At 44.4% G+C, this 72,089-nt stretch overlaps 1 pseudogene; it reads right to left on the reverse strand.

Moving 5' to 3' along the window:
- Positions 1-23,818: 23,818 nt before the first annotated feature.
- LOC142019705 (F-box/LRR-repeat protein 3 pseudogene) lies at positions 23,819-50,758 on the reverse strand (annotated as a pseudogene).
- Between the last annotated feature and the right edge of the window lie 21,331 nt (positions 50,759-72,089).

A 72,089-nucleotide genomic window follows, 5' to 3' on the forward strand; every position in this document is an offset into this window, starting at 1 on the left:
TCAAAACTTTTCTGTTAGTCTATAAGGGCTACGTCTACACGTGAAGCCAACATCGAAATAGCTTATTTCGATGTAGCAACATCGAAATAGGCTATTTCGATGAATAACGTCTACACGTCCTCCAGGGCTGGCAACGTCGATGTTCAACTTCGACGTTGCGCGGCACCACATCGAAATAGGCGCTGCGAGGGAACGTCTACACGCCAAAGTAGCACACATCGAAATAAGGGTGCCAGGCACAGCTGCAGACAGGGTCACAGGGCGGACTCAACAGCAAGCCGCTCCCTTAAAGGGCCCCTCCCAGACACAGTTGCACTAAACAACACAAGATACACAGAGCCTACAACTGGTTGCAGACCCTGTGCCTGCAGCATGGATCCCCAGCTGCCGCAGCAGCAGCCAGAAGCCCTGGGCTAAGGGCCGCTGCCCACGGTGACCATAGAGCCCCGCAGGGGCTGGAAGGAGAGCATCTCTCAACCCCTCAGCTGATGGCCGCCATGGCAGACCCCGCTATTTCGAGGTTGCAGGACGCGCAACGACTACACGGTCCCTACTTCAACGTTGAACGTCGAAGTAGGGCGCTATTCCTATCCCCTCATGGGGTTAGCGACTTCGACGTCTCGCTGCCTAACGTCAAAGTTAACTTCGAAATAGCGCCCGGCGCGTGTAGCCGTGACGGGCGCTATTTCGAAGTTAGTGCCGCTACTTCGAAGTAGTGTGCACGTGTAGACACGGCTAAGGTGCCACAGGACCGTTCGTTGTTGTGTAATTCTAGGCTCTGAAATCCATTCTTAGTCACATAAATAAAGGATCAGATTTGCAAAAACATTGAGTGCCATTGATTCCCATTGACTTTTGAGTACCCAATAATATGCATGGAACTTTTGATAATGTGTCCACTGATTTAAGTGATGCAGAAGCCTAACTTTAGGCAACTATTTTTGAAAATCTTGGCCAACAGTGGCACTCAAGGTGTGCGAGTGCTTTGTCTGTGACCTATTTTTCATGAGTTCCTTCTCAACATAAGCAACCACCATTCCCAGATGCACCAGTTCCAGAAGGCAGGACTTTTGTGTTGCTGTTACAGTGACCGATAATTCAGCATAGGCTTTTGTGGGCAAAGACCTGCTTCTCTGATGAAGTGGGTCTTTGCCCATGAAAGCTTATGCTCCAAAATATGTTTGTCTATAAGGTGCCACAGGACTTCTTGTTGTTTTTGCAGATACAAACTAACATGGCTACCTCTCAGATAATTCAGCACAACTTGATCTTTCAACTATTTGTCATTATGGACACACATATGCCTTCTTTGCACACAATGCCATTTTTCTCCCTGTAGGCTATGTAATTTGTATATTTTAGATGCTGGGACGTGGCAAAAAATGCCAGCTGGTCTAGAAGGGACAGAGAACAGCCAGATGAAGGAAAAGCTGAGTCAATAACCTGATCAGGTAACAACTGGGTCAGCAAATTAAGTTTAAGTGTTAGAGAGAAAAGAGTTTATGCAGTTTATAATAAACAATGTGTTTAAGGTGGGCACCTAAACGGGGATGTGTGCTTGGACGTAAACCTGTGCTGTGCCCTGTTTTGGTGGGCTTATCACTCATTAAAGTAGCAAAGAACAACATACCTCTTCACCTCAAGTAGTAAACATTGCATTCTAGGGAGCCAGTCAACGCATGCAGTTTTCATATTGAAGCTATTTTGCATACCACATACAGATTCATTGAGTTAACCAAAAGGCTACAGATCACAAAGCCGTGAATTCCATATCAACTTAAGCTTCTTTCAGTATTCTGGTAATTTGCTTGTGTTCCTCATTTTGAGCCTGTGCCTCTGATTTGATGCTGGCAAGTCTGAAATGTGTAATGAATACTGAACAGTAGTCACATTAATAACAGGAATTTTGCCAGAGTAAGGGCATCAAGATTTAGCTCACATATAGCTTTGTGAAAATTACAGTTTTTAAAATCCAGTTCAATCTTGCAGAGAAATAATACAAATTATAGGTAAGAATAGATTCTTCATTTTTCTATAGGGTATGGCACATGATAAACTAGATCTTTAATATAATTTCCATCATTCTGAGCTGCATTCTAAAGGTAGGGATTTTAAACCAGAGATAAAATAGTTAAAGGAAGGGAAAGATATTGAGAAAAAATTAGATGAAATATATTTAAATGAAAACAAGTTGGAAAATCCATGTCAGCTGTGAACTGCTTCTTTAAGAGGCTCAAATCACTAAACTCAATTTATACTGAAGTCACAGAGCTCATCCAGATTCAATTAAATCTTACTAGAAACTGACAACTTCTATTTTGTACAGCTCTGTGCCACACATAGATTAGCTATCAATGGCCTTGGTAGATTTTGTAGAGTATGGGGAGCTGATGATTACATAGGCCTGAAGTTATGAGATCTATTGGATATTCCAGCATAATTATATTTTCAATTCTTGTACCTAAAAATATCAAACATGGGTAGCTATGCAAACACCTGGGATTCAGGCATAGGTCTCATCAAAATAATCAAGACAGGGATTTTTTCTTTGTTCGGGTTTTCTGTGTATATATATATAAATATATATATATATTTATATATATAAATACACACACACTAATTCTATATAGTTTGCAATGGATGAAAACATGCAGTCATCATATATATCCTATGTATATGATCATACATATATATAATGACCACATATTTTTATCCACTGCAAAATACACAGAATTAGTATACCAGGAACAGCTAGACAAATAGTACTAAAATAGTTCTGTGAATAGTTTCCTAAGCAAATGTAAGTGTTCTATGCCATTAATCACAAAGATGTCTTTTTAGTGAGTTGCAAGTATACAAATATCTGCTGGCTTATTACCAGAAATGTTTGCAACTCCTGAAAGTTTCATGAAGCTGAATATATCACAGAATCACAGGGCTAGAAGGGACCTCAGGAGGCCATCTAGTCTAGCCCCTGCTTCAAGCAGGATCAACCCTCACTAACCCATCCCATCCAGGACTTGTCAAGCTGGGACTTAAAAACCTCAAGGGATGAAGAATCCACCAGCTCTTTAGGCAACGTATTCCAATGCTTCACCACCCTCCCGGTGGAGTAGCTTTTCCCAATATCCAGCCTACTCCTCTCCCTCTGTAACTTCAGACCATTACTCCTTGTTCTGCCATCTGACACCACTGAGAATAGTTTCTCACCCTCCTCCTTAGAGTTCCCCTTCAGGAAGTAGAAGGCAGCTATTAAATCACCCCTAAGTCTTCTCTTCTGTAAACTAAACAAGCCCAGATCCCTCAGGCTATCTTCATAAGTCTTGTGTTCCAGCCCCTTAATCATTTTTGTTGCCCTGTGCTGAACTTGCTCCAGCAAATCCACATCCTTTTTATATGGGGGGGGGCTCAAAACTGGGCACAATATTCCATATGTGGCCTCACCGGTGCTGAATAGAGGGGAATAACTACTTCTCTAGATCTGCTCGAAATGCTCCTCCTATGCAACCTAGTATGCTGTTAGCCTTCTTGGCTACAAGGGCCCACTGTTTACTCATATCCAGCCTTTCATCCACCATAACCCCTAGGTCCCTTTCCATCATACTGCTGCTGAGCCAGTCGGTTCCCAGCCTATAACAATGCTTAGGATTCTTCCACCCCAGGTGCAGGATTCCACACTTCTCCTTGTTCAGCCACATCAGATTTCTTTTGGCTCAGACCTCCAAGTTATCCAGGTCACTCTGGATTCTATCTGTGCCCTCCAAAGTATCTAGGTCTCTCCCTAGTTTTGTGTCCTCTGCAAACTTGCTGAGGGTGCCATCCAGTCTCTCATCTAGGTAATTAATAAAGATGTTGAACAACACCAGCCCCAGAACTGAGCCTTGTGGCACTCTGCTTGAAATTGACTGCCATCCAGATATTGAGCCATTGAGCCATTGAGCCACTACACGTTGGGCCCGACCGTCGAGCCAGCTTTCTATTCATTTTATAGTCCAAGGATCCAATCCATATTTCCTTAACTTGTGGACAAGAATGTTGTGGGAGACCATATCAAAAGCTTTGCTGAAGTCAAGGTACATCACATCCACTGACTTGCTCGTGTCCACAGAGCTTGTTACCTCATCATAGCAGCTAATCAGATTGGTCAGAAGGGACTTGCCTCTGGCGAATCCATGTTGGCTACTTTTGATCACTTTCCCCTCTTCCAAGTGCTCCAAAATGGATTCCTTGAGGATTCCCTCCATCATTTTCCCAGGGATTGAGGTAAGGCTGACGGGTCTATAGTTCCCTGGATTGTCCTTCTTTCCTTTTTTAAAGATGGGCACTATGTTTGCCTTTTTCCAGTCATCGGGTATCTCCCCCGATCTCCAAGAGTTTTCAAAGATAATGGCCAAAGGTTCAGCAATGACCTCTGCCAATTCCCTCAGTACTCTTGAGTGCATTAAATCCAGCCCTATGGATTTGTGTACATCTAGTTTTTCTAGATAGCTCAGAACTTGTTCCTTCCCCACAGATGGCTGTCCTCCACTTTCCCATACTGCATTGTCTAGGACCGTCATGTGGAAGCTGACTTTGTCCATGAAGACTGAGGCAAAAAAAGCATTGAGTACTTCAGCTTTTCCTACATCATCTCTCACTAGGTTACCTCTCTCATCCAGTAACAGCCCCACACCTTCTCTGATAACCTGTTTATTGTTAACATGCCTGTAGAAACCCTTCTTGTTACTCTTCACATCCCTTGCCAGCTGCAGTTCCAATTGTGCTTTCGCTTACCTGATTACTCCCCGGCATTCTCCAGCCGTATGTTTAAACTCCTCCTTAGTCAACTGTCCACATTTCTATTTCTTGTATGTATCTTTTTGAGTTTAAGCTGCCTAAGGATTTCCCTGTTAAGCCAAGGTGGTTGCCTACCATGTTTGCATTTCTTACTATGCAGCAGGATGGTTTGTTCCTGTGCCTTCAGTAAGACTTCTTTAAAAGACTTCCAGTTCTCTTGCACTCTTTTCCCCTTCATCTTCATTTCCCAAGGGATCCTGTTCATCAGTTCTCTCAGGGAGTTGAAGTCTGTTCTTTTGAAATCAAGGGTCTGTATGTTTCTGCTCACCCTTCTTCCTTTTGTCCACATCCTCAATTCTACAATCTCGTGGTTGCTGCAGCCCAGGTTTCCACCCACTTCTATTTCTCCTACTAGTTCTTCCTTGTTTGTGAGCAGCATGACCTATTACGCCTCTGAACAGTTGCATTGTAAAGTGAACTGTTTGCTATTGATCATAATTCTTATTTATAAAGTAGAAGACATCCCGTAATGCAGAAGAAGAATATTCCTCTGGCTCAGCTGGACAACCATAGCAATGAGCAGCCAGTAAACAAAGTGAACAGTTGATCGGATAAATCACTTGGTGAGTATTTTCTAAAAAGTACAGTAGCAGGAATCAGGATCTATGAGAAGAAAAAAATATAATTAGGCTCTGATTGTGACTGACCATTATGCTGATGTGCAAAGGAGTAGAAGTTGCTAACATGAGCCCCCATCTTGCAGAGTTTGCATCAGGGCCACTCGCTCTTGCAGAAGGGAAGAAGAAGACTTCAAAAGAAATTCTGAAAGCTTGCCTCTGCCCCAAAGAATTTCAATTATCATACTGTCTTCCAAAGCACTTGCTACTCCTCCCAGCTTGTTATCATCCACATACTTTATAAGAGTACTCTCTATGCCATTATCTAAATCACCAATGAACATATCGAACAGAATTGGTCCCCAAACTGATCCTGATGGCACCCTACTGGTGCCTTTCAGCGTGACTGTGAGCCATTGCTAAATGTGCGGTGTGAGCAGATTACTTTTTCTCTGTATTTGCTAGGGATGCCCCTGCACCTGGGAAATACCCGACTAGGGAGATCCAGCAGTTTTAGGCCCCTTTGTGAGGGGTTTGTTAGCCGGCGGCCAGGTAATGTGCGGTGAGGTACCAACTATGCCCTTGTTATCATCCAAGTTTAAAACTACAAGAGCAGAGAGCTCGTCGCTGCAAGCAGCCAAGACAGGCTGACGGATTCCCCTGGGTCCTAAGCAACGCAGTTTTTTACTGTTAGAGCAGGCAGCTCCTAGCACTCTTACCTACGGCCAGGCTGTTGTAACCAAATGGTTAAAGTTCTTTTGTTGTGCCGGCTGTGTTGCAGTGACAAAAGGGTTAACAAAAAAGTTAGGCTTGGATCTTAACTAGTTACAAGTTTATTAAGCTACAGTTATAAGCGTGTGGTTACAAAAGGTTATTGTTTACTTCTTATATGCTAGCAAAGTACAGGTGTTAACAAGTTACGTTACAATCCAATACAAAGATATCTGTTATCATCTAACACAATGATATCTTGATACTAGTTACAGAGCTCTAATTCTTTAGCTGTGCACAAAAAAAAAGTCAGAGACCTAGCATGGGTGTATCTTACCCTCTCTGCGTCTCTCGATACCAGCGTAGCCAAGCCGGATCGGTCACTCAATTCCGACGGAAAGACGAATACGAGGTTGGGCGTCCCCAGCTGTGGACCTCGGGAGGCAATCACCTGACCCGACCAGCAGGAAGTTGGTCGAATGCACTCAAAGTTAGAGTTCTGCTGGACCCATCTTTTATACCCCCTTTTGGGTTACGTATTCTCTTTCTTATCTATGGTGCCAGATCATACTGGTTTGTCTTTGTGACTCCAGTTTGTTACAAGGGCATTTCTACTTAGTTTGCACTTGTAAGACAAGAGATAAACAATTTAGGAGTACAGGACATTCTTTTGTGCGGGCGGGGCACGTCCCCTTCTGGGTGATTGTGTGTGCATCATATTGATCAATGCCAGCTGGGGTGATTTCTTGAGGGTTCACCCCCCCTCTCATGTTGACAGTCTGGCCTGTTAGCCTTCTAGCTGTACTTTCTGCTTCTCAGGGTCACGATAAGCCAGCATATCTGGGCCTCAATGAGGGCATCAAAGACTGTGCTGTCAGCAGCCATTTCCGTGCCCTGTGTGCTCCTCAGTGGGGGTGGGCAACGAGCAAGCTGGCTTGTAAGGGGGAGACTCTGTCTGGCTACAGGGTTGTAAAGGATCCAGATGTCTAAAAGGGAATCTGCCCCAGTGCCTTTTAATTTGCCAATATAAGAAAAGAAACATGCTATGAATAATCCAAAGCACAGTAGAAAGCCACCTCCTAGCTGTCTTGGATAGAGATCTTTCTGGTGAGCTACCTGGCTAGTTCCTGGGCTTCTTTGATTACATCTAAGCAAGGTCAATAAATGATATAGTTACTAAGAAGCCCTGCCTGCCAGTCAAACCCAATTGTTGAACCCCTGCTGTTCCAAATCCTGTATTCAGCAATAGAGGGAAGGGCAGTGGACAAGGGTTGAAACTTTAAGGGCTTGTAAACTTGTAACTGCAACATCCCTACTTGAATGAGTGAGTACATAACTACTTATGGTTGGTACATCTGCATAGTGTGACAAATGTAGTCAATTGCCATTACAGGTGTGGTGTTCTGGCATCTGTTCTTCTCCCTTCTGTGTTGATAACGTTTGACTGCATGTGTGTGCTCTCTTTGAAATGCAGTGTAGGTTCTGCAGTTAGCCCACACTGCAGACTTTTGAGAGCCCCGAATAATCACAAATCAGGCAAGGTATGAAGGCACTGGAAGCAGGTTTATTGTCATTGACCCGTGGGCTCTGGCATTCCAGACATCTAAATTAGACATCAAGAGTTTACACTAGCATATGCATATACCTTGAAAATGGACGTGACTCAGTTAATGGCACAGGAGCAGAGTCATCCCCTAGGTTGCTTGATGCGGCTTCTCTGAGTGATACTTTTATACACAGGTACAAACAAATTACACATACGTTACATTCCACTCTACTCTGTGCTGGTTAGCCTCAGCTGGAGTATTGTGTCCAGTTCTGGGCAACAAGAATGATTAAAGGTCTAGAGAATGTGACCCATGAAAAAAGGTTGAAAGAATTGGGCTTGTTTAGTTTGGAAAAGAGAAGATTGCAGGGAGACATGATAGCGGTTTTCAGGTATCTAAAAGGGAGCCATAAGAAGGAAGGAGAAAACTTATTCTTCTTGGCCTCTGAGGATAGAACAAGAGGCAACGGGCTTAAACTGCAGCAAGGGAGGTTTAGGTTGGACATTAGGAAAAAGTTCCTAACTGTCAGGGCGGTCAAACAGTGGAATAAATTGCCAAGGGAAGTTGTGGAATCTCCATCGCTGGAGATATTTAAGAACAGGTTAGATAGATGTCTATCAGGGATGGTTTAGATAGTACTTGGTCCTGCCATTGGGGCAGGGGGCTGGACTTGATGGCCTCTCGAGGTCCCTTCCAGTCCTAGTGTCCTAATGTTCTATAATTCTATATTCCAGGTGCCTCCTCTTAAACATATGAGAGTAATGCCCCTTGACGTAGCTAGATACCACCCATTACCTTGTCGATGGTGGTATGATCAAAACAACATTAGCCATCATGCTATCATCCTGACTGTGTTGAACCTGGGTTGGCATGCCCCCCGTTATCTATGGGGCGTGTATGGGGAGTGGATGGTACCAAGCGAGATGTTCTATTTCATATTCCTGGAAGGTTCATGTACCTTGTGCTTGGTATGTTTTATTTTGCAGTATCAGCAGCCTTTGCCAAATTCCTGTGAGCAGGACTTGAGTTTTGCTTTTTGCTTTATGTTAGCTTAGTTAACCCCTTGTGCTGTTCAGGTCCTAAGCCTTTGGACTGAGGCCTTACACCAAGCCTGATTGTCAGGCCCTCTCATTACTGCAACGGACACAGTATAAATAGACAAAAGGAGTTTTTCTGCTGGTGTAGGTCACCACTTTCATGAATAATGTTAGCTGTGTCACTAGAAGCACTTTTCCATTGACATAGCTGCATCTACACTGTGGCTTATGTTGGCATAGTTATGTGAGTCAGGGGTGTGGTTTTTCACACTTTGGACTGACATAGCCTTGCTGATATAACTTTCAAGGGAGACCAACTCTGGTTCCCCATCCCTTGCAGTTGTGTGCAGATGCAATCTGAAAAGGTGCTGTAGCTGAAGTTCTGCTAGTTTAAAAGAAAGGAGGCTACAGACAAAGGGGAATTCTCTGTGAAGGTCTCTTGAATTTGGAATTGAATCTGAAAGAGCTTGTTTGAGGACCTTCATACACATGTTTTCTCAGATGCAGATACTAAGATGCTGGGCATAGCTGGAGCTCTTAGAGAGAAGGTCAGTTTGGATGTGTTTGAACTGAGCACTTTAGTTATGTGTTTGAATTTTGAATATCTGCATGAGGCCATAAACAATGAGGCCATGAAACCAACAAACATTGGCTCCACCAGGCATTGAATTGGGCCTTTAAGTCTTTTGCATACAGATGTTAGGTAGGTAAAACTAATACAATTGAACATAAATTCAAGCGTGTCTCTGAGGTGTCCTTCGAACACAAAAAAGCTGATATTTTGTAAAGGATATGATGGAGTTAATTTATGTGAAAGCACAGTCTTTATGCAATAGATCTTTAGAAATGCAAGAATCTTTGCAAGTATTTCAGACTGACAGTGTATTTCAAACCAATAACATCAATCATTTCACATTTCACTAATCCTTGACTGAATTTACTTTATAGCTATCATGACATTAGTTCAGACTAACAAAAGGCATTTTGGAGTTTAAATGTATTCACCCCACACACACACACCACATATAATTTGAAAGCTTATGTTACATACGCTTAGATGAGGTCTGACGTGGTGCTTCAAGTTTGTAAAGAAAATGAAGCAATGGTCCGACACAATGAGAGAGTGTCATTCACTGAGAAGTTCCAGGAAGCACTGTAACATGCCTTTGGTTTTTACTGTGTCTGTTAATTTCTACTCTATGATGTGATGTTTATTGATCAAAGCTACCAAACAACAATATATTTTAAAAAATTGTATTGGTTTTGCATGAGTAAGTATTTTTTCCATACAAAGTAAAGCTGTTAAGCATATGGCAAAAATTGCTGAGTATCAGCAGATAGTGAAATACCAACATGGCATGTTTTCACATAGCATAATTGCCAACATATCTCACACATAACTAAAATAGTTCTCAGTATTTATGGTTCAAATTTGCTGACCAGATCAGTCTAAGACTGAAGGTTTTGCACCAGTAACTATGAGTTGCATTTTCACAGTTTGTACTGCATAATGGCATGAGTTAAAGGAGAATCAGGCCCATTGGATTTAGAGAAATCTCTTCCTCTGCTGATTAGGTTTGATAACATCTACAAGATGAAACCTTTAATTTATAGTCACTGGTATAATCTTTCTGAGAAATGTGGCTTTTGACTGAACAATTTCTATGTTTACTTGAGCTGCTGGCATTCTATATTTTATATATATAGCTACACCAATATATAACAGCTACTGCTGCTATCACACTTGATAACTAAGTTTGGGGAACCAGATCTTACTGCATGTCATTTGATTGGTGATAAGTATATTAAGGCCCCATATAGACTATGTGACAAGATAGTCTGATAGAGATGAATTAAGAATAGTTACATTTCAGCATTTAATTTGTAATCTGCAAGAGCAGTTTCCAAGAATGAGTTCTAATTATTTTGGCTTCTTTCAGTGCATTAGCAGGGAGAAATTAGAATCACCATATTCATAGGCCATCTTTTGCTCCAGTTAATTTATATGTAGATGCTCTGTTTGTACAGAGATATTGGGAAGATCACTGGCTCATGCTGGTGAGCCGGGTAGGTAATTTCACTAGCTGGGAAGAATTCCATCTCGAAATCTCATTAACTTACATGTAGCTGTCCCCAAAGTTTATCTATTAACGCTACAAAAAGGTGCATTCAAATATGATAAATCTGTTACGCATGCAAATAAACGGAAACACAGTCAAACAGTTGAAGTCATGGTCACTTTATTATCTCAGTGCCTTAGATTCAGGGTTTCAAGTTTCCTTTGGTTTTAATACCTCTTAGAATTGCATAAAACTTAGCAGATTGAGCAAGAGCCAAACTTCTGAATGGCTCACATGTGAATGGTCAGCAGGAATGTGGGAAACATCCTAAACTATACTGATTGGGACACACATGGGGCAGAGAAATTCCCTCTCCCTGCTGTTATGAATGCCCATAAAGGAAGCCCTGCAGTCCCTGATGCAGGGAAATGGAAGTATGTGCTCACATCCAGAGGGAGACACTAAGGTTTACATTCTCACAACTTGAAAGTCCCAGAGGAGGCCATTCCAAGGCTGTGGTTAACAGTATCTTTTCTTGAGCCTCCTACTGGACTGGAAAAAGGAAAAGGCTCAGGGGATTTTCATCCTCCAAACCCCATTTCTACCAGCTAGCCAGTGTTAACCAGTTGACAGCCCACATGATCTCACACTTTATTTCTCCTGTTGTAAAATTACCACATCAAGAAACTATTTGTTTTACTCTTCCTTGGAAGAGCAAAGTGTCAACTGCTACGTAAATGAGGAAAAGAGTCCAGAGCTGCCTGTAGAAACCCTGAGTTAAAGCTCCCTGTAGTGGGAAAATAAGCCACCTTTGACCCTGTACCAAACCTATTTATCTGGAAGGAGGAGCCAGGGATGTGGCCTGTCACCTCTCACAGTCTGGGAGATGCCCAAATGTTACAGCTGAGTGCACATTAAATTAGATTGAAATGGCAGCATTGAGCTTCTGGCTTGCTTCTGGGCAATGTGCCACTGTGTGAGATATTAAACAAGAGCTCAGAGCAGTACTGGGCACCCAAGAGCTCTGGCAGTCAGTGGCCATACTGTGCAGAGCTTTGTGTGGTGTTAATAGGAGCTCATCCAAGGCTTGATGAGGCAGCTCAAATTGCTGCAGAGGAAGGAGCACCAATGGAGTCTCTGTTGCCAAGGTGTTCTTGCCACTGGGCTGTTCTTTAGACCCAGCTCTCAAAAGGTGACTGGCCACCATTACACCTTGCAAAGGCAGCACTGTGATGGCTGGATTTGTCCCAAGAAGGAAAGATGCTGCAGGTTGTTTGGAGGTGGATAAATGCTTCTCTTTCTCCACTGTATTACACAGGATGCCCTAAATTACATGCATTACATCTACAGGACTACTATGCAAAGGCAGAGTCACAGCATAACAGCTTTCATATGTCCCTGCCATCATTTAGAATCAGACAATCAGAGAGCTGGAAGGGACCTCAGGTGGGCATCAAGTCCAGCCCCCTGCCTAGAGCAGGATCAACCCCAACTAAATCATCCCAGCCAGGACTTTGTCAAGCCAGGACTTAAAAATCTCTAGAGATGGAGATTTAACCACCTCATTTGCAGGGTCATAACCATTGTAGCTGTGAGGCTAAAACAGCCCATGCCATGACGCGCCTTAGCAAAAAGTCAAGTTTAGGTCAGGTTTAGCTAACATTAGCTAGCGAAGTCTATCCTGAACTCAGTCACTTTCACTTGGTTAAACCTCAGTTTGCCAAAACCAAGCTAAAGATGACACCCTGCAATGCCATGAGGAAAAGTCATTGAGCTGATGTCCTGCTTAACTAGCCCATGTTAGCTTACCCTAAGCTAAATTAGACCAGATTTCCCAGTTTAAGAAAAGGTAGAGTTGTATTACACTGCTGGTTTTGTTTCTATGCTGCAAATGACTGCATTTCCCAGGGGCTTGTGTTGTGGCCCCATATCTATGTAAAAATTCCCACTATTCAGCATAGCCCACAGACTTAGGTTAGCTCTCTGGATCCAAAGACAGGCTAGCAGAAACGAGATGGTGCCTAGTAAGCCAGCTGAGCATCCTTGATATTCCGGAGGGAATGAACCCCACAATGCACACCATAAACTATAGTGTGATCTAGCTTTATGAGAGATGCTGAGGACACTGGTGTGACCTTGCAATGTGGTGAACCACCTCCCAAAAGATGCTAAGAACTTTCAACTTCCATTGCTTTCAGTGAGAGCCTTGGGATAACCAGCACCTCTCAGGATTCAGCTCAGCTCTACTCAGATAATAGCCTTATTGTAAAATGGCTAACACTGGGTTATTGTTTCTTAAAGCATTTGAAGAGCAGCTTATGAAAATAAACCCTTGCTAATCAAAGTCTGCATGTTCAGTTTTCAAATAAGCAGGAACGACTAGCAACCGCACGCTGTATTTTAGATATAAAGAAAACCATGTTTTCCTTTTAATGCATCATTTTTGGAGGAGAATGCTGAAAATCACAAGACAGCACAAGTGTTTTTTAGATCAGAGATATCAAACGATGAGGAATGTATATCTGCAAACATAACATAAGCACTGCTGCTGCTTTATTCATTTTATTCTATATTGTCGCAGCCACTCTAGCACACTATGCCCTCTGAGGACTAAACCGTACCTGTGAATTTCTCCCAGGCAGAGTAAGGAGGCAGAGTGTAGGTTGGGAAGAAGAGGTGTCTTTTACCCTCTAGCCCCAACTCTGGACAGCACAGCTGAGCCCTATTGTGAGTGGGTGGGAATGGAGAAGATGTGCTGCTGGGATAAGCTAGCAACAAATTACTATTCCCCAGGAGTCAGGGGAGAGTGAAAGAGGGAATTGTGCATGTGAGGGGTACTGTGAGGTAACTAGGATACCATAAGTTGGTGCAGCTTATGTTCCCCACCTTGGTCAGGTATTTAAATGCACAATCTAATTCTAAGACATTTCACACAAGGGAAGCCACAGACATCAAGAGATTTGAATGGAAGACCATTCTGCTCAAAGCACCATATTCTGATACACTTACTCACATTGAATAATATGTCACTCTGCCACTGGTTCTACCTATTTCAAATGAAATTACTCACAGAGTAAAATACTACTTACCAAGTCAGGACATCAGAATCTGGCCTTCGTTGTCTCTCTGGCCCAGGCTGTACTATCTTTATTCATTCTGAGCAATTCCTTAAAACTCACGCTGCAGTGGCATTTCTGTCCTTGGCTATCAACTGTGCACAGGCTATACATAAACCAGGGATGATTGAAAATGTGTGACAGAACCATTTTCCTCTGAAACACAGGTTTGATGACACTGGAATATTTCATAGGAACATTAATGTTAGTGATTTTTGGATGAAAAATGATCAAAATATTTCATTTTGTTTTGACTTTCTTCTTTTGACTAATGCAAGGGCTTCCATACTTACTGACTGCCCAAGCCATGTGTGACAACCTTCAGTAATGTGAGAGACAGGATGTGACTGTCAGGGCCTGGGATGGCAGGGCTAACACCCCATGACTTTCCCTCTGCTCAGCAAAAGCTGGAGGAAACATGAGGGAAGGCCATGTGGGGTATGTGGGATCGCTTGACCCCTTCATGGTTTTTGCCCAGTTTGGTGGCCCTACTTGGAACATGGTGCCACCAGGCCCCCTCCCTCCATCGCAGCTGCTGGAGCCAGAAAAGCTGGGAGCTGTAGTTCAAGGGATAGGTAATGGCAAACATTTTAACTGTAAAAGAAACACGTGGCTCATGAGCTGCAGTTTGGCCACTCCTGGACTGCGCTAACAGATGACAGAAAAGGAAAGCAGTGAGAATCCCCACTCCTCTTTGTGAAAATGGGAACTTCTGTATTGAGACAAGTGGTAAAGCTCAGTTTAACATATTCTGGGTTCCCAAAAAGAGGACACTTGGGTCAGCAGCTAGGAGGGTACAGTTGGAGGTGCTGGAGGGAGTATTTGGGATACTCGGATGTTGGAAGAGTTACATTGAATGTTGGGGGCAGTGTCACTTCCTATCATGATGGAAGGTGGTTGTTGTGAGCCCAGGACCCAGAATCAGCCATCGGTCAGCTCTTCCCTGCATCCTGGGGCGGGATGAAGGCTACAGAGGAATGGATCAATCAGCTGTGGATGCAGGGGAACGACCAGTTAGTAAGGGGCTCTTCCTGACCTGCAACATCTGCTCTGCAAAATAGGGTTGCCAACTTTCCCAAACAGATGCCATCTGTGGCAATGGCATCTGGTCCCCATGCCTGGGAAAGCTGGCAACCCTGAGTATAAAAATCCTGGACTTTTATTTTTACTTTAAAAATCCAACAAGACAGAGAGAAGATGGCCATAAAAACGTTCAGGTCCAGAGAAACCCTGATGTATGGTAACCCTAATAAAACCTCAGACTAACACTTTCTTATGGCATCCATAACTATAGAATCATAGAACACTAGAACTGAAAGGGACCTTGAGAAGTCATTGAGTCTAGTCCCCTGCCTTCAAGGCAGGACCAAGTACTGTCTAGACCATCCCTGATACATGTTTATCTCAACCACTAACAGAAACACATGGTACCCACTTTGGGTGTCTGGAAGCTCTGCTAATCAGCTGGAGAGCACCTGAATCTCTTCAGGGGGGCTGCCCAAGTGCTCATCTTACAGGAAAAACTGCCCAGAAGTCTCTGAAAAATTTACCATGTACTAATCCTAAATTTGTTCTATTCAAAACAAAACATTAGCTTAGGAAAATGGAGTATTTACTCCAGGAACATCAAGAAGTCCTGTGGCACCTTACGGACTAACAGATTTTTTGGAGCATGAGCTTTCACGTGCAAAGACCCACTTCATCAGGTGCATGCAAAGCTTATGCTCCAAAAATTCTGTTAGTCTGTAAAGTGCCACAGGACTTCTCATTGTTTTTGTGGATACAGACTAACACAGTTATCCCTCTGATATGTGCTCCAGGAACAACTCTGATCCATACTATATGAAGGCAATAGGAAGACTCCATTTGCTCTGAGTGGGATTTGGATCAGTATCCTAGTGAAATGTTTATATAGTCTACCTGCCCTAAGCAGAGTAAGCTACTTGGCACACACAGCAAAATACAAAACATTTCAGGCCTTCACTGCCTCATTCAGCATTGCTGGGCTGGACTCGATGTGCCTTCCAGCCATACATTTGGATGATTCTTTTATCTGCTGTGCTTTAGAAAGGTGGGACAGTTCTAGAATTATGCCACTACGGTCCAGCATGCTTTAGGTTGCCCTCTGGGGGGTGTGTGGGAAGAAGTTTGTAGGAGGCCTCTCGAGGGACAGAGGATTTTAAACCAGGTGGAGGAAATTGATTTAAATCTTCCAAAAGTTTCAGGTTTAGTTTCGTGCATGCTGACATCCAGGTTGACACCAACTTTCAAAAGTAGTCTACTGATCCCTGGGACAGAGTGCTTGAAAGGAGAGTTATCTGGAAAGCAAAGATAATACATTCTGGTTTTTCTCTGACTGAAAGAAAGGAAAAAAAATCTAATCTTTTCGTTTTCTTTTTTAGTTATTATTTGCATTACTATATTGCCTAGAAAACCTTGTCCCAGACAGCAATTCTATGCTATACATTAGTAGAATAAATTACTAATTCTTCCCCATTTTAGACATGCAGATTTTACCATTAAAGCTTTCAGGATGAGTGGAAAGCTGTAATTATACATTTCCTGGTATATTTAATCTTGTGTGGGTGTGAAATTTGCTTCACCTTTTCTCAACCTGTGATTCCTGAAACCTAGAAATGGTACAATTAGTAATATTGTTATGGTATTCATTATTTTTACTGTTCTGTTTTTTTGTAAATGCAGGTGTAATTATCCAACTCATAATTTTTAATAACTGACATTAAAGTGTAACTGCTGTGATAGGGGATTATATAAAAACTACACCTTTTTACTCAGCATATCAGCTGTCTGTAAGAGTACACAACTTATTTCTATGGTTAAGAAAGTGGGGATTTTCAACATAGCTTTGAGATCCCACTGGATATATATGAAATCCTGGTCCATAAAGCCGTTGGGATATTTTGAAAATCCCAGCTCAAAGTAACTCTTTACTGCTTTTTTAGTTCTTGTTAGCACTGAGGAACCATCACAATTAAGACTAACCTTTATTGTATTCTCTCTGGCACAACAATAGCAGAATCGTTTATTTCCCAATCAGTTACATACTTCTGCAAACCTGAACAGAAAGGGAAATGCACAACTTCAACTAGGGACATAATCTAAGGGCACATCTTCACTGCTAGCTGGATCAACAAGAGGCAGTCAATCCAGTAGGACTTAATTTACCACATCTAGAATAGACCACTGAGCATTCTCCCGTCGACTCTGGTACTCCCCAAAAACAAGAGGAGGAAGTGGAGTCCATGGGACTGCATCAGCTGTCGATTTGCTGCGGTGAAGATGCTGCGGTGAGCAGATCTAACTGTACTACCTTCAGCTATGTTACTCATTTTGCTGAAGTTGTATAATTTAGGTTGATGGCCTGCAGTAGGGTAAACAAGGCCTAAGACAACTAGCCTGTATTTGTATCACTGAGCGTAGTGTCACTCTATTTGAGCTGCAGAATCTAAATCATGGGTGCTGATAGAAATGGATAGAGTCCAATGTGACTTGTAGGGCAGATTCTCCAATTCCTTGTGCCTTCCGTTTACACTTAGGAAAGAACCCATAAAATGAAATCAACCAAGAATTCTCCTCTTACTTTCTCTGGTCATGCACTTTTCACAGATTCTGTTATGGTGTAAATGCCTACACAGGAGGCGCAGCAGTGGATCTAAAGTCAGCTGAATTTGCAGTGTTGGCACTTGGAGGGGCATCCCAGCCCTCCCCCATGCAAACAAAGTCCAAAATATTTCATGAAACAGAGAAATTTTAAAATTGTTTTGAGCTAGGTGCAGCTTGTTACATTAACTAGTCCTACTAAGGACAGGTAACCCTTTCCTTCCTTTTTTCCTACTATATATACCCTGGATTCTGTTATTTCCACCCCAGCCCATCTGGTGAAGTGGGTTTTGCCTACAGAAGCTCATGACCTGATAAATTTGTTAGTCTCTAAGGTGCCACAGGACTGCTTTTCTTTCTATTAAATTACAAACTAACAGAGTTACCCCTCTGAGATTATTGAAGCACTTCATTTGGATAAAGTGGGAGCACTTTTGTTTCAAGCCTGTTGACATAATATGATTTTTTTGCACTAGTTGGGGGTGTAGGGGGGAGAGGGAGGTGGCCAAAGTGCAGCTTGTGAGCCACATACAACTCTTTTAAAGTAAGGCTCATGGAGCCTCCACACCCTTCCATTCTCTGCCTATCAGAGTGGGGGAGGGGAGGAGACTTGGGGCTTCTGCCCTCCAGCAAGGTTGTGAGGCTTCTGTCAGGGACAACTGATGCCTACTGAGAGTGAGGGGATACAATTTAAATATTACCCCCCACACACACACCTGAGTCATGCCCTCAGGCTCTTTTTACACTGATGAGGCTAAAAGCATTACAGGCTGACACCTCTGCAAAGTATTCTAGTAGTGGGAAAACGAGTCCCTTGAGTTCTAGTCCAAATATTGACACTGACTTGCTCTATGACCCTTTGTCATTTCACTTCTCCATGCCTAAGGTCTGGTTGATACTACAGAATTAGCTTTATGCAGGGAAACTCATGTTGACCAAACTATAGACTTTAACTAAAATTTTAACGATGGATTTCGACTTAAATTTTAGTTAACAGTTTTAATTTAAAATGTTTACCTGCTGACGTAATAGCTATGCTGACTTAGTAATTCCACCTCCATGAATGGCATCAAGGCTGAGGTAGTTAGGTCAACACAGCCTACATGTAGACACTGCTTTACTTACACTGACTGTTACTAGCTTTCAAGAGCTGTCTTACAATGCCTCACACGGACAGTACAATCAATACAATCACGCCTGGGGAGGATGTACACCACCAACACAAAAAGCAAAGTGTAGTCTCTCATAAGTGATATCTTTACTGCAGCAAGTGTGCTGATATAAGTTAGATCAACTTAATTCTGTAATGTAGACATGCCTTCAGTGTACTTAACTGTAAAATGGATGAAAGATCTACCATTCTCATGGGAATGATTGGTAATATTAATTAACATTGCTAATGATCTGAAATTTCTGGATGAAGAGATATATAGTACAGTAATAAGCCCAAAGTACTGTTATGATCTCAAAGCTTTATCAGTCAATCCTTGGCTTTCTTCTTAAGCATATAAGCTAAAACTAGTAACAAAATGGTGAAATGAAAAATATTTCTGACAGCACTCCCATTTGATTTATTTTGTTGTTCAATTCAATGGATTGATTTTCTTAATTGTCTACGAATTAAAATGAGTAAAACTTTATCAGATGGTTTATCAAGATGAGTGACAAATAACGTTATTAAACCTAATGTTCCTGCCTCATTTGCTTTTTGCACATAAATTCACAAGAGCCAATGCAACATGGTTATTTGATAACATTATGCTAACAGCTATAAACACTATTTGTAAAGCTGACATTTTAAAAAATAGCAGCAAAATTAAGCCCAAGCCAAAGCCAGTAAATATGTGGTGAGTCTCCTCATTGTAGAAGCCTGTGGGAAATTGCTGCATTATGAAGGCGGAATGTGAGGAAAGACTCTGGGTGGATCAGCATGGCAAGAAAGCCCAGTGCTATTCAGCAGCTAGCGCAGCTATACTTTTATAGGCCAGACACTAAAAAACTCAGTGTTCTCTGTCCCAGGTGGTGGAACTTGAATTGGTGCCTCGGCTTTGCGCTGGCTCTGTGTGCAAGGAGGAATTTCACCATAGGGAACTCAGGGCTCTAGGTACAGACTCTATGTTTTCAGACTGGGGTGGAAAAGCCCTGCAAGAAAAAGAGCAGAGAAGCTTCTCAGAGTCCATGTTCTGGGACACAACTAAGTATTATTTCCAGTTCAACGGGTTGCAATTTTTGAAATGAAATTATTTTTGCTGTTGTCAAATGATTTTTCCTCTAAATTGGGATTTTAATGAGGAAAAACCCTTCCACCCAATTCTGTTCTTTTGATGAGATTAGAAAACAGAAAAAGTACATGAGGGTTTTGTTTTGTTTTGTTTTTACCCATATTTGCCCCTTGTTTTTCTCTTTCATTTCTCTCCCGCCCTTTATGACTGCAAAATGGAAAGGAGTAAAAAAAGGTTGATTATGGTAAAAAGGGAAAGAGATTGAGAAAAAAGAAAGCAACCCCCAAAACATTTTTCAAAGAAGCAAATTATCTATCCTTAAAAATGTTGAGGATAAAATTCTTTGCTAAAAGTTCTGAAATGAAAACACACTCTGTGACATGACCCCCAGCAGGTGCAGCCAGAGATTATGCCACCTCTGTGCCCTGCTGAACTTTCTGCAGCCTGTGCTGTCACTGACAATGCCTTGCAAGTGACGAGCAGCAACCCCTCCAGGTGTTGTTATCCCTCAGTACATCCACATGTGGAGTCCACACACCCAGCTAATCTGCATGAATGCTCCCAGAACCACTCCTGAATCACACAGAGACAGGCACCAGAGCCAAATCCCCTCGGTTCCCAGCACTGTGCCTCTGGAATATATTGCCTAATTTATTAATTGGCTTACCACTTCAGCTATAGAAAGTGGACGTACACCAGCTTTTGAAAAACCTGAGCAGATTGGCTATACACATCATACAAACTCCCTGGTAAAGGTAAACAATAAAAGAAGTTTCCTGACTACAAATATAGAATTTAAGTTAAATAGTAACAGAGAGGAAGCCGTGCTAGTCTACACACTATCAAAACAAAAAGCAGTCAAGTAGCACTTTAAAGACCAGCAAAATAGTTTATTAGGTGAGCTTTCGTGGAACAGACCCACTTCTTCAGACCATAGCCAGACCAGAACAGACTCAATATTTAAGGCACAGAGAACCAAAAACAGTAAGGAAGGAGGACAAATCAGAAAAAGATAATCAAGGTGAGCAAATCAGAGAGTGGAGGGGTGGGGGGGAGGTCAAGAATTAGATAAAGCCAAGTATGCAGACGAGCCCCTATAGTGACTCAGAAAGTTCCCGTCCCGGTTTAAACCATGTGTTAATGTGCCAAATTTGAATACAAAAGCCAGCTCGGCTGCTTCCCTTTGAAGAACAGTGCGAAAGTTCTTTTTCAGTAACACACATACCTTTAGGTTATTACCAGAACGTCCCATTCCATTAAAATGTTGACTAACTGGTTTGTGGATCTGGAGTGATTTGATGTCTGTTTTGTGCCCGTTAACCCTTTGTCTAAGGGAGTTAGAAGTCTGTCCAATATACAAAGCATCTGGGCATAGACTGTTGATATTGAGTCTGTTCTGGTCTGGCTATGGTCTGAAGAAGTGGGTCTGTCCCATGAAAGCTCACCTAATAAACCATTTTGCTGGTCTTTAAAGTGCTACTTTGCGCTCAAAACAAGAGCAGCGGCTCAACGCATTCCACATGTGCTGCCTTAGGTGCATACTCGGTATCTCATGGCAGGACAAGGTCCCCAATAGCGTAGTGCTTGAGAGGGCAGCCACCACCTCCATGTTCACCCTTCTCAAACAGAGGCATATGCACTGGCTGGGCCATGTCTCACGCATGACGGATGGCCGAATACTGAAGGACCTCCTCTTCGGCAAACTGGCGTCTGGAAAGAGGCCGAAAGGGCGACCTAAATTGCGCTACAAGGACACATGCAAGCATGACCTCAGTGCTCTCTCTATCAGTGTGAACACCTGACATTCGCTCGTCTCAGACAGGCATGCCTGGAAATGGAGTGAAGGAAGCTCTTCCTATGTATGAAACCACCTTGGTGAAAGAAGCGGAAGATAGGGGAGCCCTCTGGAAGATCCGTGCCCATGATACCAGAGCGACGTCTGCCTACTGCTGCTCACAGTGGCTACGTCTACACGTGCAGCCAACATCGAAATAGCTTATTTCGATGTTGCGACATCGAAATAGTCTATTTCGATGAATAACGTCTACACGTCCTCCAGGGCCGGCAACGTCGATGTTCAACTTCGACGTTGCTCAGCCCAACATCGAAATAGGCGCAGCGAGGGAACGTCTACACGTCAAAGTAGCACACATCGAAATAGGGATGCCAGGCACAGCTGCAGACAGGGTCACAGGGCGGACTCAACAGCCAGCCGCTCCCTTAAAGGGCCCCTCCCAGACACAGTTGCACTAAACAACACAAGATACACAGAGCTGACAACTGGTTGCAGACCCTGTGCCTGCAGCATAGATCCCCAGCTGCCGCAGAAGCAGCCAGAAGCCCTGGGCTAAGGGCTGCTGCCCACGGTGACCATAGAGCCCCGCAGGGGCTGGAGAGAGAGCATCTCTCAACCCCCCAGCTGATGGCCGCCATGGAGGACCCAGCAATTTCGACGTTGCAGGACGCGGATCATCTACACGGTCCTTACTTTGACGTTGAACGTCGAAGTAGGGCGCTATTCCTATCTCCTCATGAGGTTAGCGACTTCGACATCTCGCCGCCTAACGTCGAAGTTAACTTCGAAATAGCGCCTGACGCGTGTAGACACGACGGGCGCTATTTCGAAGTTGGTGCCGCTACTTCGAAGTAGCGTGCACGTGTAGACGCAGCTAGTGTGGAAAGGACTGCCACTCCTGCATTGGATTGCACAGCAACAGAAGATGCTGCTTGAATCAGTCCAAATGGGGTGCAAACCCATGATTCCTGGGGACTGAAGGACGCCTACCTAAAGTGCTACTTGACTGTTTTTTGTTTTGAGAATTTAAGTTACTATACGTGCTAGGCAAAAAGTCAGATTAGCCACTTATATATACATTACATATTTCCCCTTTATGGGGAAATGTGGCCCAAGGTTCATAGATTTCCCAGTTGAATTCCCCATAAAGGCTCTCACTGACAAGGCTGGTGCAACTTGGGTGAGTGGCTGGCAATGGGGATCAAACCTGGCACGTCTTGATCTTAATGCATGAGCCTATAATGCCTGAGCAAAAAGAAACATCTATAATTTGCTGCATGTAGCTAGCTAGACCCATTATGGCATTGCAGTTGTGTTTTATATGAATGCACTATTATCATTTACATTAATGTAGAAAGTGGATCACAAAAAATACATCTTCTTCTTTGTAGTAACAACCTTTTCCCCATTCCAATTACAACTAAGATTGCCTTCTCTACAGGAATTCCTTAGAGCTATCATGCAATAAGCCAATCCTGCAGTCCTTCCTTAGGAACCACTCCCATTTAGGCTTCAAATCTTCCTTGCTTGGATGGAAATCATCAAAACACAATACCAAAGCCAAATTCAAGATTTATCAGAGCTGCTTATTTTCACCCATCCTTTATAGTGCAGAATGATGGGGAATGAACACATAAGAATGGCCATACTGGGTCGACCCAAGGTCCATGTTGTCCAGTATTCTGTCTTCTGATAGTTGTCACTGCCAGGTGCCCCAGGAGGAATGAACAGCTGGGAAATCATTGAAAGACTTGCCAGAAAAAGACAGGAGTGAAGGATTATCAATGCTGCCCTAAAGGCCAGAGGCATAATGGGAACATGATGAGGATGGCGATCATTATTTCAGATTGCTATTATGATACAAGCTATTTGTTCTACATGTTCAATCAAAATATGTTTAGTGAGCAACTGGAGACAATAACACTGCAAATAAAACAGTTTACCTGAACATTCCAGGAGTCATTTTACTCCCCATCAAGCAGGCAAGCTTCAAACTCCCTTTAAATACATGAAGAGCCTGGTACTAACTATGTTTAATGGAACAATTTAATTAAACAGAAGCCAAATGAAAGTGCTTAATTTAATTAGAGGAAGAAACACCTCTAACCCAGAGACGTCCTTTCAAAGTGCCTATTGTTCAATACCGTATATTCTATTTCTAATTTAATCTAGCATTGCTACCCTTGAGCGCTTTGCTTTTACCTCTCTGCAGCTCATTAACCTTAGGAAATTGACAACTTTAAGTGTGTTTGATGTTTCTTTTATATGAGTCCTTATTTGCATAGAAAGCAACACCTTGATCCAATTTTGACCACCTTAATATTTTCTGTAGATATTTTCCCAGGTAGGCCTCATCTCAGGGAATCACATTCTTCAATGGTGTGTAGAGATTTCTGAATGCATTTGATCCAAGCAGCAATCACTATCTGAAATTAATACTTCCTCCATTATAGAAACCAAGGTGAGCCTGGCTCCACACATCTTTACAAACTCAGTTACATCTCTGCAAGTAACCTCACATGCCCATGGCTGTTGATGCTTACAGCATGGCTGTCAGTCCCTTGCCTGTCAGATTCTTACAGCGTTCAGCAACGCAAAGGAGTTCATCATACAATGACCGGAACCCATTAGCCCACACCTCCAATTCAGTCAGCCTGGGGCAGTTCATTTCATTGTGACCAACTGTAGCTTTGCTTTCTGTGTGACCCATGCAAAAGGTGTGTACCAGGAGCTTTCTCTCTGAAAAAAATGTATCAGATTCCTTTTGTATAAAAAGAAGTAGATCACAATATTGACTTCAGGGAGTGCTTAACAAGAGCATTCCAAAACTGCTTTCTAATTGTGTGAAGTTCAGTTTCTCCTGGATTTTCACACACAACATCTGTGTAAAGATGTTCAAGGTTAACACGTTTCGTTAGTGAAAGCAGCAGTGCATCACTTAGTAGGCATTCATTCCAAGCCTGCCTAAGGCTATGACGCTGGTCAGCCACACAAAGAATTTCAGCAGGCGACATTGAGGACAGCTGCTCATTTTCTGCAGTTTTAGAGAATCACTGTTATTAGAAACAAAAACTTTCAAGGATGAATCATGAAGAGGTGTGTCATCAGTTCCGATGGATCATACTGCCTTGGAGTTTCCAAAAAAACCCAGACCAAACCATACCAAAACAAAAATACTGTCACTCCAGATGCAAATTAAGCCTTGGAGACATTCATAAAACTTGGCTTCACTGCAGAAATCAAACCCAGGCCCCCTCAGAGGTCCAGAGAGGCCTGGGCCACTTCTAACTGTCAAGGCCCTTTGTTATAATAGCATGAGAAATAATGTGATTCTTTTAAATTTAACGTGCTTTTCTAGCCTTTTTCTGTGCAAATGCACTACTTATTGCTATACGAATCCCTCTGCAGATAAGGGCTCGATGGAGTCCCTAATTTCCACACTTGGAGTGACTCCACACTTTGGAGATATTTGTGTGTTTCTTAGGATTGTCTAAATTATGTATACTTAAATGAACTGTATAGTGTGTATGTGTGAGCAGTTACTGTGGCAGGGTCAGGCCAGAGGGCCATAGGAGAATGGCAGTCTGAAAAGGGAGAAAGACCTGCTAAATACAAGCAGAGGGCAGCAGGGAAATTATAAGCAGCTGTGAGGGAGTTGGCTCAGGCAGATTGGGGCCAGCTGACTCCTCTGCTGGCTTGACACAGGCTTTTAAAAGCCCTCCACAGTCAGATGGTTGGGGACTGGAGAGGGGAAGAAGAGGGACGAGGACGAGGACGAGGACGAGAGCAGAAGCCTAAGAGGGAGACAGACTAACTCTAGCTCAGAAACAGCAGGGGAGGGAGTCCCAGGAGGAGGGGCTGGCCTTCCTACCAGAGACACTTTACAAAACCTCAGGGGAAAGGGGTCAGAGACTTATGCAAGTAGTGGCCAGGGTAAGAAGGGCCCTTGCCATGCTATGTTCAGATGGATAGAATAGAACTGCTCATCTGAGGGTCACAGGTAATATATTTCTAAAGGAGAAGTTCCCTTCACAACAGGTTGGTTCTTTCTGGTATAGCAGGGCCTGAGTTCTTGAAATGCTTATAAGAATGGATCTAAATGTATTGGCTTAATTTCTTCTTACTGTATATTTTTTTCCTTTCCTTTTCAAAATGGCTGAAATCCTGTATGAAGCTGGTTCCTAGTATTTCTGAACATTTAAAAAAAATATCAGAGGGGTAGCTGTGTTAGTCTGCATCCGCAAAAACAGTGAGAAGCCCTGCAGCACCTTACAGATGATGAAGCGGGTCTTTGCCTGTGAGAGCTTATACTCCAAAAACTCTGTTAGTCTATAAGGTGCCACAGGACTTCTTTTTGATCTAAAAAATAGAAAAACAAATCAAATTGAAAGATCAGCCACCTTCAAACTTTGAAAAATGAAAACAATTTTGAAACTTTTTCTTTCCTTGTTTTTGCTTTTTGAACTGGCTGTAGTAACCAAATGGTAAAAATATGTGCTGTATATAATAATCCAAGATGAAAGAAAGGCCTGAATGAAGCTCATATCTATTTTTCACTTATTTCAGCACCAGCTAGGCGATCGTCTGACCTAGATGGGTTGAATAGGCCTTTTTTCATAATGTAGGTATGATGAAAGGACAGGGATATGAGCATCCTTTTCATTAGAAAAAATAGGAGACAAAGACAGACCACAACAGAACATAAAACTCAGAGTACAGAAAAAGAATGCCTCAGAGCTATTCAAGGAGATAGTAGACTTGTGAGCAACAAATCATGTATTGAATCTTCAGAAAGGCTTACCGTAAGGGAAATTAGGAGAAACGTCTTACAGTGTGTAATTACTGTGTGGAGAGAAATACTGAAATCAGCAATGGAAACTGTATCCTTGATACTCCAATTGCACTTACATCCATGTAACTCTGTTATGGGCGATATTGCCATCAGATTTAAGCAGCAGAGATGGCTGGGAATTTCTTGATTCACTGCTTTTAAATTAGAAAATGCTGCTTACACAAAACCACAACTTTTTGTGTGGGAAAAGGCTAGTTTCAACATATTTCTCTAAGAGTTTTTTTTTTTTAAACAAAGTTTTGATATTGAATTTAAAATGTTGGTTTTCTGGTTTGGAATATCTTTGTGTTGCATAAAAATGAGGTAGTTATAGGGTTTTTAAAAAGTTGAAATTAAGAATACCTTTGAATTAATCATTACAAAATCTGGATTTTCACTTTACAAAAATTGAGATTGTGATTTTTTTCATTCCAGTTCAGGATTGGAAACACTCTCAGAATCTCAGATTCACAGGATGGGTAAAAATATTTCCTGCACAGCTCAAATAAATAGGCAAAGGAGTCTTGTTTCCCAAATTATGGCAAAAACTAAGGGGCCTTAATGTAGAATAAAAGCCAAGTTTTATATGCACAGAGCCTTGACATACACCAAACTCTAAATATCTCTTCACTAAGAGGAGGTTTGGTCTGGCACAGTTACCTTTTCTGACCTCTGGCTGATAAAATCTCAGCCTAAACCGGCTGTTGCAGATTATTCAGCAAGAGAATTCATGCTTTTCCATAGTGTGGAGCATACATCTTAATATAGAGAAGCCTACTACTTCATCCTATTCAGAAAAGCATGAACAAACAAACTCCTCTGCCACTAAGAATTTCACAACACCACTGCAGCAGCTACAGCAATTTTTTATCCAGAGAAGTAGTACTGGGAAAATATACGATTACATTTTAGCTTCTTTTAGTTGAAATATGGAGGAGTAGCCAGGATTGTGTGGATCAGCCTGAGAACCTCTGCACTACAGTAATGGTGCTTTGCAATATAGGAAGGCCCAAATTAAGACTTTCCTTGATGCTTTATACAAATGAGCATGTGGGTGCAGGAGAACCCCACAAGGGAATCACACGTGAGAAGAAATAGTACTGACGCTGTGGTACAGTTGCACAAATTCCAGTAGAGAGAAGCACCAGCAGAATCACAGGCTCCTGTAAACAGGGAATGAGGAAGCTTTTATATCTTCTCAGGAATCCTTCCACAAAAAGGGAAAGGCCAGGCTTTCACTTGTATCCTGCATCTGCTGCTCTCAGTCACCCTCTAATGTACTGGACTCTCCCTTTTCCTAGCTCGTATGTTAAAATCTCCATTCTATCCTTTAAACAGTCAACTCTGTTCCAACTTTTGACTCGTAGGCCATGAGGCTAGCCTGCTAGTTTGCTGTATTATGTAATCTGTTTTCTTCATTCATGTGCTTGATTATATTATTTTCTCAGTTTAGGTTTTGCACTGAATCACTCCATTATAGTACACATTACTTCATTAGACTTGGATGTAACACAAGAAACCTATGGGCCTGTATCCTGCGTGAGGAGCTAGAGCAAGTGAGCATAAGTATTCATAATCTTTGTCATAGATATGAGTTAACAGCATGACACCTTTTTGATGGAAAAAAAACCCCATGATTCTGGGGTAGATTACCAGGAGTGTTATAAGCAAGACATGAGAAGTAATTCTTCCACTCTACTCTGTGCTGATTAGGCCTCAGCAGGAATATTGTGTCCAGTTACAGGAACCACATTTCAAGAAAGATGTAGAGAAATTGGAGAAGGTTCAAAGAAGTGTAACAAAGTGATTAAAGGTCGAGAAAACATGAGCTATGAGGGATGGTTGAAGTAATAGTTTTGTTTAGCTTCGAAAAGAGAAGACTGAGAGAGGATATGATAACAGCTTTCAAGTACCTAGAAGGTTGTTACAAGGAAGAGGGAGAAATACTATTATCCTTAACCTCTGAGTGTAGGATAAGAAGCAATGTGCTTAAATTGCAACAAAGGAGGTTTAGGTTGGATGTTAAAAAAATCCACCTACCAGGGTGGTTAAGTGCTGGAATACATTGCCTAGGGAAGTTGTCCATCCTTGGAGATATTTAAGAGCAGGTTAGATAACCATCTGTCAGTGATTATCTAGATGGTGCTTGGCTCTTCCATGAGTGCAGGCGACTGGATTGGATGACCTCTTAAGGTTCCTTCCAGTTCTACTATTCTGTGGTCCTATAAATTGCCTATTGGTTACCCCTTTTGACTTTGGGGAACTGACCGGAGAACTGAACAGAGAACTGAATAGGTTCACCACAATTGTGGACCATACTGGTAACCACAAGGTATACAGCAAAATATCAAAGTACGATCTCGGCCAAAGGTCATGGTTTTGAGGCTGAGATAATCAATACTGATATGTATAAATATGGTAGCACTATGTCATACTGTTAGCTTATAGAGCAAGCATACCCAAATATTTATCTGGGTGAGGAAATAAGATTTGGGCATAGAAAGGTAGACATGGATATGACTATTTAGGGCAGTGTCAGGACTGTGTGAGAGGGCAAACCACCATGCAGAGCGGGCACTCTTTCTCTTAATTGTCTTCTGTTAAGCTGTCAACTCAGCTTCTGCAGTACAGTTTAGCTCCTCAACATTCGACCCTGATCTTCACCAGCTTGGCTAGATGAGCCTGGACCACTGAATTCACTGGGCCCACCAGACATCAGGCTTGTCCTCTGTCTCCCACTACTAGCTTTCCAAGGAAGCGTGTGAGTATGCATGTTTATGTAGCCTGTTAGAAAAGGAAAATTACCACCAGGGATCATAGAACTGTTATTACTACTATGTGGCTTCTGATCAGAGCTTTGATTACTCTTCCATTTATTTTAATGAAGATCTTGAAATGTTGGTATTGTCCTCAGTCTGAATGTCTTGTCACGTATCCTAAGAGTCTGCACACAACATTGCACTCACTGTGTTCTCTAATTCTGTAGTCTTAATCTGGTCAGATCACTGAGCTCGAATAAAATAGCCCTACAAATTCAGGTCAGCAGACCTCCACATGGCTTGCCAGGATTCTGATAGCTCCCTCTAGCAGTGTTCACCCTCCCTCCCCCAAAACCTCTTAAATAAACAAAGAAACCCTGAGATGTTCAGTTGTACCCTAACATTGAGAGACCTGAATGTATTCAGGTCCTTTGGGTACCCAGATACACATTAGTGAAGGAGGCAGCTCAAAACAAACTCTGCCTTCCAGCTAAGAGGGAGCTTGATTTTTACCTACTTTTATAAATTGGTTTGGCTTCTGTTGGAGCAAGGGCCTGTTTTCCAGCTATTTTTTTTCCTCAGAGGTAATAAAATGGATCAAACATGAGCTTCCAAACTCCCCTTGCCAGAATTTTGTCCGTCAGTTCATGCCCCTTTGTAATTGTTGCTGGCACATTTTTTTTATTCTGGAAGGGTTTTTTTAATACCCATTTAAGTAAGTTCAATATGTGAATCATAGCCTGCGTCACATCAGCGAGCATTTTTAAATAGCATTGCAAGGCAGAGATCCTTATTTTTGTATTAACAAGAATTTCAGTTTTATTTCATGGGCAAGAAAAAAAAGACCAGGCCCCTTTCACCTCTTAAGTTTATTTTTAGCACCTATGTTTGTTAAATAAAGTAAGATTTACATCAAAACGTCTAGCAGGAGCTGAGCATGTGAGTTGTACTGTATGGATCAATCAAAGCAAGGCATTCAACACTTGCTACTGGCCTAGCAGTGCATCATCCCAAGCCACATTTTTGGTACACGCTTGGACTCCAGTGCTGCTGATAGAAGCAGTCCCTTTACAAAAAGAAGTGTTATAAATCCAGCAATCAAGTACAGGCAGCCGTGCTGTCATTGTAAAGTGTGAGAGGTAGTGAATGAATTCACTGCATTCTTTGCCATAATATTTGCTCCTCTTCTTGGAAAATTAGTCTGTAACATCCCCAAGGCCAAAGCGTGCCCTCAGCCTGCCAGTGTAAAGCTAGAGTAACTTCATTAAATTGATCTGAAGAAGTAGGTCTGTCCCACAAAAGCTCATCACCAAATAAATCATTTTGCTAGTCTTTAAAGTGCTACATTTCTGCTGTTTTGTTGGAGTACAGACTAACACGGCTACCTCTGTTACTGTTCATTAAAATCAGTGGAGTTATTCTGACTCTCCACCTCTGTATAGGCAGGTCTTTTCATAGTTCACAGTGTTCAACAAAAGCAAGTAAATGGCACCCCTGACTGCTTTCTGTATTTACCATATGCCATACTACAGCTTTCCCCAGAGATCTTAAAGAAACCTTAAGGAGAGATTTAAGTAAGTAGTAATATATTGGATAGGAGCTCTTGGGTTTAGCCCGGTGTGTAACACAGTCAGAATACTGAAGAGCCATGCTGCTATCTAGTGGCAAGAACAGGTAGGTGTGAAACAGCACTTTATGGCTTTTCAGTTATTGAATTACTGTCACTGTTTTTCTGCATTCATATTCCACAGTAAATGTATATGTTCATGGGTGTGATTCTGCTCTGCCTTTGATGTCAGTCTGCAATAGCTGGATGTGATATTGAGATTAGACTTTGTAAGTACTAAATTTTGAATATTGATTAATGCATCCTGTGTAATATTTTATTAGCAGCTGCATCAGCTTTTTATAAAATAAGAATAAACTGCAGGAAAACCAAAAGGTTAATAGACAGTGATAGAGTATTAGAAATGCTGATGTGGTTCTGGGATCATGGAAGTCTGGCTCTACTGTTACAGAAAGCAGGGAACCAGCACTCTGATCCCTGTGACTCAGGGTTTCTCAACCTATGGGTGGTGGTTACATTTGAAAAGGGTGGCTGCCTGGGCTGGGCGGCTCCACAGGTGGCTCTGAAGAGCTATACACTCCTGAAGTGGTTCTCAACTTCTTATTGGATTAACAGCCATCAGTCAGTTAAGCCAATCAATGACATTGAGAACCATTTCAGCTGCAGGGCAGAGAACTGCATACCTCAGGAGCAGCGCCCAACTCAGGTAAGGTAGGGGCCTGGGTCTGAGGTTAGGAGGGAGGGCTCAGCTGCCTGGCTCCCAGCAGAGTTCCCACGGCTAGCTCCAGCAGCCAGCGCTCTGCCCCACCTAGCTTCAAGCCACAGAGGCCGGGGGTTTCCCCTCAGCTGGGGCTCCCGCAGCTGCCTCTACTGGCTGGGACTCTTTCCCAGCCGGCTTGCAGCTGCAGAGGAGGATTGGGAGTGCTCCCCACCCTGGCCTAGGCTCCTGTAGCTGCCTCTGCTGGCCAGGACTCTGCCCCAGCCTGCTTGCAGCTGTGGAGGAGGGTTGGGAGGCTCCCCAGCCCTGGCTGGGGCTCCTGCGGCTGCCTCTACTGGCCAGGGCTCTTCCCCAGCTGGCTTCCAGGTGTGGAGGTGGGGTGATCTCACCCTGCCCCAGCCAGGGCTCTTTCCCAGCCAGCTTGCAGCCACAGACAGGGTTCGAGGGGTTCCCCCAGCCCCAGCCGGGGCTCTTGCGGCTGCCTCTGCCGGCAAGGGCTCTTCCCCAGATGGCTTGCAGCCATGGAGGTGGGTGGGGGTCTTACCCCTGCCCCAGCAAGGGCTCTTTCCCAGCCACATTCCAGCTGCCGGGGTCAGCTACGTACACAGCTGCAGAATGAGTGGTTGGATTGATGAGGAGCTGGAGGGGGTGGAGTGAGAAATGTGCATTATGACCATGTGGATGGAATCAGAGTGGGTGTGGAATGAATGCTGGGTGCTGTGCTTGGGACGAATGAATGGAGTAGCACACCCAGGCATGTCTGAGTACAGGTGCAAATTAAAACCTACAGGGTGTTTTGTGTGCAAGTGTTGGCAGATGTCATTGTCACATCCATTTGTTGTACACTTTAAATATGACCCAATCCTCTAGTGGCGTAGGCATGAATAGTTGTACAGGTGTAGCCCAATGGCATCAGAGCCCTAGCTTGTAAACTTAATATTATGGTAACGCCTGAATACTTCAACAGATGAAGATCCCATGGTTAGGCACTGTACAAATACATAGTAAGATAGTCCTTTCCATGGGTGGTGGGTGAAAGCCCAGCTAGGGAAGGTATGTGCTAGCCCTGCCCCTTCTCCCCAGAGCCCTGGCCCTTCCACTGCCTTCCACAGCTTCTCCACCCCTCAAGGAGTCAAGCCCAGCTCCCAACCCAGGTTATTCTCCCCAGCCCCTGACCATCCCCAGACTCCTTAGTGTCCCCTGTTCCAGTGGGTGGCATGGCCTCACCCTTCCAGGCTGGCCAGTGTCCGGGCTGGGTTCAAGCCACAGAGGGTGGGGGTTCCTCCCCACCCCCAGCCAGGGTTCCTGCTGCTGGTGATCGCTAGTCAGGGCTCTGTGCTCCACCTGGCTTCCAGCCACTGGCTTCTCACAGCTGATGCTCCTATCTCCCTGCCCTGAAATAGGCAGGGAGGGTGTGGCAGCTGTTCACAAGCAAGCTCCATCAGGAGGCGGGGAGCTCTCTGCCTGTCCTGTTCTGTACCCCCTCAGCTGTGTGCCCGAGGCAAGTGCCTTGGTTGCCTCACCCTTGTTACAGCCCTGCTGTCAGCACACCCACCTCCTGCCCTCCCCTGCTTTCTGCATGGCCCCGCCACAAACCCCTTCTGCCAGTGAGTGGGGAGAACCAGACACAGTTCCCCCTCCCAGCCAGTGAAAGCAGTACGTTGTCAATGTATTTTCCATTTTTCTAGGAAATAACTACTATGAATACATATATGAGGGGATGCAATTTTATGTTCTTGCCTCAAGTGCAAAATTAGCTAGTTATAGCTCTGGACTATTTAATAAAATGTTACTTAACTGCACCACTGGGCACTGTGTAAATAGCAACCAATATGTGTGATGCCATAAATCGGGCACAATGTAATCATAATGTATGCCTGAGATTTAGTAAAGCAGCTATCTGGTGTTTGCTTGACGCAATCTTACAGCGTGCATGTGTTTTTGTTATCAATACAGCGAGGGATTGTAAATTTCATTTTGCCCTTTATTTGAAAAAATGACTTCAACAAAAAGTAAGTATGTTGACAAATACATCAAGCGTGGATTTACTTCGATAATGACAGCAGGAGTGGAAAGGCTGCAATGTGTCGTATGCATAGAAGTTCTTTCCAATGAATTGCTGAAACCAAATAAATTGCAATGTCATTTCAATACTAAACACCATCAATTTAAGAGCAGGGCTGTGAATTTTTTTAAACAAAAAGCAGAAGGTGTCAAGAGATGCTGGACTGATGTTGATAGGTCTTCTCAGCAGCAAAACTTAGCTGCCATCGAAGCCTCATACATTGTAGCATTGAAAATTGTGAAAGCTAAAAAAGCACATACTGTAGCTGAGAATCTAATATTTCCATGTACCAAGGAGATTATCTGCCTTTTGGTAGGTTCAGATGCTTTGAAAAAGCTGCAGCCTTTATCCGTGTCCAATAATACAATTAAGTGTAGAAAAACTGACATGTTTAATGATATCAAATCTCAAGTCATTAAAGACATTAAAAATTCTCTTGAAGGATTATTTAGTATGCAGCTCGATGAGACAACTGATGTGTGTAATCTTGCACAACTGATGGTATATGTACGGTATATTAAAAATGAATATGTAAAAAGAATTTTTGTTCTGCAAACCGCTGGAAACTACACCCACTGCACAAGACACATTCAAGGTCTTGAATATTTTCTTTGAAGGACATTCCTTAGAATGGAAAAACTTGTGTGGCATTTGTGCAGATGGGGGTTCTGCTATGCTTGGTGGCAAGTCTGGATTCCAAACCCTGGTTAAAAACGTTTCTCCAAAAGTAATGGGAACACACTGTTTCGCTCCTCGGCAAGTATGAGCAACTAAAACTTTACCAACTTCTTTGAACCAGGCACTTAATGACGTTAATAAAGCTGTAAATTGTATTAAGTGCAGCGCACTCAGCACTTGCATGTTTCACAACTTTTGTTTGGAACGAGGTTCTTTGCATGAAGTATTATTGTTTCACACTTTGGTGGCTGTCCAAAGGCAATGTTCTAAATCGGGTGTTTGAGTTATGAAATGAACTTAAAACATTCGTGTCACAAAACAAAAGGGAGTTTGAATATTTGTTTACAGAAAATAAGAGTTTGTATAAAATAGCATACCTAGCAGACATTTTTGGACTACTAAATGATTTAAATGTGTCACGCTTCAAGGACCAAATTTTACAATTATCGGATTATTGGAGAAAATAAAATCCTTCAGAATGAAATCCCAGTTATGGATTTCTAAAATTGATGTAAACAAAATCTATATGTTTCCAACCCTCGCAACCTTTCTTGAAGAAAGTACAAATGACTTGAATATTAACTACGATTTGCGATTGATACAGGAGCATTTGAGACATTTAAGTCATGAGCCATTCTGATATTTTCCAGATACAGATGAAAGGTTATTTGCTCTTGCAACAAATCCTGTCAGTGTGGATGTTTGCGATGCACCTGAACTCGCCCAGGAGCAATTTATCGATATGATCAACAGCAAAGAGATAAAAGCAGAGTTTTCAACCAGGCCAAATAAGTAGTTTTGGATCAGACATGGAGTGAATTACCCACTTTTGTCAGAAGTTGTTTTGAGAATTTTACTTCCATTTCCAAATACGTTCTTGTGTAAGTCAAGCTTCTCACATCTGCTTACAATTAAAACCGAGTGTCGAAATAAATTAAATGTGGAAGATGATCTTCGATGTGCACTCGCTACAACAATTCAGAGGATACAACAATTAGCAAAGCAAATGCAAGCTCAACCGTCCCATTAATTTAAGTTCAGGTGCAATTTCTGTTCTGTAAAATACTAAACTTTACTTATTTTTTTGAATGTGTATTTGTTTCTAATATTTTTGCACCACCTGTGAACAAACACTTAATACAATACATAGCTGTATTTAATTTCAGCCCCTGAGTGTGACTCCCCTAGCCCCTGATTGTGGAGTTTAAGCTGGGGGGGGAGCATCTTGGGGATGTATCTTTCCATCACCACAGCTCTGACTAACTGCTGTAAATGTAGTATTATTATTTTATTTCCCCTTTTCTATGAAATAACTACTATGAATATAGAAACATGAGGCAGTGCAATTTTATATTCTTGCCTCGGGCATGAAATTTGCTAGTTACAGCACTGACTCTCCGCCCCCCCTCCCAGTTTTTGGATTACTTTGGATCACCATTGTCACAATGGGTCCCTGTCTGGAAAAGGTTGGGAACTGCTGCTATAACTCCAATTAGCGCCCTTGAAGAGAGGCCTGATTGAGGAAAGAAGTGGCTAATTATGAGATCTGACTGGGCTGATAAGAGCTACAAAGCTAATTAGCTCACTAAGGTGGAGAGTAGAAAAGAGCTTAGGGAGGAAACAAGAAGGAGAGGGAAAAAGATTAGCAGTGCCAGAGAGAGGGAGAGCGCTGGGTAGAGAGATTTTTTTCCCCTTCCTTGCCCACTCCTCCCCTCCTGTGGGAGAAGAGGTTGTGATGCTGAATAATACTGTAAATAGCATTGCTACACTAATAGCTAAAAGTGGCAGAGTGGAGTGCAGGACTATAAATAGAACATTTTTATCATTTTGCTGTTACTACAGACATTCTGAAAGCACTTAGAGATGTTAGCACTTAGCAGCGGTACTTGTAAAGCACAGAAATGTTTCATTTTATTCCCCAGGACACTGGCAGAGAAAGTAGCTAGAAATATGGGTTTTGCCACCGGTTATTTACTAATGCAATACAGAACGATGGGAAGGTTAAGGAGCAGAGTTCGCTCCAGCTATCTGGAGGTTAAACCACATTATGTGTCCATCTTCTGTCATCTCACCAGATAAGATAGATTGATGAAAACAAATAAACAAACAAAAATGACAATATGCCTCTATTGAAACCCCAAAGCATTTGGTTCATAAAACCTTCAGTGAACTCAAATGAATTTTATTGAGTATGGCCTGAAGAAACTTTAGATTTATTCTGCAGGTGACTAATTGTATAAGGCAGTAAAGCACCCACAGAAATGCTGTCTTATCTGTCTCTGACTAACTGTGGCAAGTCCCGTGACGCCCAGCCCCTGGGTCTAGGGCGGGCGGCAACAAAGGAGGGGGTTAGGGTACCAGCCCGCACTCAGTTCGGGCAGTCACCGCTACCCCCGTACAGGCCCCAGCCCTCCGTCCAGGGCAGGGCAGCAGTTCACAAGAGTTATATAGTTCTGGGCCCAGCCCCCAGTCCAGGGCGGGGCAGCAGTTCCCAAGAGTTATATAGCTCTGGGCCCAGCCCTCAGTCCAGGGCGGGGCAGCAGTTCACAAGGATAAACACCGGCCCAGCCCTCAGTTTGGGGCGGGGCAGCAACACAAGGGTCTACAGACAGGCTCAGCGGGGGCTGGCCCTGTCAGGGAGGGGGGTAGGGGGTCGCAGGCCCTCCCACTCCACTGCGACCCGGCCCGGGGCCCTGGGGGTCGCTCACATGCAACCCCGGCAGTGGGGATCCAGACCGCAACACACTGCCATTGGTTCCTGAGCGACGTTCCCCGGGCCACTTCCTACCTCACCCTCTGTTGGCGGCAGTCCCCAGTCCATCTGGTCGAGGGGTCCTCCTAGGTCGGTCTCCTCTGGGTCATCCACCTGTGGGGGCTCCAGCCAATCGTCCATGACCACGTCGTTAGGGTAGTCAGGCGGTGGCAATACAGGAGATGCAGGTCGGTCCTGGGTCTGAGTGGTGTAGGGATCCGCCAGGGCTCGGGGGCAGCCTGCTCCCGGGGCCTTTTCCACGGCAGGGGGTCTCCACCGGTGGGAAGGTCCTGGTAGGTCCGGGAAGTCCGGGTAGTCTCCTTGGGGCATCCGGACCCGGGGTTGCGTGGAGCCTCTGGGGGCCTGTTCCTCTGGCCTGGCCGGGCGGCCGCAGGCCCTCTCCCTTTGGCCCCGGGGAGCTCGTGCAGGCACGTCCTCCCTGCCCGGAGGCCCAGCACTGAATGGCTCCCGAGTCCCGCCTTTGGCTCTTCTAGCCCTTGGCCCCGCCCTCTGAGGGGCGGGCCTCTGGTCTCCTGACTCCGGCCCTGCCCACCAGGGCCTCTGCATAACTTCCCCGGCCTCCGGGTCTGCAGGAGGCCATACTGACCCACTACACTAACCATAACAAATTGGTCAACATTAGTTGCTTAATTTTACTACTGATGTCTACTCTGCAAAATCAACCAACCAAAAATTCATAATGAACTATACTTAACACATGGGCTATGTCTACATGGTGTGCTGCTGCCAGCAGGGTCATGCAATGAGGGCACTTAACAATGCAGATGTGGTGCTGTTAGCCAATGGTCAGGTGAAATACCAACTATGCCCTTGTTTTCATCCAAGATTTCAACTGCTAGGACAGAGTCCCTTCGCAGTGGGCAGCCCGGGCAGGCTGACGGATGCCCCAGGGTCCTAAACACCCGAGTCTTTTACTGCTAGAAGAGAGTTCCTTCGCAGTGGGCAGCCAGAGTTGGCTGATGGGTGCCCCAAGGTTGCACTGAGACCTCCTACACCTGAGACTTTAACTGCTGGGATAAAATCCCTTCACAGCGGGCAGCCAGGGTTGGCTGACGGGTGCCCCAAGAGCCTGCTCCGTGGAGGCAGCACGACTCAACGCTAGGCTCTCAGCACATTTCACCCGTGACCAGGCTGTTACAGCTGAAAAGCAGCTGGGCTCTTTGTTTTGTGTTGGATTTGCATAGTAACAGGAGGAGTCAGGTTACCACTTAATCAATTACTTTGTTTATTTAACTAACTAGTTAAGCTCTTGTGGTTACAAGGTTACAAGGTTTATACTTTGATTACAAGTAGCTAGCATACACTTTAATTCATAGAGCTACACTTGTTAAATGCGCGCAAAAGCAAAAGGTAAAATACCTGGCAGGTCTTATTCTCACCCCTGCGTTACCAACGTGGCATGGCCAGAGTCTTCTCTCAACCCCTTGGAAAGAAGTCTTTTTCCCTTTTTTTTGAGGAGATGGGCGTCCCCTGGGACCTCGGGAGACAATAACCCTCTTGTCCAGCAGGCAAAGGTAATTGGAGCTCAAAAAGGGGTCTGCCAGACCCTCCTCTTATACCTCTTGGGTCATGTATGCTTCTTCCTTATCTAAAAGGGTGCCAATTGAATTAAATCATCCCATGATGCTGGTTCTCATGGGGAGTTCAAGGGCTTAGTTAGCACCTGTGAGGTGGAGACAATTTAACAATTTAGGGCATTTTTTCTTAATAGTCCAGAGATTCCTGCATCTGGGACCAAGTGGGCGTATTAATCACTGGTATCACCGGTACCAGTCAAGGGCAGCCCGAGGCCCTGGCAGTCTGTTAGTCCGTTGTTCTTTGTTGTCTGGTTTTGGCCCATTCAGGGTCAGTCTGGCTCTTACTCCGGAGCATCAAAGACTTGTGCTAGGAGATAAGCACATATGCGCTCTCGGGCATTCCAAGACAGGGCCGTTCCTTTTAACCCTTTTGTGCCTGAACCACCTAAGGAAAACAAGATGGAGTATAGCAAAAGGTGCAGGGGGGCTCTGTCTGGCTACAGGTGCTTATTTACAAATCGCACACCTTATTTGCATACTCTTGCATGATTGCTGTCCCAGCAGAAGCTTCAGTCTCCACAAAACAAGCTGTGTAGGTGGGCGTCTGTTGACCAAAACCCCCCTTGTCGACAGCCCCTTATCCCAGACAAAAATGAGGGGTAAGAGGCTGTCGACATACGGGGTCTTGGTCTACGGACCCTGTTTACATGGCTTGTTTTGTGGCAACTGAAGCCTCTGCTGGGACAGCAATCACAAGTGAGTGTGCAAATGAGGCACATGATTTGTAAACGAGTGCCTCATTTGCATTGTTGAGTGCCCTCCTTTGCATGACCCTGCTGGCAGCAGCACGCTGTGTAGATGTAGCCATACTGTTTAATTCTAAAGTTGCACTTGTGTCTTCCCAGATAAAAAAATGGTGGGAAGTGCACAGAACTACTCTGGACCCCGTGATCTAAGGATCCACATAAATGTTATGCTGAGAACCCATATTTGAATACCAAGATTGGCAATGAAATATGCAAGACATGGAGATGTCTACAAATATGACGTATCCATTTCCAAACACCATTCGGCCTCTTTTGAAAATTGTGTCTGTGTATCAAATTCCCTGGTGTAACATCACTGAAGTCAAAGTCAGCACATCAAGGATGGAATTTTGCATTTTCTCGTCACCAGGGCTATTACTGATTCAATATGAGTTATGTTACTAATAGTCCCATAATTGTCTTCATTTCATTTCTCATTTGTGGCTTTCAAAATTAGCCCACAGCAAGCAGAAGCTGGGACTGGAAACAAAACACCAAATCCGATCATTGTTGTGATGGTTTGGGGGATAGGTCTGCATCAAATTGTGAATTTCATTCTGTTTTGTCTCATTTGCGATTGTAACCTGCATTGTGGAGTAGAAACCACATTTTATATCTGACCACTCTTTTGTCCTTATTGTGATGTACAGCAAGGCCTGCAAAGGGGAGCAGGGAGGTTTTCTCCCTCTGAAGAGAGCTAACATAGGCCAGGGCATCAGGATGGCTACCAAGGACTATTGACTTGCTGCTAGCTTAACTGAGACGTGGGGTTTCGCACTGCAACTTATGGCACAACTGTGTTTATAAGCAGGAGCCAACTATCCACGTGCAAGGAGCAAACTACTGCATTCAAGGGTGACTTGCTATAGGAAAGGAAAGGGAGGCTCCAGCTAGCCTGAACACGGACAAATCTTGGAACCAAATGGAGGGTTAGGTTCACTTTGAAAGGGGACTGTGTATGGGCATTGGTTTCTTTGTCTAGATCTGTCACTGTCTGCGTGCTGTGAGTAAAGTGTATGTGTATTTTAAAAGTTCCTTTACAAAGCCTGTTGGTCCTTGTTTTAGCTGTCACATGGTCCTCAAAGGGTGTAACTAGAGAAATCAGAGCACATCTACCCAGGAGGCTTCTGGGATAAACGTATCTAAGCAACTCTGGGGCCTTGCAGGCTGAGGGCCCAAGCAACTGGCCTATGGGTCCCACTGCCAAGAGGGGTGTCACAAAAGCAGTGTGCCCCCGAGGAGATGCATCGGAATGACCCACAGCTAGGAACAGTCACTGTGCCAACCCAGGGATCTTAGCGACCCAGGGGATTCAGAGGTAGGTTCCCTCACAACAGGACTTGACCATGTTGTAACAGCTGTAGTCCCTATTATCTTGACACTTCAAGGAGACCCATGCTTGAAGCCCCATTGTGTATTGATGCAAAAATTTGCCTATATGTTCATTTTGCAGGATTGGAGCCTTACCAAGAAACATCTGTGAACACAGCATTGACGCATCATGCATTTCTACAATGGATTCACCTACTACTAATGGAATGAGTGATTATCTAGGACATATGCAGCTGTGAGTGTAGATCCAGGAATTTTGTTAGTATCTTATGAATACAACAGCTTAAAAGAAGGATATTTTAAGTTACTTTTGTTTTCCTTTTCTCCTTGCAGCAACCATTGGTAACATAGAATAAATTGTAAAGGTTGTAAACAGGATACAATTACTTAATGCAGAACAGGAAGTGGAAAGTGAGTGAAATGTAACAAGAAATGATTTGCCAAGTTTGGATCGCTGTAATCCAAACCAGTATCAGGAGCCACATACTGTCTGTCTCTGTGTCTCTTTTTGTTTTGACTGTCTCTGTGTGACTTAGAGAGGAGGAGCAGAGAGACCTTCTCTGAAGTCACACACCTGAACAGGGGCTTGCACAGCCTCAAAACAAGGTGTAGAGGAATCACAGCACCAATCTCAACACGAGATAGCCCACAAGGTGCAGCTGCCCATTTCAAAAAACATGAACAACACCCACTGAGACTAGTGGTGTACTAACAGCTGTTTACCTTAATAATGCAAAGAGAATGATGCAGGTAGACTCCAGTGACCTCACAGAGAGGCTTTGGGTGCATTTTTTCACCTTATGCATGGACTGCATAGAAGAGGGAGAGCTGAAGGAAAGCCTGCAACACCTACAAAATGAAACACACCCAGCAGGACTACTCAGCGGTCCACCTTGCCAAGAACATGCTTTTATTTTTCCACATACAGTTCTTGGGTAATTAAAGCTGAGTTGGTGTTTTGCCTTCAGTTTTTAAAAAGAGATTTCCTATACGTGGCCTATGTACTTACACCATAAGCTCTACAGTAACAGAGAGGAAACCGTGCTAGTCTATACACTATCAAAACAAAAAGCAGTCAAGTAGCACTTTAAAGACTAGCAAAATAGTTTATTAGGTGAGCTTTCGTGGGACAGACCCACTTCTTCAGACCATAGCCAGACCAGAACAGACTCAATATTTAAGGCACAGAGGACCAAGAACAGTAAGCAAGGAGGACAAATCAGAAAAAGATAATCAAGGTGAGCAAATCAGAGAGTGGAGGGGTGGGGGGGAAGGTCAAGAATTAGATAAAGCGAAGTATGCAGATGAGCCCCTATAGTGACTCAGAAAGTTCCCACCATGATTTAAACCGTGTGTTAATGTGCTGAATTTGAATATAAAAGCCAGCTCAGCTGTTTCCTTTCCAGAACGGTGCGATAATTCTTCTTCAGTACCACGCATACCTTTAAGTCATTGACAGATTTGGACCCATGGTACAGAGGCTCTAGAAGAATTCCACAGAGACTTTAACAATCTACACCCCACCATCAACTTATGCCTCGATTTCAACATGCAAGAGATACATTTCCTGGACACTTCAGTACTAATCAAGGATGGCCTGATCAGTACCACACTGTACTGAAATCCTACTGATCGCTATCCTTATCTACACCCTTCTAGTTTCCATCCTGCACACATGACTAGATCCATTGCTTACAGTCAAGCTCTTAGGTACAATCACATTTGCTCTGATCCAACTGACAGAGACCAAAAACTACAAGAACTTTACCAAATATTCATAAACCTGAATTACCCACCAGGAGAAGTAAAAAAACTAATCGACAGGGCCAGATGAATACCCAGAGACCAGCTACTCCAAGATCGGCCCAAAAAAGCCAAGAACAGAACACCACTGGTCGTCACCTACAGCCCCCAACTCAGACCACTGCAACGAATTATTAAAGACCTACAACCTATCCTTAATCAGGATGCCACACTCCAGAAGGCCCTGGGTGACTTGCCTGTTCTCTCCTACAGACAACCTCCCAACCTCATGAGGATCCTCACTAACAGCCACAGTCTATACCCCAGGAATACCAGTCCTGGAACCTTTCCCTGCAACAAAGCCCGCTGCCAGCTTTGTCCACATATCTTCTCTGGAAATACCATCACTGGACCTAACCAGGTTACTCACAGAATCACGGGCACTTTCTCATGATCCTCTACTAACATCATATATGCCATCATGTGCCAACAATGCCCAGATGCTTTGTATATTGGACAGACTTCTAACTCCCTTAGACAAAGGGTTAATGGGCACAAAACAGACATCAAAACACTCCAGATCCACAAACCAGTTAGTCAACATTTTAATGGACTGGGGCATGCTATTAATGACCTAAAGGTATGTGTGTTACTGAAAAAAAAACTTTCACACCGCTCTTCAAAGAGAAGCAGCTGAGCTGGCTTTTATATTCAAATTGGGCACATTAACACATGGTTTAAATCGTGATGGGAACTTTCTGAGTCACTATAGGGGCTTGTCTGCATACTTGGCTCAATCAAATTCTTGACCTTCCCCCCCACCCCTCCACTCTCTGATTTGCTCACCTTGATTATCTTTTTTCTGATTTGTCCTCCTTGCCTACTGTTTTTGGCTCTCTGTGCCTTAAATATTGAGTCTGTTCTGGTCTGGCTGTGGTCTGAAGAAGTGGGTCTGTCCCACGAAAGCTCACCTAATAAACTATTTTGCTAGTCTTTAAAGTGCTGCTTGACTGCTTTTTGTTTTCATAAGCTCTACAGAATTGTTGTTACACAGCTGTACAGTAGCTAACAATGAAGCCTTAATCCAGATGGCCCCTAGCTTCATGGGAGAAATCAGTCATTAGTAACATCTCATAGAAAGGCATTGAGGTACTACAATGATCAGAACAGTGAAAGAACTGGTATAGAACAGAAGAGGTGCCACTGCAAAACAAACAACAATATTTAATATCTTTCACATCAGTTCAGTCTTGCCTACAATATGCCTCAATTTTCAGACTCGATAAATATCTTCATTTATAGATAAGTGAACTGTTAATTCTAGACTGGGGTCGGCAACCCTTGGCACACATGCCCCTCTCAGCACGCAGGCTGATTTTTCAGTGGCACATGGCAGGAGCTCTGGCTTCATGCCTCCTCCCCATGCAGCATGTGGGGTGGGAGTGCAGGGCCAGGCACCAGAGCCAGCCCCTTCCCTCCTCTCCCCAGGTGGCATAGGAGGAGGCGGGAGCATAGGGAGCACAGGGCTCGCACTGTGGATTCCCTGATGTGCAGTCCCCATCCCACCACATTGTCTCTGCTCCATCATGGGCTGGGGCTGGAGGCTGTGCTACGGGGCCCTAGCTGGGGTCTCCCCTGGAGCATGGGACAGTGCTTCCATGGAGTGCAGGGCCCTTACGAGACTTTAAAAAAGAATCACCGGCACTTGGATCCTACATAAAGGTCATATTATAGCACTCCCCCTTGGAACGGTTGCTGACACCTGTTATAGACTAACATATCTCCCTATGTATCTTTCTCAAAGATGCTGAGAAAGTGAAACGTGTATATTTTGTTTTTAGTCCTCGTACCATAACTGAATTCAAATTTTCACATATAGATTACTATGTATTCAACTAACCTTGGACGACCAGGAGTGGTGGGTGCAGGGTGGTGAATGGTGGTCATGGTTGTGGTACCAACTGATATACCACTTTGACACCACCATCAGCATCTGGAGGGACCTGTTGGCTCAGCCACCCACAGCAGCTATCCACATTGCCCCTGCCATTCCTTGCTGCTCCCCACACCACTGCTCCCCTTGCCCCTGCACCCACCCCCACTACCCTGCGCCCATCAGCCATCCTCAGCCATCCTCAAATTTTGGCAGTGAATGAGGGCCATGCCTGCTCCATCCACCCTGCCTAACCCTCTTCTCCCCAGGAATTCCTGCTCCCTCTACTGACCCAAATCCTGCTACAGCCCCACTGCTTCCATACCTCCCTGTGTTTGTGATCCCCAACCCTGCCCTGACAGAGACCTTGAACCTGTGGTAGGAGGTGCTCCCAAACCTGATGTGGCTCAAGGTCCTGTTTCCCCACAGGGTCATGGCCTCCAACCCCCTCCATGGACTCATACCTTCCCACCCTTGTCCCAACCACCCTGTCCAAGTTCTGATACCCCCACCCCCATCTCAAGCCCCACCACTGTACATAGTTAATTGTTTTCACACTTTGTACATAGTTTGTTTATTGCAACATTTATTTTAACGTGTTTATGTTTAAGTAAAAAAGTTGTTTGCTCACCAACCATGTGTCTCTTTTCATTGGGGAAGGTTTGAGGAGGGGGCAAAGGGATGGATTGTGGTGGGGACAGGGTAGGGCCGTGGGCCCAAGGCACCCACCGGGGGGTGCCCTGGGGAAGCTCACTGGGGGGCCGTGGGAGAAGCTGTCCCTTAGGGCCTCACAGATTCGCAGCATGTACCTATGGGCTTGGTGAATCGGAGCTGTGCCTAGCTGCTTATAGCCACAGATAGAATCTGACCCCCACCCCAGGAGGAAGGTCTTGCCCTTCCGCCCCACAATGTTGTGGAGGACACAACATGCCACCAAAATTGGCAGGTGTGGAGGCACCTGAAGCATGCCTCCAGTCAGCCAAAGGTGCACTTGGCCTGCATCCATGCCCGTTTGAGTTGGCCATTAAAGAGATCCTGGCTCAGGTCCAGCTGTCTGGTGTAGGGCTTCATGAGCCAGGGCAGGAGGGGGTAGGCCACATCCCCCATGATGCACAGTGGCATGTGTATATCCCCAACTGCCAGCTCCCAGTGGGGAATGAAGGTGTCTGCCTCCATCCTCCAGCACAGATCAGAGTTGTGAAACACTTGAGCATCATGTACCCTGCCTAACCATCCGACATAAATATTGAGGAACTGTCCATGGTGGTTGACCAGGGCCTGCAGCATGATGGAGGAATATCCCTTATGGCTTTCCTCCTGGGGTGGAGGTGGTTGACATACTTGGCCGCACTGTGGTCCAGGGTGTGGATGGGGATGTGGGTCCCGTCCATAGCCCTGAAGCAGTTGGAGATCCCCAGAATAGCAAATACAGCCATGACTGTGTCCACATCTGCCAGACGGATGACCTTCCACATCAGGACTGTTATGATCTGCAAGGGGAGGGACCAAACACACACATCAGGGACTAAAGGAGAGAGCCCCTGGACCCCATAGGACTCCCCTTCCTTTTCCTGCCCCTTCCCCTCAAGCTCTCTGGGCGCCCTCCCATATGCCACCCCCACAGCAGCAGGGCTGTGTGAGGGTGGGATGGAATGTTCCCCTGGGTGTGGAGCTCCTATCTTCCCACCCCACCCCTTGCGCCCCTGACCCAGCTTCCCAAGGGTCCCCCTTGGGTGGGACCCCCTGTGCAGGGCCTGCAGCCTGAGAGGGCCCTACTTCCATGAGTTTGACCCCAGTGGTGGATTTCCCCATGCCAAACTGGTTTCTGGTGGAGAGGTAGCTGTCAGGGGTGGTGAGCTTCCACAGTGTGTTGGCAAGCTGCTTCTCCACAGGGACGGCAGGCTGCAGCAGGGTGTCCTGTATATGGAGGGCAGGGGCAAGCCAGGCACAGAGCTCCAAAAAGATGTCCTTCCACATGTGGAAGTTCTGGAGCCACTGCTGGTCACCCCACTGCCCCATGATGAGCCAGTCCCACCAGTCAGAACTGGTGTTGTGCCTCAAGATCTGCCTGAGCACTCAGGGCTGGGGGAGCACAGGATGGTCCATGCAGCAGCAATAGTGTGTGGCAGGGTCACCCTCCCTGGAGAGGAGGAGGAGGACAGCCATGATCAGGTTCAGCAGACTCTGAAGCACCTCTGGGTGGAGTGAGCACAAGCCTGGAGGCTGCTCTGGCTCCCTTGAAAGTGCTGCATCTCTCTCAGAAAATGTAACAGCAATGAAGGGTCCTGTGGCACCTTATAGACTAACAGAAAAGTTTTGAGCATGGGCTTTCGTGAACACAGACTCACTTCATCAGATTCATAGACCAGCATCTGATGCATCAGATGAGTCTGCGCTCACGAAAGCTCATGCTCAAAACTTTTCTGTTAGTCTATAAGGTGCCACAGGACCCTTCGTTGCTGTTACAGATCCAGACTAGCACGGCTACCCCTCCGATACTCAGAAAATGTGTGAGCCTTGCTGTAGCAGCTGTGCTGTCCCTTTCGGAGATAGGCAAGCCTCAGCACGGGCAGGGAACATGTGCTGGTGGGCGTCCCTTGCTCTGGCTCCCGCAAGGGATTACTAGACATGTGACCCTCTAGGATGGGGTTCCAGTGGCCATTCTGTTGAGAGAATAGCTGGACAGTCTGGCTGCTCTCTGTTGGTAGAGTGGGATCGAAAGAGCAGTCCACTTTGGTGTCTGGCTGTAGTCTGTCAACAGCAGTTTTGTCAGAAGACCTCTTCCAACAGAAACATCTGTCCACAGATTGCTCTAGTCTGGGCATATCCTGATAGTGGTGCTCTTGGCTGTTTTATAATGCAGAACACAAACAATTAACTTCTGGCTTTTGTGGGTCAGCTGTGACATTCTGGGATTGATGCAGAGACAAAACTTCATAAAGGCTGTTAATATTTGCATGGTTAAACAAACAGTCTGACACACTTGAAGTCACAAATTCTCTTCTATGCATTGAAATGTAATGTGTACAGAGTCAACAGTGCTGGATTCCATGGAGAATAGTTAAGGAAAGGAGTTTGATTTATTTTGTTGAAAATATGTATTTGGAAGCTGAATGCACTCGGGAACTCACAATATTGAAATGCCAGGATGTCAGAAATACTCTTTGGCAACATTGTGGCACTTTTAAGTATCATGGGAGTGGATGATAAGAAAAAAAAATGCCCTATTATTAGGTTATATTGCTTATCTTCTGGACCATGGTATAAGCAAGCTCTGAGACAACAAAATAGGAAAAGACACATAAAAAAGGCAAAACTGAGCTGCACAAAACCCTCTGCACAAAAGGGTGGCCATTGCTCTATGGAAGCTGGCCACCCCGGACAGTTACCAATCCATCGGACACCAGTTCAGGGTGGGCAAAGCCACCACTGGGGCCGTCCTCATCGAGGTAAGCTGTGCCCAGCTCACACCTAGACTGCATGTGTGGGGCAGGGGGCAGCCTGGTGACGTGCACCGTTGAGAGAAGGGTGGGCACCCCGGGGAGAGGGGCAGGGATGGGGATGGTCATGGACAGACAAGCTGCACCCCAACCCACTCTCATGAGCATGCCCCCCTATGCCCTGCAGGTTGTCCAGGAAATCAACAAGGTGCTCCTGAGGCAGCTGGTTCACGCTGGGGACCTGGACAATGCCATCCGGGGACTCCAGGAGCTGGATTTCTCCAACTGCTTCAGGGCCCTGGATGGCACCCACATCACCATCTGGGCCCCAGAGCACAGACGTGGGGCCTACATGAATTGCAAAGGCTACCACTTGGTGGTCCTGCAGGCCCGGGTTGATGCCAATGGCCAGTTCTAGGACATCTACGTTGGCTGGTCCGGCTGCACACATGACGCGAGGATCTTCAGGAACTCAGGGTTGCGACGTTGTATGGCCGAGGGGACCTTCTTCCCCTGGCGGGAGCTCCCCATCAGCAACATGACAATGCCACCCTGTCTCATGGCGGACACGGACTACCCCTGCAGGCCTGGCTGATGCGGACATACACCGGGCACACCCAGCTGAGCCAGGACCTTTTTAACGAGCGGCTGAACTGCTCCTGGAACACCGTGGAGCAGGCATTCAGCCGCCTCAAGGGGCATTTTAGATCCTTCTGCACTAGGCTGGAGGTGGGCCTCCCCAGCGTGCCAGTGGTGGTCAGGGCCTGCTGCACCCTCCATAACCTGGTGGAGGCAAAACACAAGCCCTATATGCAGGGGTGGGCCGCTGAGGCGGGATAAGGGTACAAACAGCCCCCTGCTGCCCTGTGCCACCAGGCCCAGCAGGACGGGGTGTGTGCAAGGGAGGTCCTGCACCAGGCCTTTCAGTGGGGGCCACAGTAACCCCTCCACACCCTGCACACTCCCCCCCCCACCTGCACTCTGCACACACACACACACACACACACACACACCCCTGCATGGGGGACACAGGGTAAACCATAAAAATAAACTGTTTACTATATGAAAAAACTGAGCCCCTCATTATCTAGGCGAAACTATATACACGTGTGCAGAGGCGGTGAATGGGGAGAGCTATTTACATGGGGGGAGGGCGAACAGGGAGAACTATTTTCATGGGAGGGGAGAGGCTGAATGGGGTGCCGGGGTGGGGGCCTCACCCCTCCATGGTGCTTGAAGGACAGGAGCCCCGTCACCCGTGCCCACCCCTTCCTCCACATGTCCGGGGGCCCTGCTGGGGCTGGGCCAGGGCTGGTTGCACAGAGAGGTAGGGGCTTGGCATGGGGGGGGCTGGAGGCTCGGCCTCCACCTGGCCAGCAGGGTGTGGGCCAGATGGATGAGGCTGGCTATGGGGGAGGGAGCAGGGCCTCCAGGTCAGCCTCCTCGGGGGGGGCATTGTGGGGAAGGCAGGGGGCTGTGGGACTGTGGAAGGGGGGATCCGCTGGAAGGAAGGGGAGGGGATACATGGGTGAGGGGGTGTGTGGGGGATGGTGCGGGGGCAACGAGGGGTGAGGGTGTGGGAGTGACCAGCAATGAAGTGGCAGCAGGGGCCAGATGGCCGACCATGGCCTGGGTGAGGCCGTCCAAGTTAGACTCCACCCAGTCCCATGCCTGCTGCTCCATGGCAAGCCACTCCCGCATGACGCCCATCAGCTCCCTGAGGGCGGACGTGTGGGCCGTGTCCCCTGCCTCCTCCTCCCCGGCCTGCTGGTGTCGGCAGAGGAACTGGTGATGATGCCGCACTGTCTCCATTCGAGGTCTGGGCCACTCCCCCTCACCCTTGGTGGTGGGGCTTCCCAGGCCCATTGCAGGGCTGATCCGGCTGCTGGCTGTTGGAGTTGTGGAGACAAAAGGGGAGAGGAACAGGCCATTAGTCCTGGTGAGGGACCCCCTGAACCCTCCCCTATCCCACCCACCCCATCCTGGAAGTCCTGCAGGGACAGCATCCGGAGTTCACCATCTGGGTTGTGGGGGCACTGGCTTTCCTCTGCTTCCCTCGGTCCCTCCACAGCCTGGTGGCCCATGGTACTGTCCAGCCCACATGGTGCTGGGTGCCACATGTCAGCCCTGTAAGGCCGGGGCGGTGGGGCCTTTTGGCCTGCCTGTGCCCTGGGGCTGATGTCTTTGTGGGTGGGCTGTGGCCAACCTGGGTGGGACTGTGTGCCGCCTCCTCCAGCCCTGTGATCACCAGCATGCACGGTACATACCTGTGGGTCCCTCCAGGAACTCAGGATAGGCATGGCTGGAGGGGGCCAGGCTGGATGGGCCTGAGGGGACATTGATGGTGAGGGCCCCCTCACTTAAGCCCTTGTCATCGCTCGTGTCCTGGATCCATTGGGGGCACCTGTGGGTGGCCAGTGGTCTGGGCCAGTCCTCCCCCTCCGTCCCCATCAGCTCAGTCAGGGGGTTGGTGGTTTCCAGGTACGCGACCAGGGGTCCCGCCTCCTTGGGCCCAAGGAGGTGGTCGAGGTCCTGGTAGTAGGGGCAGCTGGTGGGCACTATCCCTGATTGCCTGGCCGTGTCCCGGGCCCAGCAGTACGCCTGCTGGAGCTCCTTGACCTTGGACCTCACCTGGTCTGGGGTCCAAGTGGGGTGACCCTGGCTGGTGAGGCCCTTGGCCAGGCACTTGAACATTGTGGCGTTCCAGCGCCGGACCCCTGTCTGCTGCAAGACCTCCTCATCTTCCCACAGGGTGAGGAGGTCCTGCAGCTTGGCCTCGGTCCAGGAGGAGGCCTGATGCTTGCGGGGCTGGCTCCCCTCCTGGGCAGACGCTCCCCGGTCCCTGGATGGCCCCTGCGGTGGGTGGGAGTCCCAACTGCTGGCCATGGTGCCGGAGGTGCTGCGGCTTCCCCCAGCTCTTCGCAACTGGGAGCTGTGTGCGAGGCAGCATGGGCTCCCTGCTGCTGGCAAGCTCTCAGATTCCTACCTGAGGGCTTCTGGGAGCCTGCATCCTGAAACGCAGCCGGATGCTGGAGCTATAGAGCTCCACTTGTGCTGTGCGTGGCGCCGCCGCCCGCCAGCTGATTGTGGCCATGGAGGACCCGCTCTTTTGAAAAAGCGGGCTGCGAAGCATCTACACTTGCCCTCTTCCGAAATTGTCTTTCGAAGGAGGGCGCTTTTCCCATCCTGGGAGCAGAAGACCGACTTTGAACGAACGGGGGAGTTCATTCAAAGTTAATTTTGAAAGAGCGCCGTGTCAGCGTAGATGCTCCGTGGCTTCTTTCAAAAGAACTCGGTCTTCCAATCCCACTTTCAAATGCACTTGCTAGTGTTGATGCACCCAAAATGTTTAGCAGGAGCCTTAAATTTATATATATATATATATACATATATATATATATATATATATATATATATTAAACAAAATTATATATATATATATATATATATATATATATGGATAGAGCTGGAAAGAACCTTCAGACTTCATTGAGTTCAGTCCCTGCACTCACAGCAGGACCTATCACCATCCCTGACAGATTTTTTTTTTAAATGTAATTGTTCCAGATCTCTAAATGGCCCCCTCAGGGACTGGGCTCAGAACCCTGGATTTAGCAGGCTAAGGTTCAAACCACTGAACTAACCATGGCACTGAGAATAGTAAGAGATCTTTGAGACAATTTCTGGAAAAGTAGCATACAGTTGTGGAGGTTGAAACAATGAGCTTCAGCAACCAAAAACAAGTGGTTCCATGCTTGTGATATGTTGGTGATAATTTGAATGTTAATGAAGATTTTATTGGATTGTTCAGCGCAGCATACACATCAGTGAAGGTCATTGTATTGGTAATAAAGATACCTTATTGTGTCTGAATGTGCGGATCAATAACTGCTCTGCACAATGGAATGTTGCCACTAAAATGGCAGGCCTATTATCAGGTGCAGCAATCTGATTTTAACAGAAAGAAGCCCAGGCTATGTGTACTCATTGCTATGGCCAAGCTCTGCATTTGGCATGCCACCATGCTATTAGAAGTCATACTAACCTGTGAGCTACTGTTGACAGTATTTATGCATATACAACCCAACAGGATATTATATTTTAGTATACAAAACATGAAGTGTTAAGTACATTGCCAGGCATCTGTGTTCCCTGTTCAACAAGATGGGCTCTCCAGGCAGAAGTAGTGGCTTCATTTTCAGAAAACTATTTTACATTGTGTACTGTGGTAGAAAAAGGACTGAGATATGAGGCCTGGTTTAAGGGGTGTGAACTAAAAAGTAGCCAGGCTCTGATAGCACATAAAGCAAAAGTTTGCAAGACTCAGGCTATGCATAAAAACTTCTCATCCAAACTCAACCTTTCCTTTATTAATGTAATCCCTAAATGCGTGTGTATGGCAGGGGCAGGAGTGTATAGCCTTCTCAAACTCATTTTCATTTACATCTGTGTTGTGAGAATAGGGCGAGGAGCTGCGTGGGATGGGCATCAGACAGCCTCTTTGATCCTAATTGAAAAATATACCAAAGAAACTGATGAAATACAGCACATCCCGTTATCTCCCAGTGTCCATGTAACTCACATCTTCCCTTTCAACACTACCACTTACTCTTGCTCACTGTCCTTCCACAATATAAATGTTAACTCTTTGGGAAAGGGGTTTGTCATTTTTAACTGGGATTTAACGGGAGCTGGGCATTCAATTCTCTAAAGCTGTTTTTGAAAATCCCACTCTCAGTTGTCATTGATGCAAAATGCATGATTGTGGCACTACTTTAATGTATTATTTCTTATTATTAATTATTTGTTATGTGTGCGTAGTTTCCTCAATGCTCACTAGATGGCTCATATTTATTTGGCTTCACCCCTTTGCCAGGTTGATATTCTCGTCTCTCTAAAAAGGACCAAAGGGAATGAAGCACATTGATAGAGCTGTGGAATCAGGTAACCAGGAAGTCTGTCTGTGCTTTACCTCTCAGTCGTTTTTATCTGGAAAATGGAAGGAGAATGCGATTCACCCGTTTTTTTAAGGACAATTCTTTACGCAAATATTGCACCATTCTTGTCATTAATGTTCATCTTGAAAAGGTTTGTGTTAAGGAATATCTGGTTTTTAATGAACACCAAATATTCCAATCAGGCAGGCTAATAAAGCCCACAGGAAGGGTTTTCGTACCAACAGAGATATTTAGTCTATTTAGACAGGGGAGAGTCATAGTAAGAAGAGATAAAAGTTTACTGAAGTTTCAGGTTGGACACAAGCAGGTCCCTTTACAGTCTTGGGGTATATTGCAGAGTATAAGCAAAATAATGTAAGTTTGGTAAATCCCTCAACCTGTTGTGTTTTTTCTATGCTGCTTTACAAGTTGTAAACTCCAGAACCAAAATCTACAAACTGAAACAATGTACCTCATTTGTTTTCCCCATGACTCCCTTTCTGTTCCTGGACAACACATGCTTGTCTTTGAGATGCTGATCCTAAATAAGATCAGCTATGCCTAACTAGCCTCCAGCTAAGAATGCCTACCTCAGAGTACTCTGAAACCTTCCTGGGAAGAAAACTATGCTGTCAAGTTTGGTGAGGCCGCACCTACACGGTATGTTGTTGTGAGGAAATCTGGGCTGTGTGATCACCAAAAAATGACCACTCCTCATTACACCCTCTAACTGGGGCTTCCCTCCATCAGGCTAGTCCATAGGCAGTGTGCATATACGTGGCTGGGATGGTAGCTATAGACAGAAATGGAGGCAGAGAATGGAGGTTTTTATCTAGATTAAAAGCTTTAAATAATGAAATACCTAGAAAATTGGCCAGTAATAGATATTAGCTTACTCGTCTTGTTTCTCCAATGCTTAGGAAAGCCTAAGCATTTAAAGATATTCAAAGGGATAAAAGGCTCTGCCTTTCCTTGCACCCCTTAATGCCTACACCAACCTTACAGAACCCACATACATCTGAACACTAAAAGTCTTCAAACTGGATGGCATAATTCAACTAACTGGTGCACCAGGGGCAACCTTCATTTCAAACTCAATATTTAGTCACTCAATATAGTAAATTACCTGAAGTAATGCCTGCATTTCAGAAATATTCTTACTGCTGGAGTAATGTGCAGGGCACAGCATATTTAGAGTATGAAAAGGTGAAAGCCAAGAACAGAAGACTCCATGTGAAAGAACAGATTTAACCACCAGGTGGCAAAATGGTGTTTTCGAATTTACAATGTTAGAGTTTAGTGTTTACTAAGAAACTGCTCTTAGGATGCTGTTTTCTGACTGAATGATGGTTAGATGAAATTTGCATTGCAATGGCTTATCATATTTCTATTTGGAACATTTTTCATCTTATTTTACACTTTCAGTGATAGGATTATTTTTATAGAGTAGCCAGTCATGTCATCTCTTCAGCAGAAATCAGTAGTTATATACACTAATTTGTATCCACAATTTCCTTGCTTTTTCTTTTCTTTTGATATCATCAGTCTGATTCTCCTCTCAGTTACCATGCTGTGTAGGAGGAATAACTCTGCTGAAGTCAATTGAGTTATACCACCATGAAAAAAAGTGCAAAACAGAAAGGAATCAGGCCAAATTAAGTGCTACAACCCTGACAAGATTTTAAGTAGTTTTTAAATGAATTGTACATATTTCTTGTGATATGGCATCTCATATTCTTTGTAGTGATATTATTATTATATGATTCTGATGCAGTTATGATGAAATGTATGCAAAATAAATCAGGTGATCTGTCACTGGAAATGTTATGACATGATAATCATATTCAGTTGATTTTTACACAGGTATCATTTTTGTATCTCAAATTAAGAATATGGACTCTAACTGTATTTCAAATGTGTTTGCACTTGGTGAATACTGTAGCCAGACAAAGTTTCCCCCTTACAAGCCAGCTTGCTCGTTGCCCCCCCGACCGAGGAGCACACAGGGCACAGAGATGGCTGCTGACAGCACAGTCTTTGATGCCCTCATTGAGGCCCAGATATGCTAGCTTATCGTGACCCTGAGAAGCAGAAAGTACAGATGGAAGGCTAACAGGCCAGACTGTCAACAAGGGGGGGGGGGACCCTCAGAAATCACCCCAGCTGGCATTGATCAATATGATGCACACACACAATCACCCAGAAGGGGACGTGCCCCGCCCGCACAAAAGAATGTCCTGTACTCCTAAATTGCTTATCTCTTGTCTTACAAGTGCAAACTAAGAAGAAATGCCCTTGTAACAAACTGGCGTCACAAAGACAGACCAGTATGATCTGGCACCATAGATAAGAAAGAGAATACGTAACCCAGAAGGGGTATAAAAGATGGGCCCAGCAGAACTCTAACTTTGAGTGCATTCCACCAACTACCTGCTGGTTGGGTCAGGTGATTGCCTCCCGAGGTCCACTACTGGGGACGCCCAACCTCGTATTCGTCTTTCCGTGGAATTGAGTGACCGATCCGGCTTGGCTACGCTGGTATCGAGAGACGCAGAGAGGGTAAGATACACCCATGCTAGGTCTCTGACTTTTTTTGTGCACAGCTAAAGAATTAGAGCTCTGTAACTAGATGTCATTGTGCCAAGATATCATTGTGTTAGATGGTAACAGATATCTTTGTATTGGATTGTAACGTAACTTGTTAACACCTGTACTTTGCTAGCATATAAGAAGTAAACAATAGCCTTTTGTAACCGCACGCTTATAACTGTAGCTTAAATAAACTTGTAACTAGTTAAGCTCTGAGCCTAACCATTTTGTTAACCCTTTTGTTACTGCAACACAGCCGGCACAACAAAGGAACTTTAACCGTTTGGTTACTACAGCCTGGCCGTGGGTGAGAGTTCTAGGAGCTGCCTGCTCTAACAGTAAAAAACTGGGTTGCTTAGGACCCAGGGGAGTACCTCACCGCACATTACCTGGCCACCGGCTAACAAATACTCACTAGACAAAATGCTTTCATTCTGAATAACTGGGTGGTGGAAGGGCCATTAAAGAAAACAATAAACCTTAGGAGAAGTTTACCTCCCACCTGGGAAGTGTTCCTACAAACAGCCTCCTGGTAATGGCTGCTGTGACACCACAGGGACATGTGACCAGGTCACACAGAGTTGCACTCCATCTTGGGGTGCCAGTGCTCTTCCACTAACTGGTGTGAGAACCAAATTTTGAAACAAAGGGTTCCTGCCAGATGCAAAAGCTATAAAAAGCAAAAATGTGATATCATCTTGGTTCTTCACTGACTTCCTATCCAAGGAGATTCCTGGAAACACCTGAGGGATAAAAGACTGAACTGGGGGAAGTGCTGCAACAAAACTAAAGGGATTTTCAACTTGTGAATGGAACACGCCCCCCACCCCCCCAGGGGACTCCAAGATGTGAGAAAGTGCTGCTTGCTATTTAAGAATTGGCAGTCTGCTAATTTCATCACTTATGGTGATACTGTGCTGTTGTTATCCAATCTATGTAGTATATTAGGCATACTTGATTTTCTTTGGCTAGTTAATTTGCTTTTATCTGTTTGTGATCCCTTATAATCACTTAAAATCTATTTTATGTAGTTAATAACTTTTGTTTTATCTAAAACCAGTGTGTGGGAGTCATATCTCAGGACAGAAAGCTGTTGTATATTCCTCTCCACGCTGAGGGAGGGGGAGTGTCATCAGTGTGTGCTGTACAGTTCCTTGTGCAGTGCAAGATAAGATAAATTGGGGTTTACACTCCAGAGTTGATGCATGCATGAGGAGATGGGAGGCATCCTAGCTGGAGCCTTCCCAAGCAGTAGCTGGTCAAAGCGTCTGCATGTAACTGCCATGTAACAGGTATTCCTAATTTTATATATGCTTGTGAAAGTGCAGGCTAGAGCTTGGAGAGAACGGGGCAGCTTGTCACACCAGTACAATGCAAAAGGGGGCCCAGGACAGTGGGTGAGAGGCTCAGTGGTACCCCAGATCCAGGTGGCACCCCAGGGGTAAGCCAGTCACACTCGTATCACCAGGTGAATAATTGAGTTTCCAGGGGAAATCTCTAGCAGGTCCCATCCTATGAGTTGCTGAGATTCTCAAACCCCTTTGACTGCACTGGGAACTGAGGATATTCAGGATTTGGCCCATATCTGGCATGCAGTATTAAGCACCAGGATGTATAGGCAGGAGAGAAAACAACTGCAATTGTTTACATCTGAAAATTGGCTCCTGAGCTTTTGAATTATAGGCACAATCTGGAGAACCCCTAAATAGGACAGTGAGTTTTATTGCTGTCAACCAGGATGTAGAGGCCCTTTACACCAATATCCCACATGAAGATGGACTCCAAGCTGTTAGGTACGTTATCCCTGATGAGACTGAGGCACAAATGGTGGTGGAGCTTTGTTTTATTTCAAATTTGAGGATAAAGTATACCTTCAAATCAGTGGCACTGCTATGGGCACCCACATGACCCCACAGTATGCCAACAATTTTATGGCTGACCTGGAACAATGCTTTCTCTGTTCTTACCCACTAGCACCCCTCCTCTACCTGCGCTACATTGATGACATCTTCATCATCTGGACCCATGGGAAGGAGGCTCTTGAAAAGTTCCACTGTGATTTCAATAGTTTCCACGCCACCATCAACCTTAGCCTGGACCAGTCCACACAACAGATCCACTTCCTGGAGACTACTGTGCAGATAAGCAATGGTCAAATAAATACCACCCTATACTGAAAACCCACGGACTGCTATGCTTACCTACGTGCCTCCAGCTTCCATCCAGGGCACACTACACGATCCATTGTATACAGCCAGGCACTAAGGTACAACTGCATTTGCTCTGATCCATCGGACAGAGACAAACATCTACAAGACCTTTACTAAGCTGTCCTCAAACTACAATACCCACCTAAGGAAGTGAGGAAACAGATTGACAGAGCCAGACGGGTACCCAGAAGCCACCTGCTACAAGACAGGCCTTGCAAGGAAAGCAGTAGAACATCACTGGCCATCACATACAGCCCCTAGCTAAGGCCTCTCCAATGCATCATCAGTGATCTGCAACCCATCCTGAACAATGATCTTTCACTCTCACAGACCTTGGGAGGCAGACCTGTCCTCACCTACAGACAGCCTGCCAACCTTAAACAAATCCTCACCAGCCACTATATATCACAATACAGTAACTCTAAACCTGGAACCAATCCCTGCAACACACCTCACTGCCAACTCTGCTCACATGTCTACGCCACTGATATCATCACAGGACTTAACATCAATCATATCACCAGAGGTTCCTTTACCTGCACATCTACTAATATAATATATGCCAGCATGTGCCAGCAATGCCCCACTGCAATTTACATTGGCCACACTGGACACTCTCTGTGTAAAAGAATAAATGGACACATATGAGACATCGGGAACTGTAATGTACAGAAACCTGTGGGAGAGCACTTCAATCTTCCTGGACACTCAATAACAGATTTAAAAGTAGCAGTCCTAAAACAAAAATTTCAAAAATCAAATGGAGAGAGAAATCTCTGAGCTGCAATTTATTTGCAAATTTGGCTCCATCAACCAAGGATTAAACAGATAGTGGGAGTGGCTAGCCCCTTACAAAAGCAGCTTCTCTGCCCTGGGTGTTAACAGCTCCACATTAGACTCTGACAATGGGCCCTGTCTGATCTGACTTGTTTTTCCCTCTTTTGATACGTACCACTGTTAATGAGCCATTTCCACCTTGACTGAATAGAATTTGTCAGCTCTGGCCCTCCCTTTTACTGGGACCCCGCTCTTTAAATACCCCTCTGAATCACCGCCCCTCCCCCACTCATGCATCTGATGAAGCGGATCTTTGCCAATAAAAGTTTATGCTCCAAAATATCTGTTAGTCTATAAGGTGCCCCAATAGTTCTTGTTGTTCTATAGGCTTTTCAGTGACAGTGGCAGTGGGACAAATTTGTCTGCCATAGGCTGTGTTTAGAGTGTATCCCTATCTCAAAATAATTTATGCAATTTGCACAACAGCACCAAAGTTTAAAATAAGCTCTTGTTTCAAGGGTTCCACTATCCTTTTAATGACAAAGGGTAGAGAAACCAGAATACCGTGCTCAAAATAGCAGCACTATTTCAAACAGGGGGAATAGCTGCAGCGTTGTTATTTCGGGATACATTTATATGATGAAATAGCTACCATAGTCTAAACATAGCCAACCAGGACCAATGAGTTCCCACCCAGTGGTGCATTATACAGTATTCCCCTGTTCATTCTGCATTTATATATCTCATCCTTGTACTTGTTCAATTATTCTTATTTGCTGCACACACAAAACTTGGCTTTAATAACAGGAAATTGCATTAACTGAGGAGCAGTTATGCTTTCCTGCAAACTAATATAATAAAACATTCCACAATTGAAAACAAATCATAATTCTCACAAATTGCTGTAAGGTCAGGTATCACCTATCTCTTGTGTCAAACTCTCTGCCGCAACGTGCTAGTGGCTCCCAGGAAGTTAATGCCTGCCAGAGAACAAGAACTTTAAGGTTGCACTATTTTGCAGTATGTACTTTGCATGCCCAAATAATATATGGAAAATAAAACCAAATGCAGAAATTCTGGCTTCCATGTCCTCGTACATTCAAAGTAGCTAGTGAGCAGCTATAATTTAACAAGCCACTGTCAGGATGTCAGGCATAAACCTTCAGCTGACATTTGTGCCTTGGGTTATAATTTGATGGCTGTAGCTATAACCCTTATTTGATCAATATGAGCTACATCTATGCGTGTATGCTACATCGAAATACCTTATTTCGATGTAGCGAAATCGAAATAAGCTATTTCGATGAATAGCGTCTACACGTCCCCCAGGGCTGGTGCCGTCAATGTTCAACTTCGACGTTGGGCAGCACCACATCGAAGCAGGCGCTGCAGGGGAGCGTCTACACACCAAAGCGGCCCACATCGAAATAAGGATGCCAGGAACAGCTGCAGACAGGGTCACAGGGCGGACCAGCACTTCCTGGGCAACAGCTAGCCTCTCCCTTAAAGGGTCTCTCCCAGACACACTTGCAGTAAACAGCACAAGATCCACAGAGCCGACAACTGGTTGCAGACCCTGTGCATGCAGCATGGATCCCCAGCTGCAGCAACAGCAGCCAGAAGCCCTGGGCTAAGGGCTGCTGCACACGGTGACCATAGAGCCCTGCAGGGGCTGGAGAGAGTGTCTCTCAACCCCTCAGCTGATGGCCGCCATGGCAGACCCCGCTCTTTCGATGTTGTGGGACGCGGATCGGCTACACGTGCCCCACTTTGACGTTCAACGTCGAAGTAGGGCGCTATTCCCATCTCCTGATGGGGATAGCGACTTCGACGTCTCACTGCCTTACCTCAATTTCAACTTCGAAGTAGCCGGCACGTGTAGATGCGGCTATGCAGACCTATACTTACAAGCTGGGTGTACTCTACAGAGTTGTACAGAGAAGAGAAGAGGCCTTCTGTTGACAAAACTAGGGAGTGTCCACACTACAAATGCGTTCTGTCAAGAATCTCTGGACAGAACACAGCAGTTTTCCCGTCAGAGTTCTGTCTTGACCATTCAAGGCATAGCGCCTCTGTTGACAGATCCTGTCGACAAAAAATAGTATAGCTGCTCTGGGGGGCCCTCTGTCGCAGAGAGGGCTTCTGGTTCACCAGGCAGTCGTGTGTGCAGAACTTCCAGTTGGCTGTTCTGTTGACAGAGGGCTGGGCAGTCTGGCCATTCTCTGTCGACAGAGGGCATTGACAGGAGGAGCCTGTATTAGGTGTGGAAGTGTTCTGTAGACAGAGGTTCTGTCAGGAAATATCTGTCAACGGTGACTTCTGTTGACAGAAGTCTGTAGTGTAGACACAGCTTATATAGTGATAATTGAGCAAATTTACCTCCTATTCATTATACAGAATGGTTTTTGTTTGGGGGGCCTGACTCAGCCTGCATATACCGCTTCTAATCTAAGGACATGATTTGATAGTCTGTCTATTTTAATGGTAGGTAAATCAGAGGGTTTATCTATAATTTTGAATGAGCATAAAATGTTAATTGGCCAGAAAACACATTTTAGATATCTCTCAGATATTTGTAGATTTCTGTTCAAAACTTAGATATTCATTTTTTTAAAAAGGTGAGGTGAGACTGATGCCTACTTGTAGTTTGAAGTCAAGATAGACAACAGTACGTAGAATGAGATGTTGCACCTCTAGAACTATAGCTGCATGTAATTTTGTGGAATAACTTCCTGCAACAACTGTAGGTCTCATTGGTCAGATTCTGGTATGAGTTATACTGGTGCAAATCTGGAATGATTACATTTAAGTCAAGTGGAATTACTCACAAATTTCCCAAATGTGACTGAGTTCTTGTTGCTTAATCCCACTTTCAGGTAAAGCAGGTAAATGATATTCAGCATATTTTATTGCTCTTGAAAGTATGTTTTGCAATGCAAACTGTAAAAGGAAAATATCCTGAACACTAATTACACGTAACTGGCACAAGGCAAACCATTTCACAGATGAGAGGCGTGGAAGAGGGCTTTCTTTTATGGAGTATTTATTTATGAAAACTGAGAGAGCAAGGATGAAACAAAGGCTGCCAGTGACAGATGCAGAGTGAAATCAGTCAATTTTATTGTACATAATTAGGCTAAAGACCAACATTTGTAATGCAGTAGAATCCTCTTAATTAGGGCAAGCCTGTGGATAGTCTATTGCTCCTTAAGTGGCTGTGTGGATTAAGAGGCCATTAAAATATGGAAAATAAAATTTTATATAACATAAAATACTGTCCTTCATACAAATGACATTCACTAGGTCTCATCTTTATCAGACATTTATCTTATTCTTTAAATCCCCATTTAGCAATCTCTTTGACTTAAACTCAGATTTCACTTCTCTTTAGCATTTGATTCAACACTCCGTAACCCCTTGGGAATGTCTAAACCTACCACATTAAGCAGAACGTATGTTAATGTACTAAGCAGAAGCTGTGTCCTACATTAGCCTTTACTGCCTTTGTTATTTCTGGTTCTGCTTAGTTGGGGCTACCAGCCTTATTCTGCCATAGAATCCTGTTCAGAGCCAGTCTAGAGAAGTATTGATGATTAAAGTGCCAGTGATCATAAGATCTTTACCCAAAGTAGGGTTCTCACTGTGATTAGTGGAGTTATAATAGTGGTAGTAGCCAGGGAGAATTTTTGAAGAAAAAAGACTGTTAAAGAAAAAAGTCTATTAAAGTCTACTAATTTTTGAAGAAAAAAGTCTATTCAATATGAAGATATTGAATGGTGTTCCCACAGTTACCTAGTAGCAGAGTTGGGAAACCAGAAATAATTAGCTCCCTGTCCTCCCTTGAGCCCACTAACCAATGATGCCTCTCATTAGGCCACATGGGTCTACGTGTTGTCTCCTACGATGTGTTCATAATACAACTCTAAAGTATGGATTGTGTATTATGTGTAGATCTATCCATGTGCCTACTTGTAAACGCATTAGATAACATACATTTGCCTTGGTAACTTTACAACTTGAAGGTAACATCTATACATGCTGCACTATCTGCACAAGCCCCTTATCCTCATTCATCTGTCTCTCTTCCTTTTTCATACCTTCAATCTTTATTTTCATATATACCCTTATGCATGGAACACCTTCTATAATCTAATCCAGAAAGCTTTTACCTTGGCCCTTCATCCAATATCTATTCAAAAACCTTTTCTGTCATGGACTGCATCTACACGTGCCACTTCTTTCAGAAGCGGCATGGTAATGAGCTATCTGGAAGATGGTAATGAGGCACGGATGTAAATTTCCCATGTCTCATTAGCATATGGGCACATGTTTTGGAGTCCAGAAGAAGCTCTTCCAGACTCCAAAATACAGGTGCAGACATGTGGCCCATGGGGATCTTCTAGAAGGAAACCTTCCTTTTGTAAGCCCCTTCTCTCCCAAAATTTTGAGGAAGGAGGGACTTCTGGAAGGAGGGTTTTCTTCCAGAAGATCCCCATGGGCCACGTCTGCCCCTGTATTTTGGAGTCCGGAAGAGCTTCTTCTGGAGACCAAACCATGTGCCCATATTCTAATGAGGCATGGGAAATTTATATCCGTGCCTCATTAGCATCTTCCGGACAGCTCATTATCATGCCGCTTCCAGAAGAAGTGGCACTTGTAGACACAGCCATGATGCCTACAGACAACTGCTAACTGTTAGATAGATAGACACAAAAGCTTATGCTCCAAAATATCTGTCAGTCTATGAGGTGCCACAAGACTTCTTCTTGTTCTCGAAGCTACAGACTAACACGGCTACCTTTCTGATACTTGTTAGATAGACAGGAATTCTGGTGCTTACTGTGTTTTTTTTCATTAAAAAGTTAAAAAATTAACAGACTGCAAACCATCTGGCTGTGAAGAGTTCTGTAAATATCATGTAAATGCATGTTTTATTACAATGTGCCTTATCTTTCCTTCCTGTTTCTTCTGATTAGTACTTCCAGTTCTTTGTTGACTCAGGGAGCAAACACCATTTGTGTGACTTCCAGCCCACATAATCCTGTAATAGTGAACTTTGGACACGGCTAAGACAGACCTGTTCTGTAAAGACTGATGTTGTGTGGGACAGATATCAGAAGAGTGTTTTCCCCAGTGTATCCCTGTACTATGGTGGGAAAATTAGTCTCATGTTTTTAATAGATGGATATGACTATGTTGTATTATTTCATAGAGAAAGGTACTACCAGCTGGCAGCACAGTACTGCTCATTACTGAATATTTTGTTGTCTCAAATGCACAAATATATTTTTAGGTAAGCCGCTCCAGCTAGATATCACAGACACAATGACATTTACAAATGAGATTGCTATTGTAAATTATTGCACTTGTTGGTGTGTCTGTTTTGATCCCCATGACACAGTGGAGCCATGAGTTATCCTGATCCTGGTAGATTGAACATTGAAAGCACCCAGTTTACTGCAAATACAACACACCTTGCAGTTCATGGGGTTTGCCCAAATTGTTAATTTTGGGTGAACATGCTAGACTACAGAGAGCTGGTACAGCGTGTTTCAGTGCAACCCCTGGCTTCCTCATCCCATCTCACACAGCTGGAGAAGATCCCTTAGCAAGGGAATTAATGCTGTTACGGTCAGGTGGGAAAGAACTTGGAGGACTTGAGCAGGATGAGGTCACTTCTTACATGATGGTGCAAAGGGCAAAGTGGGGAGAGAAGGGAACAAGGGACAAGAGTATTGCTGCACAACTACAGTTGGTGAAAAAGGTGACTTCACAGAAGAGTCTCAAGTGTGTGCTTTTTATGTGAGGTTTGCGACTCTCTTCTGTGAATCTGCTTTGGATGCATGTATCTGTTCAGTTTCCAGCAAAGATATCAGGGCTAGAAGCTACCGGGAGGATTAGGGCTGTATCTTTCGTTGTTTTTGTTGTTGTTTTTTAAGTTAAACGTAACTGCTTTGGCTAAAGCAGAGATGTTCAGCATATGGCTGGTTAAATTCAAACCTTTCAAAATGATTATTGGGTAAATGCTATATTAATATATGATTGCACTGTCTGATCAGTTCTGTAGCTGGTCCAACACTATTGCTCAAATAAATTATTTGGGACTATTTTTCAGTAGTTGACAAATTATTTTCTGGTATTTTTTTTTTATTACCTGACCATCTGTACCTAGCGAGTTCACTTAAAAATGTTTTCAGTTTGTTAGCTGAAGTGTTCTTTTAATCAAATGTGCCTTTGCTTTTTTTGAATATAAAATCCTAGGCAGAATCAAAGAGCAAGCAAACAAAAAGCTGTGTTGAACTGGAGCTATGACTATAAATATCCAGCAATTTTATTGGCAGTGATGTGACGGGAGAGGAATGAGTTTGCTTTGTAGTCTTATGGCAAACTTTCCTTGCCCCTCTCTCTCTCTCTCTCTCTCTCTCACACACACACACTCACACATCCACACGCACTTTACAAGGCACAGAAACTCAAAAAAGAAAATGTTGGGAACAAACAAAAAAGGAAATTCTAAACATTAAAAAGTGCCAAAATACACAATTAAAGCTACATGAACAACTTTAACTGTCCTGCAACTGGCAACCTTCTGTAGCGTGTCCCATGTTTATTTGTATGACAGGAATATTTTGCTGAAGGAGAATCTGCCAAGGACATTGAGGTTTTCACTGTTAGAAACTGGTCATGCTGAATCTATTTTGTCTGAGTACTTTCCCTGTGGAGTTATCACACTCTAAAATCCAAGATTTCAGTTTTGGGTCTATGTCAGTGTTGTCCAATAGGAATTCAAAGATCACCGCACTTGGGCTTGTAATTTTACCATATTTGCCACATACACCCTGGTCTAAATAAATGCCCCTCCTCCCCCAGAGCCAGGGGCCCTCAGCCTCCTCCCACCCATTCTAATTAGATCACCAGAGCCACCACTGGGGCCACCACAAGCTTCTCCCACCAAGTGGTGAGGTGCATGTGCTGAACAGGGGGATGGCACTCCCCATGGGCAACTCAGGAGGAGCCGCATGTGGCTTGAGAGCTGTCTTCACCATGATACAATGTCCTATATGTTACATGTGGTGAGTGGCAAATATATTGGACACCCCTAGTCTATGTGAATAAAAAATGTAAGTGGGGTCAGCAGCTACTCTTACTTGCATCCTTACTGAAGTTTTGGTCTGTACTTAAAGAGTCTTGTAATTCTGATATCACACTTGTAGGCTAGTATGTGCTTTTTGCAATTGAGTCCTGGGCAAGGGGCTCTGCCCAAGAAGAGACCTGAGAGGAATTGTGGCTCTGAAGGGTGGTCAGTTTCTCCTCCCCTTTTAATGGCCTCAAGAAATCAGCAGCACCAGGTGACCAGCCTTTTTCTTCTTGCTGTGTGTGGAGTTGCAATCTGAGCAGGACCAAGTAGGAGAGTAAGGGGATTCCTACTTCCTTTTGCTCCACTGTATGGCTGAATAAGAGAAATGCCGGTGTAGCTGCACATGTCTATGTACTTCTTTTAAAAACCATCTCCATATGTCCTATGTTCAGTGTTTATTTCACAGCAGAAACACAGAATTTTTAAACTAAACTTAAAACAGTGCTGGAAAACAATACTTAGTAGCCTTCTCTTTGAACTTGTGCCCGCCACTGTCAGAGGCTACATAATACACCTCTTGTTTCCAGTGGTTTACTATGTTCTCAAAAAGAAAATGGACAAAAGAAAAAAGATGCAACAGTGTTTCATCTCGGACAGTTATTTCTATACAATTCGGAGATGATTTACTATTCAATTTGGTCAAGGAGATTTTTGTGAATGTCAGGTACATTCAAAAATATTTTCACTTTCATATTAATCATGAATGTCTGTCATAATTACATACTGTAGTGACATTTATCTGAAAAATTGCCAACAAAATAGTTGGGACCAAAATCTCAACTGATATAAAGCAATATAGATCCACTTACTTCAATGGCACAATGCTGATTTGTGTCAGCCGATCATCTGGCTCAGAGAGTGACTGCCTCTAGAAATTAGCATCCATAGTGCAACTTTAACCACACACCTACTGGGTGTGGTTTTGTCCCATGTAGTGGCACCTAGACCCTTAGCGGGAGAAAGCTAAGGCTACCGTGCAGACTCATTCTGACAGCCAGCTGGCTTTTACCTCAAACTGTAGAGACTCCTGCACTAAGGAGCTCCTGTCTTGTGGGCAGTGACACAACAGTGTTTGTGTTTTCTAGAAAGGCACCATTATTACTTAGTACTAGAGTTAGTACCAAAAAAGAGTGTGATAAATCAAATATTAGTGCAAGGAATATTGATTTTTCAGCAGCAATATAAGGCTAATTTCAACCAGTACTTACAACTAGCTTTTGCTGGCATGCAACGTGCCTTTTTTAAGAATACACTATAACACTATGTAAGCCCAGAGGCACTGAGACGACTAAGAAAGGAGAGTGAAGTTTCCAGTCTACAGCCTTGGCTGAGAATTGTGTACTTTACCACAAAGACTTATAAATCTGTTTTTTCATTACTGACTTGTCTCCATCCATTCAGACCCACACTGCTCTCTGTGACACGCCCACCTCCCAGGCGACTGACCAGCAGTTCAAACTTCACAAGTTCACAGCTGAATTCCTGATTTTCATTTTGAATCTGTCACTTCTTCCTGGGCTTTTACACACACACACACACACACATTTTTTTTACTCTTGACGCTACCAGTCTGTCAGTTTCTGCCCATAGACTGGAAGGGAGTCATTGACTCCCTTGCCCCCTTGGACTGCACATCCATCCATGCCCAAATCATGTCACTTTCCCCCTGATAATATTAATAAAAATCAGACTTTTTCTTTCTGTCTGACGGTTAAAACTCACAAGCCACATCTTATTTCCTACCTCCATTAGGACGCCTGTGGCCTTCTCTGACATCATCCATTCAAAATGCAGTGATTTTCTAATACTGGAATTCATAAGTTCAGTTTTGACCATCCTCCCTTCCACTGTGCTCCCCAGAAAGTCAAGTCATTGCTGCCACACACAAACTGTCTAACGTCGACTGTTGTAGTAATGCATTGTGGGAAGCTATCCCACAGTTCCCTCATCCCCATAGCAATCTGGGTGTGCTTGCTGGTCTTGACGCCAACTTCGCCAATTACATTTTCCTCATTCTCCTCACGATCCTTGAAAATATGTCGATCCCTGGAAATAATGCAGAGATGCTCAAAATCAGAAGAAAGAATTTTTGGTTTACCCACACATTACGTTGCCAACATGGGTGCAGCAACTGTATTCTCAACTGGCCATCCACTGAGTATTCCACCTCCCATGATTGTGTGTATGTGATCCCTGAAAATAATGCAGGGGCTGGAATATTTTTTTAAATTGAGAAGAATGTAGGAAAAAAGAATATCTGGTTTCCCCATACACAATGTTGGTGTTGGGGAGAGTCTTTGGCATTCCAGTGCACTATAAGGCTTCCATGCAACAACTGTGTTCTGAACTGGCCATCCACTGAGAATCTCACCTCCCATCATTGCGTGCATGTGATCCCTGAAAGTAATGCAGGGTCCCAGACTGTCTTTTAAAGTTAGAAGTAAGAGGATAATAAAATGCAGGAAAAAAAGTATATTTGGTTTCCCCCTGGCATCAGCAAGCCCTGGTATGAGCAAAGGGGAGGTCCAGTGGGGGCCAGCTGAAGTGGTCCTTCACCAGCAGCAGCAAGCCCCTTAGCTGCTGGGGCAGACCTTTTCCTGGCAGCAGCAGCAAGCCCTTTAGCTGCTGGTGGGGCCAGCTGAGGTGGTCCTTCCCCGCAGTGGCAGCAAAGCCCCCAGTGTCTTACCCGCTGGGGGAGACTTCACCTAGTAATGGAGACTAGATACCTTTTCTGGAGTGTGCTTTGGTCCAAAAACTAGCTACTGTGCTACACAGGAGGCCTTTGTTATGCTGGGAGGGGGTGGTGGAGTGGGAGGGGGCGGTGTCAGGTTAGATGATCTCACAGTCTCCTCTAGCCTGAGAATTTACAAAACTATGAAATACTGAGTGTGACACCTGGAGCTGTCTCTGATGTTTTTGTGTGTATACTGATTGATCTGCTGAACTAACTCTCAGTGAGTGGGATGTCACAGAGGAACCAGCTGCAAGGTTCAAAAGGCCTAGCCCAGGGCAGCATATTAGCTTTGAAGGGTGGGGTGCATGTGGCAGTGGCCTCACAAGGGCTATTTGCAGGCCCTCAGATTATTGGTGGAAGACGGTCAGAAAGCAGTTACCACACAGAGGGACTCTGAAAATGGCCTGGCAGGACAGGCTGCAGGGCTGAGGCAACTTCACACCTCCTTGTGGCTTTGCCATACCAAGGTTCCTTCAAGGGGTCTCTCTCTCAGGACTGAAAGAGGATTGAAGTTCATGTATGTGAGTGTGTGTATGCTGTTTTCTGCTTTCTCAGTAAATGTCAATCCTGCAATAAAACTGACGTCCCTGCTGAGAAGGTAAGATCCTCAGAGACCTTTCCACTGCTACCTTTCCACTAGCTTGATCCATCTTCTGCTAGCCAAATTCTATGCATGGAAAGCAATAATTTTCAATGGCTGTTTTTCTCCACACTTCTAGGTCTTACTCCATTATAATCAATGAGCACAGGTGGATGGAGCCTGACCAGCAGACTGAGTAAGATGTAGTCTTTTATGGTTTCCCTTTTCTCTGTGCTGCCCCTCCCACCCTCCACTGGTGAGATGAGGGTTGTTCTGTAGCCTTCATAGTTCAAGGTCATCACACAGAAGAGGGAACACACAAGTGCTCTGCCAGAATTCCCATTGTTGACCAGAGCCATCCTTTGGGACATTTGGTGAAAACCCTCAGCTCCCTGGCCTCTGAATCTCAACACCAAACGGCAGAAATGGGGGGTAAATCTGGACTTTTTCTACTCCATCCTTTTACCGGACGTCTTAGAGAGTTTAACAGGCTGTAAATTTAAATGCTATGGTCTAATTTCAATTTTTGGGCTCAGTGTGTGTGTGTGCATGTGTGTTTGTGTGTGTTGGGTGGGTCAGGTATCCTGTGGTATACTGGAGGTGAGACAATGGGTTTAGTCATCCCTTCTGGCCTTGAACGGTATGGCTTTCATAATCTTGGAAATCTGTAGAGAAAATACCTTCACTTTTATTATATTTAACCTTCTGAAAACAACTGCAACACAGCTTACAACAGGCATTTCTCTAAGGTCTTCCAGCGTCTAGAATAAACAGCATTAAACCATATATATTAGAACTATCTGGAGGCATCAAATAATATGAAAGCAATAACCCCTTTTTTGTATGGTCTCTCTACACCTCTGATGGTCACAAGGTAGGGATTGTTTCAAGGAGCATATAGCTAGAGTTCATTATTTAATGATCCTTCTCATGTATATGCAATTTCTTTTACAAATAGACGTTTTATAAAATAATGGGATCACATCTCTGGGTGTTGCCTTGTCTTCCCTAGTCAGTTTCTTGGTACTGTTAAGAAAGAAATGTATTAGCTAATTAGGGGAAAGCTATCCACAACAATCCTAGAGGTTAGTAATCCTTAAGGAATTCCATCATAAATTAGTGCAACAACTTGCCTAAGGCTGTGGAATCAATGACAGAGTCTGGAATACAACCCAGAATTTACATCTCCTAGTTCCCTGCCTTAAACACTTGACCAGTCTCTGGAAGGAATCTTGTCTGAATAATGCTTTAATGGCTTCATCAGTTTTTATTGTCAGTATCTGTATTCACCTTCTACAAATTTCAGCACAAACTCAGAAACCTTTTGCTAGGCACTGTTATTACCTATTGTTTTTAAATTGTGTTTGTTTGCTTCCTCTCCCCTTTAATTCCACCTACCTGACTCACTGCCTATTAGCAATCTATTGTCTCTCCCATCACATAAGCTCTTGGAGATGCTTGGCAATGGCTATTATGTTTTTGGATTCATTAAAGGGTTCAAACAGCAGGTGCTTTGTGGCCTTGATGACACTTTGGGATTACATCAGCATGAACATCCTATTTTCCATTATGTCCAAAGTCATCAAGCATTCTCAGTCATTTTATTGGACTTGTTTAGATATCTCTTTTGCATACAAAATCAATGACATAGCCTGTTTTATTTAAGTTACTCTCCTCATGTAATTTTACATCTACAGTTCAAGCTTTGTGATTCCTTACTAAATTATTCTCCCCACAATGCAGAGAAAACTTGCAAGAGTAATCTCTGCATATGAAAGGGTGAAAAGGGCTCTCCCTCCCACAAATCTTGACAATATCCTCTCTGACAATTTGGCTCTTCTACAACCAATCTGTGACTGTTAATAGGAATCTCACTGGAGATTTTTCTCTGCAAAATTGTGAGGCATTAGTACATATTTCTTCCTTAAATTATTAACAGTTTATGCTGGAGCTATGAGTAAGAATATATCTGAGCTATGTGTGATATGGATTTCATTTAGACAGTAATAGTTTCTGAGTTCATGTTGAGAGAGGCTTTGTGCAATACATTGTGCTTACATTTATATATTTGTAATGCCTCTGACCACAGCACTTCATAGGATGCATAATGTATGCATTTATCTGTGCCTGGAAGGCAGCTATATCTGAGGTAGAAAATGGCAGTCATTCTGTGCTAGCATATTGCACATCATCCATTTTATTGTTATTATTAATATTTAGAGAATGCAGTAAGTGTGCATGATGCTTTACTAATGCAGCGAGATGTGGTCTCTGTCCAGAGCAGTTACAACCTAATGTGTCTTGTTACAATGCAAACTACTGCACACAGAGTCATGAGAGTGGGAGCAGACAGATTTGTGGGATAGCAGAGATGGTGGGCTAAGCCTAAGCAGGATGGTATCAAGATGTTTCAAGAAAAAGTTGGTTGCTTTGTGCACAGAAAAATAGAAATTCTCAAATAAAACAAAAAAAAGAGGACTATAACTTTTATCAGCTGGAACGGCAGAGGGGATTTTAAATAGACAAATTTAATCACCCAAATTGTAATCTAAACGGGATACTGAGGCAGCATCTTACAAAGCACAGCCAATGATGCAATGACAATTTAACACTTCACTTCCTACACAAGCTTATCTAGGTTAATCCACTCATAAAAGAAGTGCTAAACATTCATTTCAAGTTAATTTTTTTCTATGCTTTGAGATAGAAGCCCTTTTTCTGGTTATTTTGGACACAACTTCTACTGAAGTCAGTAGAAAGTCTCACTTTAACTACAATGGGTTATGGCTCAGGCAATTAATGTTTTTATTGTCTGCTTTTTGAATATTAAATATATGGGAAGAGATGATGCTTTCCTCTGTGCTTTATCCAAGATTGCCTCTGCATGAGAAAAGCTAAGATGCAGGTGTCCTTGAATTTAATGAGTGTATGGGTAGATGGTGGGTGTGGGTAGGAGGTGGAAATGAGACTTGTGGCTTGGAACTATCTTTAAAAATAAAAATAAATAATGAATAAATTATATAGAAAAATAAATCAATAGCTATTGGGTTTCCTGAAGTTTTTCAGAAGGTACAGGTCCTTATTTTTCCATGAATTTTCCAGTTCTGACCAGGTGTATCCTATCCTTTTTGTTTCTGCCTTCAGGGGCTGTGTCTACACTAGCCAAAAACTTTGAAGTGGCCATTTTGAAGTTTACTAGTAAAGCGCTGACATACATATTCAGCACCTCATTAGCATGCAGGCAGCCGCGGCACTTCGAAATTGAGGCGGCTTGCCGCCACACGGCTCGTCCAGACAGGGCTCCTTTTCAAAAGGACCCCGGCTACTTTGAAGTCCCCTTATTCCCATCTGCTCATAGGAATAAGGGGACTTTGAAGTAGGCAGGGTCCTTTCGAAAAGGAGCCCCCTCTGGACGAGCAGTGCGGTGGTGAGCCGCGCGGTGGTGAGCCGCGTCAATTTT

The sequence above is a fragment of the Carettochelys insculpta genome, chromosome 1 (genome assembly GCF_033958435.1).
Source record: "Carettochelys insculpta isolate YL-2023 chromosome 1, ASM3395843v1, whole genome shotgun sequence".
NCBI lineage: Eukaryota > Metazoa > Chordata > Testudines > Carettochelyidae > Carettochelys > Carettochelys insculpta.